This window comes from Schistocerca gregaria, chromosome 3, assembly GCF_023897955.1.
Source record: "Schistocerca gregaria isolate iqSchGreg1 chromosome 3, iqSchGreg1.2, whole genome shotgun sequence".
Taxonomy (NCBI): domain Eukaryota; kingdom Metazoa; phylum Arthropoda; class Insecta; order Orthoptera; family Acrididae; genus Schistocerca; species Schistocerca gregaria.
This window is the reverse complement of record NC_064922.1, coordinates 827,721,959-827,794,047: the sequence shown is the minus strand read 5'-3', so window position 1 is coordinate 827,794,047 and position 72,089 is coordinate 827,721,959.

Sequence of the window (72,089 nt, the reverse complement as noted above, 5' to 3'; positions counted from 1 at the left end):
CCCTCAATTAGTTCCCTCCATTGTTCATCTCTGCTCACATGATTCGCTGGCTATGAAGACAACATTCTGGCACAAACTACGAAAGGCAGATCAGCGTAGAGAATTGGCGGAAAGCACAGGTGGCTGCTTTTTGTGACGAGGGTACAGGAAAGTTTGTACAACCGAACGACAAATATCTAAGTCGGAGTGGCGACTATTTAGAAGGGTGTGGCTAACTGTTGTGAATGAAAGTTTTTCATTTTCACTGTGGTTTCCATTTTAGACCGATCGGATCTCACTTTCCGAATAGCAGAGGCGAATCAGGAATCATTCTATGGATGGTTTGCACCGCAAAAGGCAGAATCTACCAACATAAACAACTGTGGCAAAGTGCATATTGTTATGGTCCGGTACCTGAGAGCGAGCATCTCTGAAAAGGTTCCCCTGCTGCTTGGCTGTTTACATGCCACTGTCGTCAGCATTTCTGGAAGGTTGTTGATGACAGTGAAACTAGTCAAAGATGACAAGATGCTTTGCATCCACTCCTCATCAAATAATGAAAAGGCCGGAGGCTCGACCTCTATGTAAAGCAGTATAGGAAGAGATCTGGGTCACATCTGACGACAAAGTACAGAGCTGACGTAGGCAGAAATTTTCTGAGCACACCGATCATCGCACTTTGTTCTACATTGGGTTCCTCAGCCTACAATTCTAACACGTTCCCATCTCGACGCAGGGGCATCGTTAATTACGATGTAGCAGCCACTGGACTAATGGACCGAGGATCAATGGAATCGTTGAATAAATCATGTTCCTTGTTACACCAGGTCCATGCTCAATTCCAATTACGTTGTCATCCAGGCGAACGACTGCTTGAAACATACACTGTGCTATGGATACGGGCATTTTTGAGCTGTATTAAGTTATGGGGAACATTCAGCTGGGTGTCGAAGGGTCCTGTGGTAGTAATCGAAGGCACCATATGAGCTGTGGCCTACGGGAGCATTATTGTGGACAAGACCTTAATGCTTGATGTATTTTCGAATGGCAATGGCATTTTCCAGCTGGATAACACTGTGCCAGTAGGCCATAAACGTGCTTACAGTGGTTTGAGGAGCTTGATGGTGAACTAATATTATGACTCGGCCATCAAATTCACCTGATCTGAACCATATGGAAGAAATCTAGAACAGAATTTGTTCAACACCGGACTCCTCAGTGAACATCTCTTACATGTTTGCATCTCTAAGCAGGGACATTGTTTATTAATTCATAGCAGCCAATGGACCAATGGACCGAGGATCAACGGAAACTTGTGGCCTAGTTTCATAAATCATTTTCCTTGTTACACCAGGCCAGTGGTCGATTCCAGATACGCTGTCATGCAGGAGAACGGCTGCTCTAAACATGCACTACGCTATAGACGCAGGCTTTTGTGAGCTGTATTATGTTATGGGGAATATTAACCTGGGCATCAAAGGGTTGTGTGGTAGCAGTCGGACGCACCATGACAGCTGTGAACCACATGAGCATTATTGTGGACCACTGGAATATCGAAATGCTTGATGTATTCCCAAATGGCAATGGCATCTTCCAGCTCGATACCTCTCTCTCTGTCAGTAGACCACGAAAGTGCTTACAGTGGTTTGAGGGGAGTCATGATGAACTGATCCTCCAAATTAGCCCTATCTAAACCAGATGGAACACATCTAGAACGCTGTTGATCCCCAGCTGCGTGTGAGCAAATCACTGCCTCATAATTTACTGGAACTTTGCAGCTTAGGCGTAGACATAAGATGCATCATAACTCTCTAACCTTACCAATGACTTTCCGAAATCATACTACGTATTACATTCCAAGGGTGGACAAGCTAACATTATGCTACTGCATGAACCAATATATCCTGCTTACCAACAGTCCACTGTTCAAAGAGGACTAGAAGCAACTCTTGTGTTCAGGTTGGTTACGTAGGATGAACAGTGATCTCTGATGAATCTTGGAAGTGGCGTGTTAAACAGAACTTCCATTTTACTCACAGTTTTGATTTCTTTGGTTCACGTAGTAATCTTTGAGTACATTTTGCAAAGGTATCTTGTAATCGTTATCGATATGTCGTGCAAGCTCTTTGAGTTATCTATTCCCGAAGCACTGCTGTAGCTAAGTGTTTCGCCAGTGGTGGGTTCCACTCGATTGCAGCCAGTCAGGCGTTAGGTGGTTAACTGGACGTGGCAGCCCTAAGTTGTAATTTGATCTGAGATAGTGACTGTACTTGGAGATTCGGTGAAAAAGTTGCAGTTATTTGCAGTGTTTATTGACAAGCAATATGTAAGACATTTCGGGTGGCAGATATTAGTAACTTTACATTTGAACTGCTGTTGAGGCCAGGGATGTGATCTCCACTGTGGCGGAGAAAAATGGCTCTGTGATGGTCAGGAAGTAATGCTGCCTTCTCCCCCAGGACAAAGTGGCAGAGTGATGGACGGAACTTAACGCGAGCGGCGGCCCTCTAGTATGACATTCCTGGTGACTTAGGTTGTTATTATTGTCAGATACTCAGGTGTAGTCGGCGCTGGAGAAGAGATCGTCGACTCCAGGATGACGTACGGAGACGCAGACGTCAGCGAGCCATCGTCATCAGGAACGCCTGGAAAACGACATCCTTAAGCAGTCATTTTCAGGAGTCAGCAGGATGGCCACTGCTGGAAGAGCCTGCGGTCAGCTGTCGATGTGTGGCAGCCCCGTCCAGGCTGCTGGGCCAACTCAGGGTGCACAGAACAGCACAAGGTAAGACGGTTCTCAGACTGTAGCCCCAACATGCTCAACATCTTAGGCATGTATCCGTCCTACACGAAGATCAGCGTCGATGTAAACCTCCAAGAACTGGTTTGCAGTGATGAAGAGACTTGGCCTATTCCTGCCCATGCTTGAACGGCTGTCCCACTAAAAAGGTGGTCGTGAGCGGGAGATAGTCACCCAGAGGGGAACCCACCAGTGCGAAGATGGTAAGTCAGTCCCCAGAACAGGCAGTTGCATGTTGCTAGTGGAGGTAGAGTCCTTGACACATGACTAAATGCTCTACAGTAGACTCCACCTCGGAGTCAGTAGGTAATGAGGACATCAGGGATTGGCATCAGTTTCGTACCTTGACATTGTTGCTGTACATCTGTGAACATCTGAGAATGACAGTCTGGTATGGGGGCTCTCAAGAGACTTTGCTGGCCAGTACTTCTCCCACAACAGCACCTCTCTCACCTGTTCCCGGAAGAGAGAACAGTCTGTAGCAGCCTTTGGGACACAATGCTCGGCTCTTCTCGTGTAGTCAGCTCCTGAAGAAGGCTAGCCGTAACTGAAGTATTGCCAAACTTCACCCTTCAGAAAGGCTGGATAGATTTTTGCGTCACGTCAGCTTCCCAAAAAAGCTCTCTTGCACTCTGATTACGTCCTCTTACTTAATAGTAGGTGGTAACTACAATCACGGAACCTCACGTCCTACGACGTCATTGTGCTACACTGGAACCAGACCGTACAAGCTCCACATTACAACGTGGCGTAACGCTGCATTAATTTCGCATACTGTATTGGTCATGAATTTCGAGCATGGGTTCATATTTAGCTGTTTGATATTACGTAGACTCAGAGATCAGTTACCTTCCATATGATGGAAACTGATTACAGGAGCGTGTTGTAGTGTTTCAGTGCACTCAGTTTCGTCATTCTCACTTGCATTTTAGTTTTTTTTTTCATATGTCACTGGAAGACGTTTATAGATAATTTGCATTTCTGTGTTTGTTAGAAGTTAGATTCGTATTTGCAAATGTTGTAAAGTCCGTGTGATATACACTGAAGTGCCAAAGAAACTGATATAGGCATGCGCATTCAATTACAGAGATTACAGAATAGGGTGCAAGGCCGGCAACGGCTGTATACGACAAACAGTGTCTGGCGCAGTTGTTAGGTCGCTTACTGCTACCACAATGGAAGGTTTAAGTTAGTTTGAACGTGGTGTTACAGTCGGCGCACGAGAGATCAGACACATCATCTCCGAGGTAGCGATGAAGTGGAGATTTTCCCATGTGACCATTTCACGAGAATAGCATGAATATCAGGAATCCAGATAACATTAAATCTCCGACATCGCTGTGGGCCGGTAAAAGATTCTGCAACGCCTGAAGAGAATCGTTCAGCGTTACAGAAGTGCAATCCTCCCGAAAATTGCTGCAGATTTCAATGCTGGGCCATCAAGTGTCAGCGTGCGAACCATTCAAAGAAACATCATCGATACCAGCTTTCGGACCCGAAGGCCCACTCGTGTACCCTTGATGACTGCACGACACAAAGCTTTACGCCTCACCTGGGCCCCTCAACACCGACATTGGTATGTTTATGTCTGGAAACATGTTGCCGTGTCGGTCGAGTCACGTCTCAAATTGTGTCGAACTGAAGGACGTTTGCGGGTATTGAAACAACCTCATGAATCCATGGACCCTGCATGTCAGCAGGGGACTGTTCAAGCTGTTGGAGGCTCCGCAATGGTGTGCGACCCTTGTAGCTGGAGTGATACTGGATCCCTCATACGTCTAGATTCTACTCTTACAGGTGACACATACGTAAGCATCCTGTCTGATCATCTGCATCCATTCGGGCTCATTGTGCATTCCGACGGACTTGGGCAATTCAAGCAGCACAATGTGACACTGCATATGTTCAGAATCGCTACAGAGTGGCTCCAGGAATACTCTTATGAGTTTAAACACTCCTGGTGGCCACCAAACTCCCCAGACATTAACATTATTCAGGATATCTGGGGTCCCTTGCAACGTGCTGTTCAGAAAAGATTTCCGCCCCCTCGTACACTTACGGCTTTATGGACAGCCCTGCAGTAATCATGTTGTCAATTCCCTCCAGCACTACTTCAGACTATAGTCTAGGCCATACCACGTCGTGTTGCGGCATTTCTGTGTGCTCGATGGAGGACCTACACGATATCAGGCAGGTGTACCATTTCTTTGTGCTATTCAGTGTATATCTACAATTTGATTTATTTTGAGCTTAATACACAGTATCAGTTCAGTTTTGTAGTTAGTCATTTGTGCTCTCCTCAGTCATTTGTTTATCGTTTGTCTTTAATCTAGAAGCACATGTTACTCGACGCCATCTTGGACGCACCTCTTACCAACATCCCCTTTGTCATTTCACTGATCATCTCCGATGCACGTTACGAAATAGTTCACTCCTCTAAAGTTTGTCGCAAGTATCAGTAATAAATATCCCTCTCTCTGCATGTACTAACTCTGAAGTTATGAAAGTTTCTTCGATGGTGCTAGGACGGATATCTGCTGTGGCAGATTTTCATAATAAGCACACTGACGTTTTCATGCAATAGTTTGTGCAGAATATAGTGATGAGTCCTTCAGCTTATGCAATATTACGTACAGATTCTGTCCTTGAGCTACATCAGTATTTAAATATTTTAGTAAGGTGTTTTTCGTGCTGGACCATTATCAGATCAAAGTACTGTGATTACAGTGAAGGGAAATAACCCACAGCAGTATGTTTCGTTAACCACATTTACACTTTATGATTTAGAGATTATATGTCTAATTTCCCTTCACGTGAGCTGAAAGGGGTATACTGCCTATCATCATACAGGGTCATACGACACTCATCAGCGGACGCTGCGCTTTCGACAGGAGGTAAAGCATCTGGATACCAGAGGAGATTGTGAATTGTTAATACAGTCTGTAAACATGAAGCCTTTTATATGACTTTTACAGTGATCCTCCTTGTCATCCTAAATACTGTAACGTCTCTTAGCAAAAGACATATTATCTAGTAAAGAGAAAGAATTATGTGTCATGTTTTGTTCTTGTATAGAATTATGTACTGGTGTTTTTTATTTAGATAATATCTGTGTCGGCGAGTACTTTTTAAATATCAAACAAAGATGAGAATATGTGACTACTATAAATAGTACAGAACGAACATTAATTTCTGTGTCGTCTTCTTGGAGTTACGTGAGTAGGAAGAGCCTGTGATGTTATATTGTACGCTTGCGTAGCATTCTTTTGTCAAGATTCTGAGAGGGACGCCATTAGACATAGCTTCGGAAAGGTGTGTAATAACTTGATTTGTTTAAATGTTTTGAATAGGGTTACTTAGTGAAACCTCGCATTATGATTTGTAATAAGGTTGCCTGGTATTTTATCCCATCCCATTAAGAAATTTTCAGTTATTTAAATATTATTCGTGGCGCACAGCTGCGCTACGAACGAACGAGCCGCTGCCGCGGCGCAGTCAAGCTGCATTAAATGAAATCAATCATACCGCAAAGAAGCGGGCAGGTAATAGTGAAGTAAAATTATTTCTTTCAGCTTTCGGAATTGCAGAGCAAAGCAGCAGATTTTATGATGTGTTTTACTGGTTGACGCGGGCTGCTGATAATATATTATTAACAGTGTAAAAAGATAATTTACCTTCCTAACATAAAAGAAATCTTGCTGAGTGTAGTTCCTGTCTGGCCAACCTTGTAGTAAAAACATCTCTTTCTATGGCAATAGTCTCATGTTCTCGTGTTAGTCGTGGTACTTATTGGTGTTTTACTGTTAACAAAAATCCACTGCAAAATTTTGATGTTGAACAATGATTGCGTACTGTAACATCAGTATCGATAACGAAGTAATTTTCACTAACCCTTTCAATAACTGTAAAGTAAGTAAGATACGTTGAACTTTGTGGCGAGTTACAGAAACGAAAAAATGTTCCTTTAATAGAAAGCCAGATACAGAATAATAAGAACATAATATATTTTGTTTGTTGAAAATTAATGATCCAAAGAAAGTCATAGCACAATATCACTAAAAGGTATTTCGGGGCTCTTCTCGTAGAAGCATATTTTATCTCATATATTGGTTGTTACGCGAGTAATAGTAAAACAAAGCAAATAGTAAAGAGCGAGCCAGCGAAAATACCTTCATATTTCGGGAGTTGGGTTTAAAAAAACCTCAGTATAGTTTTTTAACTGAACACTAGAAGTGACTGATGCATTAGCAAGATTAAACTGTATCACAAAGAGTAAAGGGGAGTTTCATGTTACGAATTTCAACGACTGCTCTCCTGGAGAAATTGTTTTACATGTTAGAAGTGCGTTGTGTATGCCCGTTACTGGAATTCGAGATGCAGTTTCTGTGTATTTGTTTTTACCGATAATACGTCAGCATCAGCGTTTCCTACTGTGGGCCTGGGTATCTTCTTTGATGTTCCCGCTGCATCGGTATTCAGGCAGCCAACACAGTTTATTGAGTGGTGTCCGTTGACCCGTGAAGCTATCATTTATTTCACGTTTTTCTCTATCTGTAACTTGTATTTGAAACCCTAGAGGTGAAACGAATATGTAACGTCAGTCCCACGAAACTAAACTTTGCAGAAAATTTTCCCATGTTAAATTAAATTGAATTAAATTTTACTTCTGCTTCTGCTAAACGCCAGCAGGCAACACACAGCTCGGTTACAATTACTCCAAACTGGCCGAACTGCGGATCCACTTGGGGAATCTTGTTACAGGTGGTATCAGAAAAAAACTTCACATTATTATGTTACTGGCTGAAAGGCTAACTCATTAGCATATTAGAGCTCAGTGGATTCCTCTTCTCAACCTCCTGTAACTTATAATTCTCTTCATGAGAGTATATTACCATTATACAGGGTATTTCAAAATGAATATACAGATTTTAAGGCTTTGTAGCATTTATTACATTTAACTTACAATTATAAATAATATATCAAATGAAAGTGCAACTATAACAGCTTCTCTTAAAAGTGTTCGATGTGAGCACCATCGTTGGTCATCAAGTCGATAGGCGAGTTTTTCCAAAACCTTAATTACTATGTATATAGTGATTACATCAACAGTGCTGTTTCTGAAGTCGGATAGATCAGCTGGTAGCAGAGGACAAACCCTCAAACGCAAAAATCACATGGGGTCAGATTGTGCTTGAACATGAAGATCATACAACACTAACTCTGTCATCCAAAGCCTTGCGGCCAATCGATCGGTCGGGTTCAATCGTTCATAATGGCTCAGAGCACTATGGGTCTTAACATCTAAGTTATCAGTCCCCTAGACGTAGAACTACCTAAACCCAACTAACCTAAGGACATAACACACATCCACGCCCGATGGAAAATTCGAACCTTGCGGCCAATCCAGCGGTCGGGTTCAACGGTTCAAATGGCTCTGAGCACTATAGGACTTAACATCTGAGGTCATCAGTCCCCTAGACTTAGAACTATCTAAACCTAACTAACCTAAGGACATCAGACACATCCATGCCCGATGAAGGATTCGAACCTGCGACCGTAGCAGCAGCGCGGTTCCGGACTGAAGCGCCTACAATCGCTCGGCCACAGCGGCCCGCTCAGTCGCGTGCTGAATTATGCCAGTGAGATGGCGCACCATTGTGCACCATTGTGCAGCTACAGTTGCTTTACCGAAAAAGTCGAGAGGATCTCGTTGCAACTGTACCATTTCGTGGGGATTTGCCTACCCCAGATACACACATTACGTGTCTCCATATTTCCTTGTAAGTGAAATGTCGACTCGCCACTGGAGACGACGAGATCCAGAAAATCTTCATCTCATACAGCAAAAATTTCGTTTGTGAAGCCGGCACATAAACCGTAGTATGTAGGCTTTAGAGCTTGTAACAACTGCGAACGACAACGACGAACTGATTTCTCGGGACTACTCTCACTCGTTTAAGATGTGTTTCATTCATTCTTCGTCGTTCCATACTCTTCCCTTTGCGTACGTGTATACAGACAAATCTGTTTGCGTTGCTCTTTCATGTGATGTGTTATTTATAATTGTAGGTTGAATGTAACAAATGCTACCAAGCATTAAAACCCGCTTATTCATTTTGAAACACCATCTATTCCTGTGTCTGTTCCTGGAAGACTACAAACCTCTTCGTTTTTATCTCTAATACACTGTGCAACGACACCTGACCTGCCGAGCCTACTGCCAATTACCATCGAGTCAGGTACCGTTGACGTAAGTGTGTGGAGCCGCTTCTGGGACATAAACGCTCGGGATTTCCATCTTCAAACCAGTGGATGTTCGTACCACATCACCCACAAGTGACACCAGTTCATCGAAACCTTCTCCCACCTGAATTTCATCTAACGGCGAAGCAACTTACTCTGAAACATAAACTCTTGATTGAAAAAAAAGCTGATCTTACCATGATTACTTTCAGTCCGATTCAAAACTCTACGTAGTGAAATGATTTTCCCCTCTAAATATATCAAATGATTATACAGGCTCTTTCGACCAGTATGGCTCAAAACGAGTTACGGAAATGAAAATGCCGCTGAGTAGTTTCGATTAGAGATTACTTACTAAGGGATGTTTTAGTATATAACTGACGAAGAAACCACTGTGCTAGTAGACATGGTTCAAAGTCGATATAAGTATCTTCCTGAGGGGATACCAGGGGAAACGACCGACAGCATGGCAAGGGTGATACTTCAGTATTAATTCGAATGGTATTCTTCTTTTCACAAAGTAATAAAATCCAAGACAAAATGAAAAATTTAAACTGTAGCAATCAGAGTGAAAATGTTCCGCAGAGAACGACTTGTCCACAAACACATTTGTCTCAGTAGAGTTACCAGTCACTCACTCTCTTTCTCTTTCTGTCTGTCTCTCTCTCTCTCTCTCTCTCTCTCTCACACACACACACACACACACACACACACACACACACAGAGAGAGGAGCACGTACGCACCTGGACCTAAGAAACATCCTAAAGTTAACAGATAAGCACTTTCAATAAAGCCAGTAGCAGCGTCAGTGACATTCTCGAGTCGCTTCATTCATCTGAACGGCTACTCACTGTACTCCAGAGCAAAACACATTTGGCAACTTTATAAATTTCGTATTGAATTTATTTCTCGTACATCTGAAATTTTTTTATAGCTGTTCTTAATTTTAAAATGACTCATCAGGGCAGAGGAAGTGTTTCTTGTGTTGAACTTTTATAACTAACCTTATACTATAAGTGCTTCACCTTTAATGGTAAAATCTCCAAGCAAAATATAGGTTTAGCTATGGGGTATAGCCTGACAGGAACATCGTTGACATTTTCTTAACCGTGTACAACATAAGCTTTTCACTGATCGAGCAGCGCTAGTTGATCAGTTATGTAGATGGCATGATTATTTCGTTCAATGAAACAAAAGATGAGGCGGCTCCACTTCATCACAAATTCCGTAAGCTGCACAAAACGTGCAATTCACCACTGAATATGAAAAGACGTAAATGAAACATTTAAGGAAACCACACACACAAAATATCTAAAAAAATAAAGAAAACAGAAAATTATATGTATTGCCTCTTCAGGTTTAATGTAAATAACTTTTTGTGTAAGAGGTTTCTTTACATTTTCTGTTTAAGTTTTATTTCATGCTTTCCAACCTCAATATATTACTAGCAGACGCGGTATGTTCGACTTTCTATCTCTGCATTCTCAAAATATTTTCCGGGCCGAAACACGAAACCGCAACACGAGATCTTTTTCACACACTCAATTATGTGATTTTTTTTTTAATTTACACATATTTTCATTGCTTATTTCTTAATACCTATTTATATAATTTTCGTAACATATGCAATACGCAGTGGCGATAATTTTAAATCAAGAGGAAGAAAGTGGGCTGCCATTGCACTCTACTGCAATAAATATGCAGCCTAAACTATTAGGTAAAATGCTGTGACTTGGTATTGAATATAAGACCTCAAAAAGAACTACAAAAAAGTCTGTGGGAGCATATGTTCTTCTTTTACAGATGAGTCACTAATACCGTTGTTCTGCTTTGTAGGTGCTGAAACGGGAGACTTCTAAGTAAAAAATCATCATTGAAGGTGTAGTGAATCGGGAAAGGCTCCTTTGTGATACCACATAACATGAAAATTACGAGTGAGATCGACCCACACAGGGAGATCACAATTAACTGACAGTGTGTAATCTTCCCCCTCATTCCTACTTCCACCTATTGTCCATATTAACCACTGCCCAGTCAAAATAATTAATAAGCAAAGTCTTTTAAGAAGATTTGACAGGAGCGAGTATTACAATCAACTTTCAACTTTACTTAGCTTGTCAGGTTGAGATGGCTCCAGTTCTTCTTGTCTAGTGGCCTGGTTCTTGAAGATGATAATCTTCAGGTCCTCACGGTAGGTTTGAACTAAATAAATTCGAAGACTGTTGTTGCAGAATTTTTTACATAAATATACTTTTCACTGATTTACACACATTTTAGTACATCATATATATTTTGAATTTTGACATTAATAAAGCCGAAGTTACATTGTTCGCAACTGTTATACAAAAATACGCCCGATCACATCAGAGGCAAGATTACGACTCTCACATCTGCGGAGATAACGATAGTCCAAAGAGATTAAAATTTTTCTTAAGAAATGATTTCCTAGTAGTTTTTGTTTCATTACTAATTCCGATTATTATTTAATAAATGAATCCATAAATAAACATAATAAACAGTACATAATTGCGTAATTAATGATAGAAATTTTAATTGCGCAAAAAATTAGTAATTTCAAATGTTTTTGGAAAAAAATTATTTTAGCTGTACAGTCAGAACTTATACTTATCGATTATAATATCGATACTAAAATATTTATTAATTTATTGTTCCGTGGGTCCAAATTAAGGAGAAGTGTCAATGGTCATGGAACGAGTCAGTACATGAAATTATAACACGATAGTAGAAACAGATAAAATGAAATACGAGAAACTTATTCAGGTGACAATTCGTAAGTTTAAATAAAGAAAACCAACAATGTAACACTGGAATTTGCTTAATTTTTCAGCTCTTCCAGGAGCTCCTCGACACAACAGAAGGAGTGAGTCATGAGGAAACTCATCAGTTTAGACTTAAAAGCGTTTGGGCTACTGCTAAGTTTTTTAAGTTCTTGTGGTAGCTTATTGAAAATGGATGCAGCAGAATAGTGCACTCCTTTCTGCTCAAGAGTCAAGGAAGTGCGTTCCATCTGCAGATTTGATTTCGGCCTATTATTAACTGAGTGGAACCTGCTAACTCTTGGGAATAAGCTAATATTGCTAACAAAAAACGACATTAAAGAAAATATATACTGCGAGGGCAATGTCAGAATTCCCATACTCTTCAATAGGGGTCGACAAGAGGTTCCCAAACTTACACCACATATAGCTCGAACAGCCCGTTTTTGAGCCAAAAATACTCTTTCGAATCAGAAGTATTACACCAAAAAATAGTGCCAAATGACATAAGCGTATGAAAATATGCGAAGTAGACCACTTTTCGTGTTGAAGTGTCACTTATTTCAGATACTGTTCTAATCGTAAATAAAGCAGCACTTAGGTTCTGAGCTAGATCCTAAACATGGGCTTTCCACAACAGCTTACTATCTATTGGAACGCCTAGGAACTTGAACTGTTCCGTCTCGCTTATAATATGCCCATTCTGTCTGATCAAAATACCGGTTCTTGTTCAATTGTGAGTTAGTTAGAAACTGTAAAAACTGAGTCTTACTGTAATTTAGCATCAAATTATTTTCCACAAGCCACGAACTTATTTATTGAACTACATTATTTGATACTGTTTCAATATTACACACAAGATCCTTCACTACCAAGCTGGTGTCATCAGCAAACAGAAATATTTTTGAATCATCTGTAACACTAGAAGGCATATCATTTATATAAATAAGAAACAGCAGTGGCCCTAGCACCGACCCTTGGGGAACGCCCCACTTAACAGTGCCCCATAGGGACTGCACATCACTACCACTCTCAATATTGCGGAGAATTGCCCTCTGCTTTCTGTTCATACGTACGAGGCGAACCAATTGTAAGCTACTCCCCTTACTCCATAATGGTCTAACTTCTGCCGTAATATTTTGTGGTCAAGCCTTCGTTAAATCAAAGAGAAAACCTAGCGTTCGCAACCTTTTATTTACTCCGTCCAAAACATCACAGAGAAAAGAGAATACAGCATTTTCAGTTGTTAAACCATTTCTAAAACCTAACTGAACATTTGACAGCAAATTATGTGAATTTAAATGCTCCAGTAACCTTATATATACAACCTTCTTGATAACTTTAGCAAACACTGATGACATAGAAATAGGTCTATCAATGTCAACATTATCCCTGTCTCCCTTTTTATAAAGTGGCTTCACTACCGAGTACTTTAATCGGTCAGGAAACCGACAACTTCTAAAGGAAAAGTTAGAGATATAGCTAAGTACTGGGCTAACATACGTAGAACAATACTTCAGTATTCTGCTAGATACCCCGTCCTATCCATGAGAGTTCTTGGTCTTTAGTGATTTAATTATTAAATCAATCTCCCTCTTGTCAGTATCATGGAGGAGCATTTCAGGTAACAGTCTCAGAACACTTTTTTCTACGAGTGCTATATGATCCCCTGTTGGGGCTAGGTTTCCATTTAGTTCACCTGCTATATTCAGAAAGTGATTATTAAATACTGTACATATATGGGACTTATCAGTAACACAGACATTCCAACTACGCACTGATTCTTTATCCTCGACCTTTCTCTGCAGACCAGCCATTTCCTTTACGACTGACCATATGGTTTTAATTTTATCCGGAGACTTAGCTATTCTATCTGCATACCACATACTTTTTGCCTCCCTAATAACTTTTTTAAGCACCTTACAATACTGTTTGTAATGGGCTGCTGCATTTAGATTTTTACTGTATCTAAAGTTTCGATATAATTGCCACTTTGTTCTACAGGACATTCTTATCCCTTTAGTCAGCCATCCAGGCTGCCTGTTTATGCTAGTACCCTGTTTTGAACGTTCTAACGGAAAGCAACTTTCAAAGAGCACGAGAAAAGTCTTGAGGAAAGCGTTATATTTATCTGTCATCTACTGTATCAGCATTATAAACCATTTGCCACTCTTGTTCCTTGATAATGTTTACAAAGGCCTATACAGGAACTGGATGAGTTTTCCTAAACAGCTGATGACTACATTTAACATGTGTTGCAACACAAAAATCTTTTAGAGTTAAAACTTGTGCATCATGATCTGAAAGGCCATTCACCTTTTTGCTAACAGAATGCCCCCCTAGTAATGAGGAATGAACAAAAATGTTGTCTATGGTTGTTATAATGTTCCCTTGCACTCTCGTTGGAAAGAATATGGTTTGCATAAGATTATATGAATTACGGTCTACCAGCATCCTTTTCCTTGCGCAATCACTTATACAATTAATATTGAAGTCACCACATATAACTAACTTTTTGTATTTCCTATAAAGTGAACCAAGAATCTCCTCTAGCTTTAGCAAAAATGTTGTGAAATCGGACTCTGGTGATCTATAAATAACAACAGTTAGCAGTTTAACTGTACTAAATTTAACCACACCTGCACAACATTCTAACACCTTTTCAGTGCAGTACTACGAAACATCAAATGACTCAAATGGGATACCGTTTTTCACATACATGGCTAGTCCCACACACCGCAAAGAGCTCCTAGAAAAGCTGCCATCCAACCTATATCCTGGTAAAGGAATCCCCTGAATTATCTCCTTATTTAAGAAGTGTTCAGATATACCAATAATTTCAGAGTCAACATCTATAAGCAGTTCACTAACTTTATCTCTAATCTTTGTATATTTTGATGAAATATACTAATTCCCTCATTACTCTGATACCTAAGCTTTGTCGAAAGTGGTTTCTTTGTTAGAGAGACTTCCCTTAAGCAGGAATACCTATCAGCTGATCTCATTCCAAAAAGGTGCACCTCTTAACACCCACTAGTACAGGAATTTTCCCATGTGTGATCCCACCAACCCCACCTATGCTGTCACCTATAAGCTTAGCCAACCTCCCCTTTCCATACCTGTTGAGGTGAAGGCCATGCATAGTGAAACCCGTCCGGCTGATAGACTCCACCGACATCACTGAAATGTGACTCATGCCTTCTGTCATCGGCGCAAATACCAAGTCTCATGTTGTTACACTTGACGGCTGTATTAAGATGAGACCGATCGTGACGCTGAAACAGTTCCACGAAATGCACATTCGTGTTACCAGTCTGAGTTGCTATCTTTTCCAGGTCACCATCTATGTCATACTCGCCATCCCTATCAATACTATAACCAGCCCCACCCACAATCACTATCTGATCCTCTTTAGTAAAATCCCTACATAGCCCCCCTATGGTAACAGTCACCTGAGCCAATCCTGCATTAGGCTTCACAAAGCTGGTGACCTGGTACTCCTTCCCCAACACTTCATGCAATATATTGCTTCCCCCTACTTATACCTCCCGAGGAGATCACGAGTGTAAAATTAGAGAGATTAGAGCGCGCACGTAGGCTTTCAGACAGTCGTTCTTCCCGCGAACCATACGCGACTGGAACAGGAAAGGGAGGTAATGACAGTGGCACGTAAAGTGCCCTCCGCTACACGCCGTTGGGTGGCTTGCGGAGTAAAAATGTAGATGTAGATGTTGGCCTACACCTCTACCTTGAGAACTACCTAACAGAAGAACCTTCTTCTTTCTCTTACGCTTTGCAACTGTCCTAGCCACCGTAACTTCTGAGGTCTGCTGCATACTTCCTACATCTACAGCTACTAGAGATTCCGCTCCACTAGACTCCGACAGTTGGTCATTTCAAACACCAGTAGTAAAACTATCTAAGAAACTCCTTCTCCTTGCAGATGTCTTGCCAACAGCCAGCTCCCATTCCCCAAACCCCTTCTCCCACCTCATCCTATCTAGCTCGTCCTGTGCGTTTTTCAACTGCGAATGTAGACGAGATGTGGCTCAAATTCAAAGATATAGTAGCAACAGCAATTGTGATATTCATACCTCATAAATTGGTAAGAGATGGAACGGATCCCCCGTGGTACACAAAAAAGGTCCGAACGCTGTTGCAGAGGCAACGGAAAAAGCATGCGAAATTCAGAAGAACGCGAAATCCCGAAGATGGGCTAAAATTTACAGACGCGCGAAATTTGGCACGGACTTCGATGCGAGATGCCTTTAATAGGTTCCACAACGAAACATTGTCTCGAAATTTGGTAGAAAATCCGAAGAAATTCTGGTCGTATGTAAAGTACACAAGCGGCAAGACGCAGTCAATACCTTCGCAGCGCAGTGCCGATGGTACTGTTATCGACGACTGTGCCGCTAAAGCGGAGTTATTGAACGCAGTTTTCCGAAATTCCTTCACCAGGGAAGACGAATGGAATATTCCAGAATTTGAAACACGAACAACTGCTAGCATGAGTTTCTTAGAAGTAGATACCTTAGGGGTTGCGAAGCAACTCATATCGCTTGATACGGGCAAGTCTTCAGGTCCAGATTGTATACCGATTAGGTTCCTTTCAGATTACGCTGATACTATAGCTCCCTACTTAGCACTCATATACAACCGCTCGCTCACCGATAGATCTGTACCTACAGATTGGAAAATTGCGCAGGTCGCACCAGTGTTCAAGAAGGGTAGTAGAAGTAATCCATTTAACTACAGACCTATATCATTGACGTCGGTTTGCAGTAGGGTTTTGGAGCATATACTGTATTCAAACATTATGAATCACCTCGAAGGGAACGATCTATTGACACGTAATCAGCATGGCTTCAGAAAACATCGCTCTTGTGCAACGCAGCTAGCTCTATATTCGCACGAAGTAATGGCCGCTATCGACAGGGGATCTCAAGTTGATTCCGTATTTCTAGATTTCCGGAAAGCTTTTGACACCGTTCCTCACAAGCGACTTCTAATCAAGCTGCGGAGCTATGGGGTATCGTCTGAGTTGTGCGACTGGATTCGTGATTTCCTGTCAGGAAGGTCGCACTTCGTAGTAATAGACGGCAAATCATCGAGTAAAACTGAAGTGATATCAGGTGTTCCCCAGGGAAGCGTCCTGGGACCTCTGCTGTTCCTGATCTATATAAATGACCTGGGTGACAATCTGAGCAGTTCTCTTAGACTGTTCGCAGATGATGCTGTAATTTACCGTCTAGTAAGGTCATCCGAAGATCAGTATCAGCTGCAAAGCGATTTAGAAAAGATTGCTGTATGGTGTGTCAGGTGGCAGTTGACGCTAAATAACGAAAAGTGTGAGATGATCCACATGAGTTCCAAAGGAAATCCGTTGGAATTCGATTACTCGATAAATAGTACAATTCTCAAGGCTGTCAATTCAACTAAGTACCTGGGTGTTAAAATTACGAACAACTTCAGTTGGAAGGACCACATACATAATATTGTGAGGAAGGCGAGCCAAAGGCTGCGTTTCATTGGCAGGACAGTTAGAAGATGCAACAAGTCCACTGAAGAGACAGCTTACACTACACTCGTTCGTCCTCTGTTAGAATATTGCTGCGCGGTGTGGGATCCTTACCAGGTGGGATTGACGGAGGACATCGAAAAGGTGCAAAAAAGGGCAGCTCGTTTTGTATTATCGCGTTATAGGGGAGAGAGTGTGGCAGATATGATACACGAGTTGGGATGGAAGTCATTACAGCATAGACGTTTTTCGTCGCGGCGAGACCTTTTTACGAAATTTCAGTCACCAACTTTCTCTTCCGAATGCGAAAATATTTTGTTGAGCCCAACCTACATAGGTAGGAATGATCATCAAAATAAAATAAGAGAAATCAGAGCTCGAACAGAAAGGTTTAGGTGTTCGTTTTTCCCGCTCGCTGTTCGAGAGTGGAATAGTAGAGAGATAGTATGATTGTGGTTCGATGAACCCTCTGCCAAGCACTTAAATGTGAATTGCAGAGTAGTCATGTAGATGTAGATGTAGATGCACCTGAAGGGCACAGATCTTATACTCCTGCTCCTCTATCAACTTACTCTTGCTACATAACCTGAAGTTCCAGGAGAGGTTCTCACCAGAATGCCCACTGCTTTCCCCACTGCATTCCCCCTAGTGAAAATACTTCGAAAAAGTATCACACCGCAATCCACTACTCAAGAAACCACGCAAAGCCCACACTTCTCACTCATGGTAAAATTTTACAGTTATTGAAACAAGAAAACTACTTCATTTAACTTCCGCTAGTACAATAAGAAGATGTTAAAAAACTGACTACAATAATCACAAACTTACTCTACAAGGGAAGTAACTACTGTTATTAACAGTATTAATCAACAGCAAATGAGAATGTAACAAAAGTCTAACACAGAAAGAAAATCAAACGTCTAATGACACAGTAACGAAACTGAAAACCGTTCCGAAAAATTTCTCCAGACATTATTTCACCAGAAAACACGAAGAACACCGGTTGAAGACTACTGGAGTCCCTAAATAAAACACTATACACTAACAATTAATTAGTACTTAGCTTTCGATGCGCCGCTACAGCTGCAACTGGTCAGCGCGGAATTCAAACACAGGTAAGAGGTTAAGTTGCTTAATACGAAACACTCATAAATACAAGGCGGGGGTGAATGAAGAAACCACTAATAAGTCACTTATGTAGTAAATATTATCATAAAACCGTTAAAATATGTATCTGAAACGTAAAAATATATGAAAACTTAGAGAGCGATCTCACACGCAGTGACGCGCTTCAATTTTATAAATTAATTCCGTTTCATAGAGTTTCACTTGAAATAAAACAAATTGTGTACAAAATTATACGAAACGTTTCAGAAAAGCAACTGAGATAATATTGACTTGTCCAAAATTCGAAAGATAATACTGATATCGACAATTATTGTTGAGGAAAAGTAATGCTAGAGGATGATGTCGGGTTACAAGTGCTTAAATGAAAACAAAGAGCAAATTTTATGAAACTGAGGGGTTGGTGTATCAATGGAACAGGTTTCTTAGATGACTAAAACAAGAAAGTAACATATTTATTTCAGTACTGTTTACACAAAGCGAAAGAAAATCATAAATTTCGGTGCCCATTTGACTGGGTCTGGACACACTTCGGTTATTAAGGGGAAGAAGGAAGGGAGGGATCGTCTCACCATTATTTGTGACCATTCGTCTGGTAGTGCTGTCGGTGGCAGGCGCTGCGTCGGTACGGCCCGTCGCCTAGGAGATGTGCGACTCGAGTCGGCTGCCCTCATTAGGAATCGTGGCTTTACGGTTAGGCCCCGGTACGAGGTTGTCTTCGCGTTCTGGGCTGCAGAGACCGAAGCTGCGATATCACAGTGTCGGAAGGCGGGTGTTGGCGATGGATGGAAGAGCACCCATGTCCTCTTGCTTCCGCACTGTGCCACCAACTGCCTGCTTCACCTCTCATCCCTTTCTCAGCTCCTCGAAAGTTTCTTCTCTAGCAGGATTTTACTGGCGGTCTCCATCTGGAAAGCTGCCCAATGACTGATTGCCGTTAATGGCCACGCCTCTCCGTGCAGGGTAGAAAATTCCTATCTTGGGTGGGCTGGTGTGTGAGTCGGGAATTGGCGTCTTTCGCACGATTTCACATTTTTACAATGTTTTCTTCAGTCCGAAGTAGTTGTGAGAGCAGCCACAACAACACGTCTTTGAGGGCACAACCTGTGCGTGAGGCTTGGTCAGAGTCATGTGTGGGCTTCGTCTCATTGTCCGCCGACGTCCGTGATTTGTAAGGAATCTCTTTACTGTCGATAAATCATCGTTTTAAGAAGGTTGACTTCTTTCACCCGCCTCCCTGCCCGAATTCCTCGCTCTTTGTGGACGTTCCTCCCTATGCCTTACTTTCTAGGGCACGTAAAACGACAACAGCCAGGTCAGAAAAAATCACATGCTCTCATCTGGTGCATACATGACGTTGCTTCCTAACAGCTACAGGGGTACATCACTTTTCTCATTGTCCGCCAGACTCTTCGCAAAGTGCCCATTCTTACGCGAAGCGTGGACATCCGCCAATCTACTTCCTGCTTGCTTGCATAACTGCTCCAGTGTCTGCATCTCCAGCGCTCGTAGCATTGGGTCCAGCCGGCTTTCTCCTTTGCCGCTAGCGGTGTGAGCTGGCGAAGGAGGCCTACAGCGCATGTACCTCATTGGTCAACCATAAAAGAGAAACACTTGTTTCTCGGACTTTTTATTTAGATATTTTTGAACTCTGCTGCTACGTAAATTACGTAACATGTATCAAGAGAGAGCCGTGGCGGAAAACATTTTTAATTAATTTAGCCGATGAAATTTAAACGGCTGAACACACTTTCCTTGAACATAGCTAAGAATCATCCTGACTGAACAATCTTTCAAATAAAAAAACTGCATTGCAATCGGACCCTTCTTTCGGGAGTACGCTGCCACATACAGAGAAACACGTTAAACTTATGACAGTCCCCTGTCTGCATCTGGGGTTAAAAAGCGAAGAGTACGAATTTTTCTTGTATTTTTACAACAACTTTCAAACATCCTTGTCGTCTGAAATTTTCCTGTATGGTCGACATGCGTAGAACATGTGCTCGATAACGGTCTTTGGCCGAAACTAATCACTTAATAAAGAATAAATTCAAAAACAGTTTCTGTAGCGTCATTTCTGCATTCTTCAAAAGCGGTTATGAAATGAGTGTCAACAAATCCAACGGATGGGTAATGGAATTCAGTCGAATTAAATGAGGCAGTATGAGGCAGTTTTGGGGTAATTTCATTAGGAAATGAAAGACTAAAGGTAGTAGGCCAAATTTAATGTTTGGCCAACAAAATAGCTAACAATGGCCAAAGTAGTCAAGGTATGAAATGTATGCTGCCAATACGAAGAAAAGCAATTCTGACAAACATAAATTTGTTATTATCAAATACGAACTTTAGTATTACGTAGGCATTCCTGAAGGTATTTGTCTGTGCCGGAGTCTTATACGTAAATGAAACGTGGACAACAAACGAATAAGAGAACACAAGTTTTTGAAATGTCGTGCTGCTGAAGAATGACGAAGATTGGCTGGATGGATCGAATAACGAATAAGGACGCACTTGAACGAACTGGGGAAAAAAGAAACTTGAGGCACAACTTGACTAGAAGAAGGGATCGATTGCTGGGACACTTCTTGAGGCATTGAATAAATCCCCAGTTTCAGAATGGAAGAGAGTATGGGAAGTAAAAAGTGTAGAAGGAGGTCAAGACTTGAGCACCGAAAGCAGGTTCAAATGGAATTAAGATGTAGTACGTACTTAGAGATCAAGAGGCTTATGGAGGTGGGAATAGCATGGAGAGCTACAGCAATACAGTCCTTCGAACCACAACAACAGCAAAAATACAGAGAGCGTATGAAATGCTATACACAGGTGACGCAGAGTACTACACCAGTCACAAAATTAACAAAGAGACGAAGGAATTAATTTGGGTTTACAGGTGTTCTGATTCAAGCGCTTTCCTATTTTCAGTTATACATGTGTGTCTTTGTGCGTGTATATGTGTATGTGTATGAGTGTTTTATGTGTGTGATCTGGAACTGCATTTGTATACGTTGACTTTTACATGGAAGACAACATCAACCAGTCACTTTTTGCAAAGCTATTTATTTATTTATTTAAATAGCGCCGTTGCCGCTTTCCAACCTTAGAGGTTCATCTCCAGACGGCTAGCACACCTTAGGATACATTTTACATTAGCTGTCACTTTTTGTTCTCCGAAATGATAAATTTCCCTTGGTATGGTAGTGCCCTACAACAAAAACAAGATGTGAGACAATGTATTTTTAACTGTAATTGTGCCTCATAGCGATTTTAAATTATGTGAACAAAATATCAGTGTAGCCGATGTTTTTGAAAAATCCGTGCCATGACGTTCCGGTGCTGACTGCTTGTCATGAAGCAGCACCGAAGACTGTATGGTGCACTTTTCTTTATCTATGTAGCCACATATAATCTGAAGCACCATTCACACACTACGAAGTTACACCACATGAAAGTATGTATACAAAGGTGGCGATATCGCAACAGCAGAAATGCCAAAGAGTTCCCCTCTCAGAGATATTTCGAGAGATATAGGAATTTACAAACTACTATTACTTACTATTTGTTTTAAAAGAGAACTAACATTTCCACTAGAATAATTTGTTTACATCATTTAAATTCGTTGAGAGACACAATTATAGTTAAAAAGACATCTTGTTTTGGCTGTAGGATACCACCACTCCAAGCCGACGTATTCATTTTGGAAACTAAAAACTGAAAGCTAATGTAAAATGTATTTTAACTTGAGAAGCCATCTGAAGACGAACCTTTAGGTTCCAAACCGATAACGGCGCTATTTAAATAAATAAATAGCATTGTAAAAAGTGGCTGGTAGCTGTTATCTTCTCTGTAAGACTCAATTATATCTTGCCCACACCCCCGGCTCAGAATGGCAGGTTTCGACAAAATAGCAACAGGATTTGTGCTCACGTATGGCTGTGTGTATGTGTATGTGTGGAAAGAGAGAGAGAGAGAGAGAGAGAGAGAGAGAGAGAGAGAGAGAGAGAGAGAGGATAGGGGGGGGGGGGAGCAGAAAAAATAGAGAGTGAATTTGAGAGCGTAATGAAACTTGGAAAGAGGTAAAAGGAAAATATAAATCGCTACTAATAGCGTGTAACAACCATTGCGTCGGTCTCTGCGGGGATATGCAAGCGACATACGATGGTCGCTCATCGCAGCCTAATGGACAGCCGTGGCGCCTATTAACGCGAATGATGTCGATGTTTATGTTCCGAGACCTATCCGCGGCTTCGCTCTGACAATTTCTTCTGAAGGCGAAAGTTAGGGCTGGTGCTCGGTGTAAGAGGCACGCTACAGTGAGTCACCACCCGCAGCTGAATACTTTCTTACCCTATGTTCGGCTAACAGGACGACTCACTAGCGGAACATAGACGGAAAAAGTAGCAACATCAAAAAGTTGTGTGACATAAACAAAGTTGGTAGGCGTGCTTGTATATCTTAAAGTTAATGTTTATTAAAATTTCTCACCAATCGCATGAGACTGGTGCTAGTATCACCGCTATGAGGTTGTAAGACAGGTTTCCTTTTAATAGACAGAGTAATTGTCTTGACTGTTGGTTACCTTTGAGATTGAACTTCTTATTGGTCAGGAATGCCTTTAAGGAGACAAAGACGTCATTATCAGCACTTCACTGAATTGTAACGAGGTCGTGGAATAGGGCTACGAGAAGGTGGGTGTTCCTGCTGCATTATGTCAGAAAGACTTTTGACAGGAATGCACGCACTGTACATGATCGATGGTAGCGGTGGTCACGAGCATGTACGGTTGGAAGAAGATAGGGCTCTGGATGGCCACGTGTCACTACCGAGAGGGAAGATCACAGTGTTCAGCATATGGCTCTGGGAAATCGTACTACTTCTGCAGCAGCAATTTGAACAGCAGTTGACACCGCAGTGACACAAAGCACTGTTACAAATCTGTTACTTGAAGGACAGCTCCGATGTTGACGTCCTGTAGCATGCATTCCACTGATCCCAAACCACCGCATTTTGGGGCTTCTGTGCTGTCAAGAGAGAGTTCACTGGAGGGCAGGATGGAGGTCTGTTGTGTTTTCTGATGAAAGCTGACTCTGCCTCGTTGCCACTGACGAGCTTGTGTTGGTTAGAAGGAGGCCGGCTGAGGCCCTGCAACCAACGTGCCTGCGTGGAGCTACACCTGGAGCTATTTCTGGGGTACGATTTCGTATGACAGCGGGAGCACTCTCGTGGCTGTCTGACGCACCCTGACACAGTCTGGTGATTCGACCTGCTGTACTACCATTCACGAAGTGCATTCCAGAGGGTGTTTTCCAACAGCATAACGCTCGCTCACATACTGCTTGTATAACCAAGCATTGTTCTACAGGGTCTCGACGTGTCGTCTTGGTGTGCTCAGTCACCAGTTACGTTTACAGTCGAGCGCATATGTGAAATCATCGGACAAATTCAGTGTCATCCACAAGCGGCATGAAGTATCCATGTATTGACCAGCCAAGTGCAACAGGCATGGAACTCCTTCCCACAAACTGACATCCGGCACCTGTACGACACAATGCATGCACGTTTCCATGCTTAAATTCAACATTCTGGCTGTTACACCGGTTATTAACCCTTTGACTGCTGGGGACCTGTTAACTCGTCATGCCTCTCCGTTCCCTTGGCGCCCGATGTGTTTGGGTTTTCTCTACAACGCTAAGAACGTGTTGACGCTTACGGTGCCATCGGCCTTTTCACCACTAGGCACGAGATTAGGCGCGCTGAGTCACAGCTACTTGACCGCGACAGACGTGTAAACACGCAGAGCTGTCATTCCACCCGCTCTTGCAGTAGCTGTTCAGTGGTGTGACTGCATAGTTTGTAAGGGATCCGTGATCCCACGATCATAGATATTAGTATCCGACACTCAGGTCGTTAGCAGGCAGGAGTCGATGTTGAGCGGCGCAGAAGGCAGTGAGACGAGTGTCGAATGAGAAGTAGTACTGGAGAGACGGTCAAGAATGGTGGTCGAGTGAGAAGTGTTAGAGAGACGGTCAAGAATGGTGGTCGAGTGAGAAGTGTTAGAGAGACGGTCAAGAATGGTGGTCGAGTGAGTAGTAAACGGCAAATTCACCCGAGTATGACAACTGAGCGCGTCCCTCTGATCGTCGAGGGGTGGACCCTCATCGATACCGATTCGCGAGTGATAAAAAGTCAAAACTGACGAGTCCCAAATTACGTGTTTCGCGTCAACCGCGTCGGCCAGCAACAACCATGGATTGCAGTGAGGATTGTACTGAATGTAAACCACATCATTGCGTGTGACGAGGTACTTAAAATCAGCAACCAATAAAAGATATAACCGTAATTAGACTTGTAAGGCGAAGGCAGCAACTGCGTCTTAATTTGTGTGTTAGTAGAAAATACTTATCGGTTTGTACATAGCAACCTTTGTAGTCCTTAATAATAGACAAACTTTCAATCATTCCACTATTCAGTCTCAGAACAGCCGCACTCGGTTGAAATACCCCCGAAACCACAGCAGAAAAAACGATAGCCTTTCATCCATTAAGCACATGGTCATCTAATTACAATAATTAATTGGCATAGTATCTGTACACTGGCAAATGTAATTATGACGAGCCCTTTGCACCAGTATGCCAAAACCAATATATTAATCTGTGTACGATACGTTTAAATTATTTACAAGTATCATACACAGTTATATTCTTTTATCCTTAGCAGTAGAAATATAGATCACATGCGGTGTATTTGTACAAAACCTGTTGTCCATAACTGATTTCAAACGCCTTCGATCAACGAGAAATAACATGCCAAAGTTAAAACTCTGTTCTCAGTGAGATTTTTCTTGCTACTTTGCCTCTGTTGTTTGGCAATATTGGGAATTAAACTCACTCTGCTGGCAAGGTGGGGGGCCTAAATTGGTTGTTCGAATTAGATCGCCTTTGAAGCATTAATAGAAAAAGGTATTTGTAAAAGAATTATCGAATATACCGTGCCTTCATCTTTCGGGAAAAATCCACATCTTTTCGACCAATTTGTAGATTATTGGAAAATAGCAGGGGAATAAAAATTATTCTGTGTCTTTGTGCTATCAGCCTATTGGATTCTAAATTTCATCTTTATCATTCGTTCAATCTACTTGAAATGCGAATACGAAGTTTACATTGTCTTCGGGCCTGATTTTCGCCCCAAATTTCATTCCAATTATACAGCTTGTGTAATGGCACGCGAAATTAAAGCGTCACCCATCCACAAGGATCAGCTCAGTTTGCAAAAAAATATAAGTTTAATTTAGTGTTTTGTCTATGTTTTGTAATATTTTGTTATATTTGCTAAATATTTAAAGTTTTGTATTTTTTGTTTTGTATGTTTCATGTTTCGAGAGAGCAGCACAACTCGCGGAAACAGCATCTTCACTACCGGAACCAGAAAGAAAATTGCTGGCCACTAGACGTCGATGGTTAGCGGCCAAAGAGCAGCAGAAGATCCTGTGACCGGGTTGTTGCGTCGAACCTCCAACATTCAAATAAATTAAAATTTGTAATTTTCCATTGTAATGACGTCACAGAATGTTTAGTTCATGTTGTATTTTGTTCAGTTCTGTTTTGTCGAGTCTGATGTTCACATCTGTATGTAGCATATACGAAGGCAGTAAAACAGTGTATGCTCTAAAGCTTAAATACGTTTTCGAGAATTATTTATGAAGAGTTGTATTGAGGAAGAATTATTACTGAATTTTTCCAAGATATTAATTTTCAGAAGAGTTTGATTTCGATTTTTGAATCTTACGGATTTTTACAGTGTGATTTTAATATGAGAAAAGTAAGATAACTTGCAAGAATATGATTTGCTAGAAGAAACAAACGACACCTAAATTTCAAAAGCTTGTGCAAACCCGTTGGACTGAGTGACGTAATTTTACACATACGACTCAACTGAAAAAAATGGTTCAAATGGTTCTGAGCACTATGCGACTAAACATCTGAGGTCATCAGTCGCCTAGAACTTAGAACTAATTAAACCTAACTAACCTAAGGACATCACACACATCCATGCCCGAGGCAGGATTCGAACCTGCGACCGTAGCGGTCGCGTGGTTCCAGACTGAAGCACCTAGAACCGCTCGGCCACTAGCGGCCGGCGTTTTAATTACAGTTTCGTTCAGGAATCTTTTACAGAGGACTTTAAAAGAATTTCAATAATTTTTGAAGTGTTTTGTAAACGACGTAGGTGACGAAGTCTGCACATGGTCATATTTCTTTAAAAAATCATTGAGTCATATGCGTCGTTACACTACACTTGACAGCTTGGAGTGTTTTGTAGAACATAGTTTTTTAGTAAAATCAGAACGAAAATACAGTATTTTTAGCGTTTTTACAAAATCTTCAATTTAGCGCTTAATTTATTCAGTACTGGAAAGTGCTACGCAAATGAAATATTTGAGAACCTTGTGTTATTAGGTTACTACATGCCAAGTACCACATTCGTCGTAGCATTAGTCCAGGAGATGCAAGAAGCCAAACCTTGAAATCTTTTCAGGCGGCTATTTTTTTGGCGGATTTTACCTACAACTTTCTGGCCCGATATGGCTAGTAAAATTCTTTTCATTGTTATCCTTAAGAGAACGCATAAAGTTGTACAAGATGGGAAAATCTGATTTCTTTACAAAAACAATTGCCCGAGATATTAAAGCTCAAAGTCGTGGAAAATTCACGTCGGATCTGCTGGAGTCGTAATCAGTCCAGAGGTACTCAGCACAGGACGTCGAGGGCAGCGCGGGTCGCTCCTGTCCCGGCGGCGGCTCCGAGGGACAGACAGGCACTTAACGCAGGTAGCCGCATTAGCCCGCAGGCCGCGGCTCCAAGCAGGTAGTGCGCTTCCACCGGTCAAAGGGTTAATGTACCAGCGTCACACATTTGCAATGGCTAACCTCGAGCGTACGATAACCTGTCATCCCGCATTGTTAATCACATAAATGTGTTACGTACACGAGTGTATTCCTGAAGTTTGATTACTCTATGTTAATTAATTTTTGTTTTTGGTATTTTTTTCGTCAGTGGAGCATAAATATGAAGGGAGCATGCGAATACGTAGGCACTCACGCTACCATCATTTCGGTAAGAAACAAGCTGTCTTTTCCTTCATTGTTGATATTTAGTGTGTGTGTGTGTGTGTGTGTGTGTGTGTGTGTGTGTGTGTGTGTGTGTTAGAATGAAGGACGAAGGATTTCGTGGTGCATCACAAGTGCTACCCATAGCACCTTCTCAGATAATAAAGCTAACTATTCACAGTGAGAGTACGCACTGGTTACGAAACATGCTTCCCTGCATTACTCCTACCGATTGCGACACTTGCTTATCTGCTCACTGTGGTCCCAATTCAAAAATGTTCGAATGCGTGTGAAATCTTATGGGACTTAACTGCTAAGGTCATTAGTCCCTAAGCTTACACACTACTTAACCTAAATTAGGACAAACACATACACCCATGCCCGAGGAAGGACTCGAACCTACGCCCAGCCGCACAGTCCATGACTTGGCTTTGAGCACTATGGCTCTAAGCACTATGGCTCTGAGCACTATGGGACTTCTGAGATCATCAGTCCCCTAGAACTTAGAACTACTTAAACCTAACTAACCTGAGCACATCATACACATCCATGCCCGAGGCAGGATTCCAACCTGCGTCCGTAGCGGTCACGTGAGTCCAGACTGTAGCGCCTAGTTGCTGACCTGCTATTTTGTAGCTAAATGATAAGGGACCTATCTTTCTATGTATTCGCATCACATTACACTTGTCTACATTGAGATTCAATTGCCATTCCGTGCACCATGCGTCAATTCGATGCAGATCCTCCTGCATTTCAGTACAATTTTCCATTGTTGCAACCTCTCGATACACCACAGCATCATCCGCAAAAAGCCTCAGTGAACTTCCGATGTCATCCACCAGGTCATTTATGTATATTGTGAATATCAACGGTCCTATGACACTCCCCTGCGGCACACCTGAAATCACTCTTACTTCGGAAGACTTCTCTCCATTGAGAATGACATGCTGCGTTCTGTTATCTAGGAACTCCTCAACCCAATCACACAATTGATCTGATATTCCGTATGCTCTTACTTTGTTCATTAAACGACTGTGGGGAACTGTGTCAAACGCCTTGCGGAAGTCAAGAAACACCGCATCTACCTGTGAACCCGTGTCTAAGGCCCTCCGAATCTCGTGGACGAATAGCGCGAGCTGGGTTTCACATGACCGTCTTTTTCGAAACCCATGCTGATTCCTACAGAGTAGATTTCTAGTCTCCAGAAAAGACATTATACTCGAACATAATACGTGTTCCAAAATTCTACAACTGATCGACGTTAGAGATATAGGTCTATAGTTCTGCACATCTGTTCGACGTCCCTTCTTGAATACGGGGATGACCTGCGCCCTTTTCCAATCCTTTGGAACGCTTCGCTCTTCTAGAGACCTACGGTACACCGCTGCAAGAAGGGGGGCAAGTTCCTTCGCGTACTCTGTGTAAAATCGAACTGGTATCCCATCAGGACCAGCGGCCTTTCCTCTTTTGAGTGATATTAATTGTTTCTCTATCCCTCTGTCGTCTATTTCGATATCTACCATTTTGTCAACTGTGCGACAAACTAGAGAAGGAAGCACAGTGCAGTCTTCCTCTGTGAAACAGCTTTGGAAGAAGACATTTAGTATTTCGGCCCTTAGTCTGTCATCCTCTGTTTCAGTACCATTTTGGTCACAGAGTGTCTGGACAGTTTGTTTTGATCCCTACCGCTTTGACATAGGACAAAAATTTCTTACGATTTTCTGCCAAGTCAGTACATAAAACTTTACTTTCGAATTCATTGAAAACCTCTCGCATAGCCCTCCTCACACTACATTTCGCTTTGCGTAATTTTTGTTTGTCTGCAAGGCTTTGGCTATGTTTATGTTTGCTGTGAAGTTCCCTTTGCTTCCGCAGCAGTTTTCTAACTCGGTTGTTGTACCACGGTGGCTCTTTTCCATCTCTTACGCATAGAATAAGTATTCTGGTTTTTATGTACATTGTAGTAATTTAGTTGGTTATGTGTAACCATGTATGGATTTGAAAGTTCTTCGATTCTGACAAGAGTCAATATTTTCATTAAAAGCGATCGATGACAGTCTTCTTTAAAAGAACGTCTTGCCGTCATGGGGGAAATAACATTGGCATTACAGGAGATCCCTTTTGTTAATTTCGCAGGTGCAGAGCTAGTGCTTCACAAAATGGTATCTTCTAAATTTTTAGGCATTTTAAGGGGCGCGGATTAGCTTTGTACAAAAGAAGAATGCCTTGTGAATATAATAATGTAAACATGACAAGTGGTTCCTTTTTATATGCCAATTATAAATCTCTACAGATGTTATCAGTTTGCAGTTAGCAGCTCTAAAATTCCAGCTGACAGCTGATTTTACTATAGCAGTAAAACGTTTTACTTTCAACACGTGTTTACTCTGCTGTTGGTGCCATAAATGGAAGAGGCGGAGTTGTTGTGAATACATACGACTGTCTAACTGTCTTGAAGAGTAGTAACTCTAACCAAGTACGTCACATAACTGAATGTATCCACTTTAAGTTCATCGATAGCTTTTAAGATAGTGCAGCATAAAATGGACATTAATGGAAATGAATTTGCACAACCCATCTTCACCGAAGAATTCAGTAAATCTAGCGGGAATGACAAACCTATGAAAAGATTAGCCTATTCAAACCATCAGGATCCATATCAAATAGGAATAAAAAGACTTTCCATTTCTGATTCCCTCACATTTATATTCGTAATTCGCACAATTCGGTTCACATTCTCCGAACAATAGGCAATGAGTTGCCTAATTTCGAAGAACTGTAAGCAATCATTTGAGCAATTAAATAGCGAAAAGGCATCGAATCCAAAAACTGTGATAGATAATTTTTTATACAAATAGTAAAACATTTTCCGAAAAACGGCTTCAGCGATGGATACACTTTTGATTTATCTACGTAAAGAAAGTTCATCCAACGACGAAGTAAATAGCTCAGCTTTCAGCTTCTCCTTCTCTTGAATCAAAGCTAGATTAGGACACGTTTCTTTGCGTGTCAGGGCGAATACGTTTGCCCCAAAACGTCTGCTGCAATCAGTAAGTCTGCTACACATCCATATCAGTTATGTTTCTTTCTGACAAGAGGAGCAGGGCGATGTTTGGTGCCAGGTCCCTATGTACCCTGTCTAATAAATTAGGCCACGGAACTTCCGTTCCACAGGAAACGTAGGGTGGAAGGCAACCTTAGTTCTTTTACGCTTTACTGTATGCCATAAGATGGAATTAGATTATTTTCTAACCGGCTGCAAAGAGTAAAGTACTCTTTGTCCAATAACTGTTGCGATTTTTTTAATTTTGTTAGCTAAGGTTCGTCTTATGGAAACACGCAAGACAGTGGCTGCGGAACACACAACAACTGAAACTGAGTGGCTTAAGATGTTTCTCACCAAATCAATTTCTTAGGTGTTCAGCAGGCTATGCAGTGAACAAAGTCGCCAACAGCCAGTTGTTCAGGTACAGCCGGCTATAGTCTGTCACTGGCGTCACCTCTCACTGCACCACGTCTCCTTAAAATGCCGTACACCAAATGATCTCCTCCAGACTTCCAGTGTCAGTAGTGTGGCATGCCACAGTGGCTTGGCGTGATGCCTTAGATGCTGATCAGTGGCTGCACTAAACTTTCAAAACCCGCAATGAGGAACACGCTCATCACGAGGCTGATGCACAGCATTCGTAAATGAGGCAGCTGGGGCACGCTGCTATTGCTGAGTAACGGCATTAGAGATATACTGTAGAGTAAAGATGTCTATTGATCCGATATATGGGTCAGTAATGCACTAGTCCTCAGTTGCATGCAAATACAGTTTTATGCTACTGAAAGTAAAGATCATCGATATATTTAGGATTAATTAATTATGCAGGTTGAAGGCAGATCATTAGTATGAAAATGGTGAATTTGCGTATGTTGTGAATCCATTCCGAAAAACGGTCCCCTATGTAGTGCAGTTCAGAATATAATACAAAATAACTTCCACAGTCTTTTCATGTCTAATATTATTTAGATATATCAGACAAGACGTATTATCTTATAAATGTGGAACCACTGTGCAAATCTTGCAGCACTGTAGTTTTGCTTGAAAATATCTTGCATTCACGATTGCAGTTTACATGGGACGACTAATTACTGCATAACAACTAATTATCGCCTTCCTCCATAAATTGCAGCAAATTCACACAAAATTTTAAAACAATGAGGAGTGCACTATTGCATCATCTCAATGAATCGGTGTTATGTGGCTACTCCTCCCAATTCGGTATGTCTTCTGTGTACCTCGGTCCAAAGAAAAGGCGTACTTCAAACGGAAAAGAGCAGGGAAAAGCTTGTCAGTACACAGGCTAAATGGCTTCTAATTTCGTTAACTAGGTACCACTCTTTCAGTATAATAAATTGTCGCATCCTCAGGTAGAGACAAGATTTCACAAATATTTCTGATTTTAACACATACGTTTATAAGAATGGAATACAGTGCTAATTACCTTATATACTTCAACAATCATTTTATAACATTTCTGGCCCCGTATTCACAATGAAACAAACACTAATAAATTATATCAGATATTGACAATACACTACAGAAATGTAAATATAACACTGTTTTGTTGCAAGCTGAACACTTTATCATACCCAGACAAGAACTTGGTGCTTATGAGTAGTGCAACAAGGGCGGTGCGGCCCCACATTCCGTTTTTTCCAGATGTAGCAAAGATGGCGGCGATGACGTCATGCAAGTTCGACATGTAGTCTTGGGAACAGCGCATGACGTCATCCAAGATGGCAGCCATTACATCATTGAAGATGGCGGATTTTGGCAGAAAGATAGGTCAATTGGGCTACTTCCACTAACCTTAAGACCCTCCCCCCCCCCAAGAAAACTGGTGGAAAGTTCAATTTCCAACAGGATAATGCATCACACCACAGTTACCTCTCCTAACCTAAGAAAATCGCAGAAAGATAGATCACTTGGGCTATCAACTCTAACCTAAGTCTCCCAACCGCCACCTCTTCCTAGGGACTGGTGGGAAAAAGGTGGAAAGAGGAAGGAGTGTACTTTATTTATTTTGAAATAATTTACTTAGGGATGAAGTATATTTATCACAGCGATACAGAAGACAGGCACTGACATGCCACACAACATACAGACCTACCAACTACTCCTAAATATCTCATGTATAAAAACTCTACACATGTACTTCGTAATTGTTAACTGTCAGGATAATGCACTGCACAGCCTACAGAAATACAAACCACTTGTAAATAATACAATACATTTACGTCCAGAGAGCCAAACAACTCCTAAATTGCCAAAATAATAATCTATCTAAAAGACTCTCCAAACATTCTTGCTAAAAGTCAACTATTAAAATCATGCACCAGTCTTTATTTAAACAATTAGAGACAGCACCGCCACACAGTGTGTTCGCCACGAGCTCTGCACTCCAACGGACATAGTATACTGCACCGACAGCAGAGGCACTGTCGTCCATTCCGCGACGTAGTCCAAGATGGCAGTCATGATGTCAGCTGATCATGCGAGTACAGTTATCCAAGATGGCGGCAAACAGTGTGTTCACCACGAGGTCTGGACTTAGTACAGGGTACCACCACCAGAGAATGCTGTCATCCGTTTCATGACGTAATCCAAGATAGCGGGCGGTAATGGCGGGAAAGCGAGTATGCCTGTGCTGGACGTAAGTACACAATACTGCCACCAGAGGGAGCTGTCATCCCTCCTGTGACATAATCCTAGATGGTGGTCTGGAGGGGGAAAATGGCACGAAAGTGACTCAGCCTGCGCTGGGCTGCTGGGGAGAGTAAGGAAGGTGTGAAATTTATTTGTTTTGGAACAGTTGATTTATGGGTGGAGTATATTTATCACACTGATACAAAACGCTTGCTTGGGGTCACGCCACACAGCCCACAGACCCGTACACTACTTCTAAATAACGCTCTCCAGACATGCAAACAACTACTAATTTACGAAATAATTTCAGCTCAGACGTGCAAACTCCTCCTGAATAATGCAGTACACAGGTGTGCAGACATGAAATCGTAAAATGTCCAAATAACGAATATCTCAGCCTACAGACAGATTTAAAAAATAATTCAACAGATATGCCATCAATGCAAACAAACATCCACCGCCTCCCCCTGTCGACTAGACCGCAAATTCCTCTCGAAATACTTGATCACTTAGGCACTGCAGCTGACGCGACTGGGTGGGAGCGCTGGTGTTCTAGGAGTGAGCATGTCCTCACAGCCAAGTGCCGCTGCCGTATGCAAATGAAATTTCTTTCAATTTTTGGGTTATTTGAAGCCACAGAACTCCAAGGTATGCTGACGCCAGTCTCATACCACGATGCCTCTGGGCAGCACGTGTCTTTACCATTGATGACAGAGTAGCACAGGGTACATTATTCCTAGCACGATATGAGAGATGCGTGTAACCAACGACCTATATAAACAACATAGACTGGCTATGGCACCGCCATCTTTGAAGAAACTTGGAAACTGAGCCGCCGTGTCTTGTAGCGTCAAGGTGCAGCCTACACGTCGTCTGCTAATACTGAATATTGTTACTGTTTACCACGCATGGCGTAAAAAAAAAAAAAAAAAAAAAAAAATTCTGCACTGGCAGTCTGATTTCTCTGCTGTAGAACATATAGTGATGAAGGCTAAAAGAAATGAAACACACTTCTGACATCGATTAATTGAAAAGTTTATTACGAGATGTTGCAGATCATTTCGCTGCAATTCCACATAGATTAGAGCAAAAAAAAATTTAAATAGTTCAGTAGGTCCAAAAACGACCAATTGACAGCACAGGATGGGGTAATTTAACAGACTTCCTCAAATAATTATTAACTTTGAAGGAGTAAAAATTGAGTTTAAGGGCAAACTGTCTGATTTCTTTAGGATATTCAGGAAGTGAACATTTGTTTTGCATTGCAAAAAGTGCTTCAGAATATCGCTATTTTTGTCACAATCTATCACTTCAGAAGCACAGTCTTGAAGTCTCTTATTTAGGCCTAAAACCACTGTTTCATATGTCATAAATTGTTTCTTCTTTCTTGAAACACTTCGCCTTGCATGTTCCGCTTGCTTCCTCAGCTTCTCAGTCCTTTTCTGTAGTGCCTCATAATTCTGTTTCAATTTTTTGGGGCTAGGCAAACCATAAGAATGATCTGTATGATCATTCTGATTCACTCTTTCACCTCCAAAAATGAAGTATTATCATTAAGCTTTATTTTTCTTTAAACATGCATTGATTAATAGTAAAATTCACACATAACCCATATAGCAAATAAATAACAGGAAAACTATTTTACCTGGTTCATTTGATAAGGAAGCTGATTCTTCACTGACAGGCAGTTTCCTTGGTTGTCTCTATACTATAGTTGTTTTCTTCAGATTGTCAGCAAAAGTAAATATTGTCGGTACTGCGTTTGCCAGAAGTCGCCTTCCCTCGTTTGTACTATGCATGTATCTATCTTCAAAGTGAAACGAGCATATGTAACTATATTGAGTTGGCTCATCTCGCCTCATATTGGGTACCCACCGACTTAACAGCTCTTTCTTTTTCAGAGAAAATCTAAAAATAAAGAGACGTGTCTACAATAGCTTATATACATTTTGTATACAGCTTAAACACGAAAATTATGCACAAGCCGCTAAGTACAACAAGCATTTAGATACTCACCTGAAATATGATATTCCAGTTGTTTTATCACTTCTATAAGCCCAATTGTACGCTACACATACACTGGACATGATTCGCGATCGGTCTATAAGACTTTTAAAACAAATTACAGCCGGAAAACAGTGATTTTATAACGCCAGTACTACACACCAAATGTAAATATACTGACATGTAGACGTTTCAAAAAATGGCGGCCGGTGTTGCTCTTTGCTTCCGCTGGGAGCGCTGTTACCTCACAGATAGCCACTGTATGTAGTTAATATACCGCCTTGCGTGTAACCGTGCTTAACCACCTAGCATGACTGACGCAATGCCACGAAATGCGCACGCATTGGTACAAACCATCACAAGCGTATCTAACAAGGTTCTCAATGTTATGCTGATGTCACATGACTATGCAAAAATAAGAACCGAGTAGGACTTGCAAAAATCTATAGTGTCACAGAAATAGTTAGCGCTGGCTTTCTTGATGTCTCAGCTTGTATGCACGGAAACAGAACCTGTTTACTAAAGTAGTGCAGAATAACAACGAATGCAGTCTTCCTCATGGACCTAACGTGGTATTCCATCCATCATGTGCTACCCTTCCCGCTTTCAACAGAGACAAACGTTTCCTTCGCTATGTAGAGTTTCCTATATCCCAGCTCAAAGGGTGTGAATGAATCGAACATTATGATTGGCTCTTATCGAATTTACCTGCCGAATTACTGATGCCCCCGGTATCGAAGCACCAACCACTTTTTTTCCTTCTGCTGACGAGACTTTCAGCGATTATTTTACACAGTTCTCCATATTGCACTGGCAATTAAATCTTACAAGCTCCCATACATATCACCAAATACGGAAAGACTCTTACTTGTTTACAATGTTCTCCCACCGAGGACAGGATCTTGAATATTATTAGTGCACGAAACCCATCTACAACCCAGCAATATATCACCGTGTACCGTGTCGATGTAGTATATATACAATTGATATCCTGCATGAAAAAAAAAAAATCGTCCGTTTTCTTCATTCGTGCATATAACGCAAAGACGGACAGTACCGTATATACTCCTCACAGCACTAGATATTTTCCCTCAACCGACGATCACAAGTTAGCGACCCCCAACGTGCGACCAGAGCACCCTCAGTTGACCGCAGTCACTGTCATAACTGTTCTAAAAATTCGGGCTCTTTTCCCCTTGGTACATGCACGTTACTGTTCGTGGTCCTAACCTGCTTCCTTACTTCCGTGCTTTTTTACACACATCTCCAGACTCGGGGACTACAAGAACACACATATTTTCACTTGGTTCGCCATAATATTATACCATTTCCGTGGTACTTTTGGATATCAAACACTAGGCAGCATCCTACTGATCGCTAGCGCAACATAATTCACAAGATATAGGCTGGAAATTATTTCTCTACAAATCCGAAACATTAGCAAACTGGGACGTGCTGCAAAGCACTGGATAACTAGAAACTTATCACATCTGTGAAGACATTTACTCGGCAACTCCAAACAAACAGTGGAAATTGATATTCCACTCTCGAATACCGTTATCTCACAGAAAACTGCACATCGTACGAAGTAAATAATTTTATTACTGCAGATACCTTAAGACGCGACATATGGTGGATAATTTTAAATAAAAGACAGTTACAACATAAGGAAACTAGTATAGTTTGGAAGATAAGCGGAGAGTGATATATTGCTGGGTTGGAGATCAATTTTGCGCAGTAATAATATTCAAGATCCTGTCTTCGGTGGAAGAGCAGTGTAATCGAGTACGAGTCTCTCTGTATTTGACATTATGTGGGGTACGTAGTGATATACTGATGGGTTGCAGGTTGTTTAATTTTCTAACATTCAAGTTCATGTCCTCGCTGGGAGAGCAGTGTAAACAAGTAAGAGTCTTTCCGTATTTATTGATATGTATAGTAGTTTGTAAGATTTAATTGCCAGTGCAATATGGGTAACTGTGTAAAATGGTTTGTAGCTATGCGAGCGCACTTCGCGGCATTGCGCCTGTCATGCTGGGCAGTTAACCCTAGGATGCATGGTGCCGAAAACACTCATGAATGTATATGCAGGGCCTCCCAGGCCCTGACCTATTTAAAAATTTTCCTCTTTTCATATAATTATTCTTTGGAGTTAAATTTATTTCTGTTAAATTTATTGTCATATTGAAAGATTCCTAAATACAGTAACAAGATCTGGTGGGCCTGATTAACATTTTATAAATTTTCAAAAAAACTCTTAAGAGTGAATTTTTATTAGTTACATCCATTTACATACAACATGTACAAATAATTTTATTAATTCACTTATAAGTTGCAGTTTACATTTTGTAACATTTATTACAACCAATTTCTTCAATTAAAACATACTCATTATTCACAATATTATGTATATAGGCAGTATTTTGACAAAATGTTTTATTCATTGTTCACATAAAATTGCATTTTTCTTAGTTTTCAACATATGACAAACAAGAAGCATAAAGAATGCCGCTATGTTCCTCACAAAAGTTGGTTTTACACCTAATGTATGTCATAGCACTTTTCTGTGTTTATTATATGGACAATAATTGCATCTTCTTTTTCCTGGAACTGGTAGTTGGTTCTGCAATATGACCTTTTTGAACACCACATCTTTGCATGGCATCAACGATTCTCTTTGGAAGATTAGGGATCTGAATACAAAGTTCAATTAGTGGTCTTACCATTTCCTCTGATAAATCTCTTAGGAACATACGCCTTTTATCACTTCTTCTACTATGGTATGTCAGACGTTGGGCGGAAAACAAAATTTCACTGTTCATTGCTGCGACGTCCATCATATTCATCCATAATGCAAATGGTCATTTTCTTGTTTGTCTCTTGCAAGTGTAATAACGAATTTTCTGGTCCATTTGATCTACTTCACCATTTGTAGAGTTATAGAACTTTATTATATCGGGTTTCTTTTTTGCATGAGTTTCATCAATGTTTTTGTCGTGATGCATTGTGCTAACGAGAACTACACACTTTTTCTTTTTGGGAACATAACTCACCATTGTAATGTCACCTCTAAATGCAAACAAAGAGGAATGAGTCGCTCTTGAGGCAGATGGTTTCACCTCGTTAGGAATTTCTGGTTTATTTTGTTTGATTGTTCCCACCACTGTAATTTGCTTCTGAAGCATCTCTTCTGCGAGCTGCACACTGGTAAAGAAGTTGTCAAAAGTATTAATTTTTGATGATCCTTCAATGCATTTAGCAAGATCTTTCACCACATTCAATCCAAGATTTTTCTGAATCGGTTCACGGGGCTTCCTTCCCGTGTAATCAGTTCCGTCTAAAGCATATGCAGATGTAGCATCACATAACCAAAATATTTTTATGCCGTACTTGGCTGAATTAGAGGGCATATACTGAGTGAAGCTGCATCTTCCACGGAATGGGATTAGCTGTTCGTCAACTGTGAGCGAATCATTGGAAATCATTCTGTTTCTACACTTGTCAAGAAATAGTTCCCATACATAGCGCACAGCTGCAAGTTTGTCAGCTGCAGATCGAGCTTCATGGGTACGCCTGTCATCAAATTTAATCATTCTCCTTATACCCTCGAATCTATTTACTGACATGGTGGCCTTATATGTAGGATTTGCCTTTTTATTTAAGAATAATTCTCTAATAGGGACATGCAAACTCTTCTCAACACCAGAAAGCAGTAAAAGACCAAGAATAATTCTCTAATAGGGACATGCAAACTCTTCTCAACGCCAGAAAGCAGTAAAAGACCAAGAAAACCAGCAAGCGAAACGTTTTTCCATGTAAATCAGCCACTATTCTGCCTTAAATATTTGTGTAGTTGATGATTTCCTCTAGTATTTCCTTGGAGATGAAATGGTCCCAGGCAGCCTTAGGTTTACAGGTTTTCAAACCACAGGTTGGACCAGGTGCCTTCTTTACGATATTATGGATAGGCGTAAAAAAAGTTGCAGGAGGATCTAATTTCCAAATCGTTCCATTCCGACTAGTGCATGTGTGGTCTTCTATACCTTCTTGTGGTGGTTCTTCATTTTCAGACTCGAATGAAGTAATATTATCGGAAGGACTGTCATCTGCCTCAATATTCACATCTGCAGGTTCATTGGCTGATTCTTCACTACTTGCATCTTCAAAAACATTTCCTTCCTCGCTAGAATCATCTTCTTCAAACCACTGAGCCACAACACTTACAAAATTATCTGCATTTTCACGTACTGAGTCTCTTGCTTTGAGTGTCTCTCGAACAGCAGCTTGTGCAGCACTAAACGAGTCATACTCGTAACAGCATGGGCCTTGCAGCAACAAACAAACAATAGTAACAATGAGGCTGACAAGAGCCGCACAGGGTAACAATACTATGCAATAACAAAACATCTGATAGCAAAAAGACCAATAATACACCAACATCGCCAATATGTGAAAGTAGTGTGTATTATTTTTTAGTTATACTATTACTACTATAGCTACTGCTGCTGATGGCACTCGTGTTGCTGGAAATACCACTACAGGTATGGTTGAATTAATAACTGCTCCCAAACAAATGTTGAAGACAATATAGGCTAAAGAACATTTATAAATGTGGGAGGGATTCTGAAGCCCTGATTATGCATTCACTGTGTATGAGTAAACGAATTGAGTTATACAAAAAACTTAGAAAGGTATCTCGATCACACTTGATAGGAGGAATTGTAAGGTGTCAGGCAATTCCTACACATTCCATGAAAACCCTGACATAATAAGCAAATCTACTAGTATGTCACATAGCTCCGAATAAATCGTGACATTATATTAACCAAAGTAATACAAGTAACGAGTGAGCAAATGGAATGCCACAGACTAACACAAGAATGGTTAAATGCATGTCGTACCTTCCCACCGTGAGGCAGACGCAGTTCCGAGGGGAGAAACGAGGACAGAAGCCGAGAGCAGAACCGTTTTAAGCTAGAAAGCCCTACGATAAGGGAAGGTCTGGACACCTATGGCGCCAGCTAACCAGTAGGGCCACACAACCCGCACATTTTCGCGTCTCAGGTACCTCAAGGACCAGCCCATGTCAAAAGCTGGAGCCCTCCAGAAAAACAGTATAGATCTTACGATAACACAAAAAGGGCCACTGCCACCCGCAAGTTTTAGCGTGAGACTTTTTCGTGTCTCAGGTACGTTAAGGACCACCCCCCAGCCCATGTTAAAAGATAGAGCCCTCCAGAAGAACAGTATAGATCTTACGATAACGCTAAAAGGACCACACTAGCTGCAGGTTTTAGCGTGAGACTTTTTAGCGTCTCTGTTACGTTGCAAACTTTAAAAACATTGCCCCACCGCGAAAAGTATAACGTTTCTCATTGGATAGACAGAATTTTTGTAGGCGGAGCTTAAGGTTAACATTAAGACCCTGATTGGTCAGATGAAAACACAGCCAGATAGTTTTTTTTAAACCAACTTCGGTAAATTGTAGTAAGGAGAAGTTAGGAGTTGGCTCTGAGACGGCGAGCTGGATGGCTGCTGCGCCGGCCGCTGCCGCCCTGACGCTGCTTAAACACCGACAAGGTAATGAACGCACGTGATGCTGCATTTTTGAGCGCATAAGGCTTCACTCAGAACTGCAGAAGACTCATCTGTTACACCCCTTTTTTGCGTAATACTAGTGTCGATCGTTAATTAAAACTCATGGTGTTCACATTTGCCACTTGAAGAATAGATCTGAAACGCGATGATTTTTCTTTTGTATAGTTATTGAGAAGCCACATCTGCCACTGTAATTTACAACAAGTTAGATAAGTAATTAAAGATAATTGAGGGTCACTGTAGACCATTTTTATAGTTGTAGACCATTTTGATAGTTTTTCTCTTTTGTGAAAATTAAATTAAACCGAGATTATAGATGTGATATGGCATAGGTCATCCTTCGATCGATTGTAGAACTTGGAAACCCATTCAGGGAATATTCGTTCACATTTTTGTTGAACGCAGTTGGTTTTTACCATCCTGTATTAAAACATTTCCTTTTATCAATATTGCAATTTATAAACGATGTTTTGTGAGTAGAATAAAATTTCCAATGGTAAACTTAACTGCTTTTTCGACGTTATTTTACCAGCTAACTAAAAATAGGAAAGCCTTGAACCCTTTCCACTATATTTAGTTAGTATCAAGATTCTTTTACAGGAAGTGCAGTGGAGCTGACGCTGAGATCATTTAATATTTGGTTATATCATCGCCAGTCTCACTGAACTCTTCTGAATTCTACATGTCATGTGTGGTCTGGCGTCTCCTTACCAGCAACAGGTCCCAGGTTCAAACTACTCAATTCCCTAAAAAACACGCTCAGAGCGTCGTTGCGCGAAAGTGGTAGGGAGACACGATATAGTGCAAACAGACACCATCATGAATGTTTAGAGAATGTCACAGTGTTAGTGAAAGAGTACTGGAAAGCAGTTCGAAATCAAACAAAAATTACAGAATTTTTTTATTTTTTTATTTTTATTTTTTTAATGAAGACATACAAGGGCCTCGGATGCCCTGTATATGCATCCTAGGGTTAAGCACGGATGGACGCATGTCTCATGTCGTGCTAGGAACAATGCGCCCTGTGCTACTCTGTCATCAATGGTAAAGACACGTGCAGCCCAGAGGCGTCTTGCGTATGAGACTAGCGTCAGCATGTCTTGGAGTCCTGTGGCGTCAGTATAACACTGACTGAATGCCAGAAAATAGAAACAACATTCATCTGCGTCCGACAGCGGCTCGTGTCTGTGAGGAAATGCGTGCCTCTGGAGCACCAGCGATCCCACCCTGTTGCGTCAGCTACGGTGCCTAGGTGATCACGTATTTCAAGAGAAATTTGCGGTCTACCGGACAAGGGGGGGGGGGGGGGGGCGGAGGGTGCTTGTGTGCATTGACTAAATATCTGTTGCATTATTTTTCGAGTCGATCTGCAGACTGAGCCATGCGTTATTTGGACATTTTACGATTTCATGTCTGCACATCAGTGTACAGCACTACTCAGGAGGAATTTCCATATCTGTGCTGAAATTATTTCGGTGAATTAGGAGTTGTTTGCAATCTGGGGAGAATTATTTAGAAGCAGTTTAAAGGTCTGTATCAGTGTGATAAATATATTCCATCCATAAATAAATTGGTCCTTCCTTACTCTCCCCAGCAGCCCAGCACAGGATGAGTCTGCACATCTGTGTACTGCATTATTCAGGAGGAGTTTGCAGGTCTGAGCTGAAATTATTTCCTAAATTAGGCGTTGTTTGCATATCTGTAGTGCGTTATTTAGAAGTAGTCTACAGGTCTGTGGGCTGTGTGGCGTGACCCCAAGCATGTGTTTTGTATCAGTGTGATAAATATACTCCATCAATAAATAAACTGTTCCAAAACAAATACATTACACACCTTCCTTACTCTCTCCAGCATTCCAGCGCAGGCTGAGTCATTTTCGCGCCATTTTCCCCCTCCAGACAATCATCTAGGATTATGTCACAGGAGGGATGACAGCACCCTCCAGTGGCAGTATTGTGTACTAGGTCAGTTGGACTGCAGATTTCATGGTGGACACACTGCCTGAAAAATAAAAACTTATGTCCAGCACAGACAGAGTCGTTTTCCTGCCATTTCCCCGCACCATCTTTGATTATGTCACAAATCAGACTACAGCATTCTCTGGTGGTGGTACTGTGTACTAAGTCCAGACCTCGTGTTTGCCGCCATCTTGGATAACTGTACTCGCATCATCAGCGGACGTCATGGCTGCCATCTTCGACTACATCATGGAATGGACGACAGTGCCCTCTGCTGGTGGTACTGTGTACTTTTTTAGTTGGAATGCGGACCGCGTGGCGAACACATTGTATGGTGGTGCTGTCTCTAATTCTTTAAATAAAGACTGGTGCATGATTTCAATAGCTGACGATTAGCAAGAATCTTTGGAGAGTCTTTTAGATGGATTATTATTTTGACAATTTACGAGTTGTTTGCCTCTCTCGACGTAGGTGTATTGCATTATTTGAAAGTGGTTTGTATGACTGTAGGCAGTGAAATAGGTTAATTTAACAGTTTACATTTAGCAAATGCATACGTAGGGCATTAAACATGAGTTATTTAGGAGTCGTTTCCAGGTCTGTATGCTGTTTGGCATGTACTAGTATGTGTTCTGTATCACTGTGATAAATATACTCCATCACTAAATAAATTTTTCTAAAATAAATAAAGTACTGTACACTCTTTTCTCTCTGCAGCAGCCCAGTCAGGGTAAGTCCTTTTCCCTATCTGTAGGAGGAGGTGGTAGTCAGGTAACTTACGTTAGGTGGGGTAGCCAAAGTGACCTATCTTCCCGCGATTTTCTTAGGTTAGTAGAGGTAACCATGGAGTGCTGCATTATCCTGTTGAAATCTTAATTTCCAGGCATTTTTCTGGGGGAGGGGAGGTCATTAGGTTAGTGGAGGTAGCCCATTTGACCTATCTTCTCGCCAAAACTCGCCATCTTGAATGACGTAATGGCTGCCATTTTGGATGACATCATGTGTTATTGACAAGTCTACATGCTTTCGGGTTGTCCCTTGTCTGTTGCACCACGGTATGCGGGTTCTCTGAATCCCAGATCCAGGCATTACGCCTATTTTACTTTCCGAGAGATGGGAAAAGTCGCATTATCAAAAGACAAACTTTCTTAAGGTAGTCATTGTGTGCATCGATTCGTTTCAGCATGTTCTTGACAAACTCATCTTTTCTGGGCCCATCGTGTTGTTTAAAAACATGATGGAGATGCTCTTTGTACACATGGAAGTGGATAAGATGTATCAGTTTGTGTAAGATCTTCACCATAGTGGTCTGAGGTACGCCTGTTTCTCGTCGAACACGAAGCGTCGATTTCCGTGGACTGCGTTGCGATACTGTACCCACAGTATCAACACCGTCGTAGTTCACTCCACCTCTATTGATGTTTCAACAATGCTGCCAGACTCTTTAAGCTTCTCATGCTCTCCACTGTCTAACATATATCTGCTATAGGAGCTTCAGAACTGTCGCTGAGCTGTAACAGGCGACCGTGTTTCATGGAACTACAAAACACTTTGCACTGTATTCTTTATAAAACCGATTTTGACCGGAGCACTTCTAAATTACGGCATCTGTACAACAAGAGAGAATGAAAAGAAACTTTTGCTGCCACATCCACACTGCCGCAGATAGGTGTAGAATTGCATTAGAAAAAAGACATTGTAAGTCAAGCTACAATTTGCAACAATGTGCGTAGCTGTTTACAACATACTTCCTTAGAAATAATGATTCGTAATCAGGGAAATATTGTACACTTTCCTTGTAAAGGGGAGGGAATCAGGTGATTTCTATATCTTTAGATTTCCAGAAAACATTTGACACTCTGCGACATTGCAAGTTGTTAACGAAGGTACAAGCATATGGAATAAGTTCGCAGATATGTGAGTGGCTCGAAGACTTTTTAAATTATAGAACCCAGTATGTTGTCCTCGACGGCGAGTATTCATCAGAGACGAGGGTATTGTCATAAGTGCCCCAGGGAAGTGTAATAAGATCGCTGTTTTTCTATTGGTGGACAGGCTGAGCAGCAAATTGCTGTTGTTCGCTGATCATGCCGAGGTGTGCCGTCAGGTGTCGAAGTTGAGTGTCTTTTGAAAGCTACAAGACGAGTTAGGCAAAATATCCAGTTCGTGTGAAGAATGGGAGCTAGCCCTAAATGTGGAAAAACGTAAGTTAATACGTATGAGTAGGATGAAGAAACTTGTAAGGTTAGGATAAAGTATTACGAGTATCCTGTTTGAAACAGTCAAGTCGTTTAAATATCTGGGTGTAACGTTGTTAAGCGATATGAGGCGGAACGTACATGTGAAAACTGTGGTAAGGAAGGCAAATAGTCGACTTCGGTTTATTTGGAGAATTTTAGGGAGGAATGGTTCACTTGAAAAGGAGACCGCATATAGGACGCTGATGCGCCCTGTTATTGTCTACTTGGAAGACATCCAAGCAATCTGTGCGGCTGGTCCCGGCTGAGTTTCGAGACCTCTCTAGAACATGCGTGTGTGTGTTTGCCCTTAGGTTAATTTAGGTTAAGTAGTGTGTAATCTTAGGGACTGATTACCTTAGCAGTTAAGTTCCATAAGATTTCACACTCATTTGAACATCCAAGCAGTTCAAAGCCGAGCGGCTAGATTTATTACCGGTAGGTTCGAACAACACGTAAGTGTTGTGGAGATGCTTCGGGAACTCAGATGGCAATCCGTGGAGGACAGGCAACGTTCTTTTGGAGAAACACTGTTAAAAAAATTAGAGAACCGGCATTTGAAGCTGACAACCGCCAACATACATCGAACATCAGAACCACGACTATAAGATACGAGAAATTAAGACGTATACAGAGGGGAACAGAGAGTCGATTTTCTCTCGCTCTGTTTGCGAGTGGTACAGGAGGGGAAGTGACAAGTTGTTGTACAGACCGTCCTCCGCCACGGACCTTACCGGTGGCTTGCGGAGTATCCATGTAGATGTAGATGTAAGAAGTAAGAATGTTGGAAACTTTTATCCATTACCACGTTCATGCTGAGAGCTCGGAGAGTACGTAGCACTCAGGGAGTCAGAAAGGCTTCTTAAATCTTTATGGCCATAAAAGTAGGCAGATGACGAGGACCCGTTACGGCGCTGCTGAAGCAAAAGCACAGCTGCGCCCGAATACAGGAGAAGCGAGAGCGCGTCGCCACAGCAGCTGCCGAAGCCGTAACTAAACGCGGCGGTTTGGCGCCGGCCAACATTTGGGAGTTCTCGTAACGAGAAACCCTGCACCACCTGGCTTCGCTGCCAACAAGTTGTGACCGCCGTGTCCGCCCGCACAGACGCCCCTAATAGAGTTACCTGCCAGGCGCCACCCCCTGCCTAGTTGAGTTACCTGCCCGACACGCTGGGGGAAGGAGGGTCCGGTTAGAAACACATCGCCACCTGCACTGCACCGGTTTCGAAGTAGTCGGTGCTGCCCGATCATGTCGTAGAAAGCAAAATGTGGGGTCTTTTGTGTGGTATTAGGCCCTTACGGAAGTAATCAATCGCTTACTGACGGAAATGGCAAGAGATGTACCATAAACACCAGTCCAATCTTGTGGCTCCGTATACTTTCTCGGGGTAGTAATTGATGATATTCATGTAGGGTTTACAGCCGGGAGATAACGTCATCGTGACCCAATATTTCGGCCGTCCACCTGGACGCATGGGAGGGATGCTCTGGATCGTCTCCTAGCTCATTTTAACTGACTGCATCTGAACAGTAAGTTAACGATGGACGTTCAAAAGGATGGACAACTTCCGAATTTAGATGTCTTGGTCCAGATGAAGGATAATAGAACATTAGATCAAAGTGTTTATTGTAAGCCCACTGATACACACCGATATCTTCATGGATCAAGTTGACGTCCATCGTACCAACTCAAAGGGGTCCTACGTACGTTAGTAAAAAGAGCTTATGCCTTTCTAAGATGTAGATACAGTAGTTTGGCACAAGAACTGGATCATCTAAAAGTGATGTTCCAGCAGAATGGTTGTATCGACAGTCTGACCCGTGGTGCTCTACAGACTGTACCTTCGCGGGAACCAACAAAAAACACAAGCAGACCAGTCAAGTTCCTATCTTTTTCTGGAAGCACATCTTCAAAAATAGGAAGAATTTCAAAGACATTTGATATTAAAAGTGTATTCCGTCCACTGGCTAGGACGAAGGCGTTGCTTGTCTCAGTGAAGGACGATTTGGTTGTGAAAAAGCCCTGTGCCTACAAAATTCCAAAATCATTCGTTTGATCCACGATCGATGCGTGGAACACCATTGCCATACGCGTTTATTTCAGCCTGAAAAATCTGCTCTTGCAGAACATGGCCTTACTGAAGGACATAAAATGTTGTATGATGAGACACAATGCTGACCCTTGCGTCCTGTTATTGGGACTATGTAGTGAAAGAAGGTATTGAAATCCGGCTATCTGTCAATATTATAAACAGTGTAAACACGGTGTGGCCGTGCGGTTCTACGCACTTCAGTCTGGAACCGCTTGACCGCTATGGTCGCAGGTTCGAATCCTGCCTCGGGCATGGATGTGTGTGATGTCCTTAGGTTAGTTAGGTTCAAGTAGTTCTAAGTTCTAGGGGACTGATGACCACAGATGTTAAGTCCCATAGCGCTCAGAGCCATTTGAACCATTTTTTTATCTTTCTTTCTGGTGTCAACAGTGTCTGATATTGATTTATCACTTTCGCGAGTTTTCACCACTGGTGCTCTGTCGCACTTTCCGCTAGAGAGTAGTTACGTTCGCACACGCGGTGGACGTACAGGTGCTGTATAAAGGAGACGCCGCTGCAGTATACATTCACCACAATCGGGAGCGCGATGTCAACGCTGGCAAACCGTGCAGCGGGCTCAGGAGGTGTCAATCTGCGGTCGGCGGGGTCTGCCCCGCCGTAGGCCCCATCGGCTTATGACGACTTCGGCACCGGCAGATGGGCACTGGAGGAAGACGACACAGGCTACGGACATGGTTTACGAGAGTCCAACGTTTCACTCGGGCGGAGCTGAGCAAGCCGCCTGGCGCCGCAGCGACCAGAGAACAACACTCCCAACTGACACCGACAGTCGCTTCTACCGGTGAACAAGAGCGCTCGCGGAAGCCGGCGGCGCCGCGCAAAATTGCAGCCTTTACGGACGAAGAAAACTCGTACCCTGCGCATGGTAGCGTCCTTCACGACGAACCTGATATGGACCAGGGTAGTACAACACCGCTGGAATTCGGCGAGAACATGGAATTGATGGACCGAGATCCACTGGAAAGAGAAAACAGCTTTGGATAAACGGATGATGTCCTCGTGCGACACAAACGGCACTGTCGGAGAAACTCGAAAGAAGACGAGAAGTCTCAGAAACGACGAGCTGAGGCAATGGAGACTAACAATAGGTTATCACCTATTACCGCCAGAGATGACAAATGGTTCAAATGACTCTGAGCACTATGGGACTTAACATCTATGGTCATCAGTCCCCAAGAACTTAGAACTACTTAAACCTAACTAACCTAAGGACATCACACAACACCCAGCCATCACGAGGCAGAGATGACAACAAGGACGACTCCACGCAGACGCGTAAACCTCGAACTAGGAACGTCGGAACAACAAACCGCTGCTGCATCTGACGCAGCAAACAAAAACGTGTTCAACCAGTGACGATTTACTATAGTTGCCAGTATGTGCTACAACAACTCTCCGGAACCCTCAAAGCCATCTACCAGAAGTACCGGATTAAATACCATTTCGAGTCCTCTGAGGAACAAAGAAAGGTTCTGAAATTTTTTGAGACGTACGACTTGCCACACTTCACATATCAACGACTGTAGTAAAAGGAACTTAAGGTGGTGATTAAACGACTGCCTGCACATGTCACAGAACGTCAATATCAGAATGCATTAAGTGAACAAGGAATCCCTCACGCCAGGATACATCAGTATAAAAGGAGAGAAGGAGAGGAAGTCAGTGATGAATTAGTCAGACTGCCCACGTGCTGTGTCGGTCTTCCTAACACAAAAGACAACCATAAAATTTAAGACATCCGGTACCGTCTCTACACGAGGGTGTGCAATGAAGATGCATTGATGGGCCAACACAGTGCAAAGAAAAAAAAAACTGTCAACGCTTCCAGCATACGGCAATTAATTGCCAGTTGCCCCCCGGCTGCGTAAAGTGCGCTAGAGACCATCGAACTAAAGAGTGCAGCCAGCCCTGCGCCTTCAAAGCAAAATGTGCTAACTGTGACAAAGACCACTGCGCTTATTGGCACGGCTGCGTAAAATACCAGGCACTCCTTCGGAAATATAAATCCCAACAGCACCAGCAGGACCAGAACCCAACGGTGAACATCGCTCAACAATCGACAATGCCAGCGGCGACTAGCAAGATGGACTGTGAGGCACCAGAACAACTGCCATCCGGACAGCCCCAAATATCAGCTACCCTACAGGGGACTCCATGCTGACGGGTTTCGCGATCCTATGCAGACACACTGTCGCCTCCGAGATACCAACCTGCAACATCTGCGTCTACTAGAGCCACCATAGGTATCTTGACACCAGCCGTATCAGACATCGCAGCTCCCTTTGTACAACTTCAACAAAAACTGACAGAAATCCTCACGCTAGTTGAGGGAATAATCAAGGTGTTTACCGCTCCTTGTGAAATGGATAGCGACCGTAGAATAAGGCGACTCCGACTCTGAATTTGGAATGCCAATGGAGCAAGACGTAAACAAACTGAAGTGAACGAATTTGCTAATCGGCACAGGTTGGACATAGTTCTGATTTCGGAAACACAACCGATGGAGATGGCTAGTTTCAAATTACGCAACATGCATGGTTTCGGGACGGACCGGGTTGGACAACAAGGTGATGGAACTGCAGTGTCCTTCAAAAACCCTATCCGACATCATTAGGAGGATCTAGTGCCCCTGGAATCAGTGGAACCCACAGCAGTTACAACATTCACGGCAATAGGAAACATAACACTGGTGGCGGCGTATCATAGCTCCAAGAAACAGTTGGTGGCCAGAGATCTTCATGCTGTCTTCGACTGATTCAATAAGGTCTTGCTGGGAGGAGACCTTAACTCCAAACTTGGGGCTTGGCATTCAAGGAGGGCCAACCGAGAGGGACAGTAGCTCTACGATCTAGGGAAAGATCTTCAAGTCACAATATATGCGCCACGGGAGCCGACTCTCATCCCTGAGTTCGCTGTACAGGAGGCTGACGTTCTCGATATAGCGATTGTTAAAAATAAGGCTACAAATCTACAGCTCAAGGCCATCCAAGACCTCTCCTCTTATCATCTACCAGTTCTCGGACATTTCGAGGATGATGGTCTCCCGGTACCGCCTCCAAGCTCCAGAGCTGTTAACTGAGACCCCCTTGCGAGATACCTTAACAATATCATCCGAACGACCCAAACAGTCTCTACAATTCCGGAAACTGACATCGCTGTGCAACTATGACAGATAAAATCCAACGGAAAAGAAGACGTGCAGCGACTGTCTTTCGTCATGAGCATCAATTTGAAACATTCCCTCCTCATCTCACCGACATCAAGCATTACCAGAATATTCATACAAAACGATGGCAACGACACAGACATCCAGAAGATAGACGGCTGATGCATCGTACATCCCGGGATTACGCCGCTGAAGAATGGCGGCAAGACCTCTGGCAAGCAAAGATGGACGAAATGTTTCTCCAGATTAGGGAAGAATGGCAACTAATCAGGGTACTACGCCAACCGAGGCCACCAAGAAGAACAATACGAGGCCCTGATGGTCTCTTACACATTAGCCAAGCTGAATTGTATGCCGACGTGTATGAACACCACATGACAGCTCTGTTCCCATAGGATGCAGAGGACGCAAGGGAAGAGGACCGTATCCAACAGTGAATCATCGACTTCTACCAACTCCCTACATATCAGAGATCTGCTCATACCACTCCCGCTGAAATTAGAAAACTCAACAGGATGGCGAACAACTAGGCGCCTGGCAAGACTGGAAGACGATAAAGACAATCCAAAAACATATCGTTGCCAGACAGCTACCGCTCGATTAGTCCGTTGCCCACACTCCGGAAAATGTTGGACTATCTGGAAGAAAATAATATCATCCGCCAACAACAGTTTGGCTTTCAGCGACGGTTATCGGCGGAGCTTCAGCTGCTTCGGATCACATAGTCCATACAACTCTACCTGAACAGACGGAACTTCACAGTTGGAGTTCCCGTAAACATCGTAAAGGCAGATGAAGGGGCGTGGCGTGACAAGCTGATAGTCAAACTAGTCGATCAAACCCGTCTCCCCGATTGTTACATCAAGATGATTGATTGCTATGGGCAAAGAACAAGAAAATCACCCTAAACCCTACGAAAACTGTAGCAATACTGTTTACGAATGAACGGCCGGAACTGAGGACGCTGCCATCAATGGACAGCCAATACTCTGGACTACGATGACGAAGTATCTGGGAGTGATACTGGATAAAGGGACGACTTTTACCCCACACATACGAGATACAACATTGAATACTATGAAGATGATCCGAGCATTCACACCGTTTTTTACGAGTATAGATCTAAACCCATTAACGAAATGAAAGCTTTGTAGAACAACGGTACAACCCTCCCTGCTGTACAGCTCGACGTCTTGGGGAACAACTTGTGACTCTAACATACGCAGTTTGCAACCACTACAAAACAGATGTTTGGAATTAGACGATTATCGGGGAAATGTCCGCCAGACACTACCACGACATTGGCAGAAATACAAGGTGCTTCGAGCCATTATTGCATCCCTACAGGGCCATCAAAGATGTAATCTTCAGTTATTCAGCATTTTATATGTAAATAGTTACTGTCAGTCACTCGTACAACTACCTAACCACCACATTCAAAAGACTCAAGGACCCACAGAGAACCCAAGTCCCTTTGCAATAAAGTGACACTATTTCTCACAGCTTACTACTCCAGAAGAAAAATCGCCAAAGGCGATCACTCTTTGTACACAACATGTCACAAGAGAGCTAGTGCGACGGGTTATTCAGCTGAATATGGCGGTCACATGGACGGCGGAAATATTGCATCAAATTCACTTTACGTTCCGTCTGGAGACCCGATATCAATATCACGAGCCCAATGTTTATTACAAATTTGCGAAATGTTCACTTTCACGGCCGGGTCTGTCACAATTATTAATAAAATATTCCGAGCTATTATGCCACGGTCGGACTATCCAACGTTTCGTCACCATCTACAGAGGACATTTTCAAGAGCGTTCATAGGTTCTTTGAATGTCCGATTAACACCTAGCCTCGCTACTGACTGCAGCATTTTCCTTATAAAATATTTCGCGCTATTATGGCACGGTCAGACCATCCAACGTTTCGTCTCCATCTACGGAGGCCATTTGCAAGAGGGATCGTAAGGTCTTTTGAATGTGCGATTCACACCCCGGGTCGCAATTTTTCTGATTAAATATTCCGGGTCATTATGCAGTGGTCGGGCCATCCATCGTTTCGTCCCCATCTACGGTGTATATCTTCAAGGAGTTCGTAGTGACTTTGAATGTCTGATTCACACCCAGGCTCGCTACTGACTGCAGCAATTTTACATTTACGCGTGTTCCCGCACCGTAGCGTGACGTCACATGGTTAGAATACCCGGGTGACATTGGCCGTTATCGGTTGGCATCGGTTGCTATCACTCCATGGCGGAAGACTGGTACACACCTTCTTCAACTCCGGAATCCAGCTATCATTGGGTTTGATGCCCTCCTCCTTCTTGCTGAAGAACCTGGATTGATTAATAATCTCTACGGGCAATAAAGAGACTGTTAAACTGGACCGACAGCAGCTATATATGACTGCAACCGAAGATGGTCAGTTGCGCCCGGGTATCAAAGCAAGTGACGTAACGCCACTGGGCCGGAGCATGAGCAAATGGAATTTTGTAGCAGTCAGCAGCGAGCAAGGGTGTTAATCGAACATTCGGAGAACCTACAATACATCTCCAAAACGTTCTCCGCAGATGGGGACAAAACGGTGTGTGTTAAAGGAAAATCCATCCGACCGCCGCATAATAGCCCAGAATATATTACTAATTATCAAGCACTGTGAAGATGTTTATCGTATACCGGATACTGAGAAATTAAACTTTCGCCGCATCCGGCACTTCAAAAATTGTTCAAATCGCCCTAAGCGCTATGGGACTTAACTTCTGAGGGCATCAGTCTCCTAGAACTACTTAACTCTAACTAACCTGAAGACATTACACACATCCATGCCCGAGGCAGGATTCGAACGTGCGACCGTAGCAGTCGCGTAGTTCCAGACTGAAGCAGCTAGAACTGCTCGGCCACAGTGGCCAGCATCGTTAACCTCAGTTTGAGGCATGACCCACACTGGTATGAATAGCCATTTGCATTCAATCGTTTTGTGGACCTAGAAAAAGTGTTCAGAAATGAAAAGTTTTGCAATATGTTCGAAATTTGGACTAAAATAGAAGTAAGCGATAGGGGAAGACAGGTAATCTGAAATGTGTACAAGAGGGAACAATAAGAATGTAGGAACAGAAAACAAGTGCTTGAATTGCAAAATGTCTGTAACAGAGTGATAGTTTTTCGCCCCCTATCCTTCACTCTATATTATGTAAGTAGGCTGTTTAGGTTTTTTTATTGGTAACGCCGCCGCCACGTAGCGCTCTGTATAAAAATCACTGGCTGTGCCTTGTGCAGTCTGTGGCTGGTTTGCATTGTTGTCTGCCATTGTAGTGTTGAGCAGCGGCAGCTGGATGCTAACAGTGCGTAGCGTTGCGCAGTTGGAGGCGAGCCGCCATCAGTGGTGGATGTGAGGAGAGAAATGGCGGAGTTTTGTAATTTGTAAGACTGGATGTCATGAACTACCATATATATTTTGACTACTAAGGTAAATACACTGTTTGTTCTCTATTAAAATCTTTCATTTCCTAACTATACCTATCAGTAGTTAGTGCCTTTTTAGAAAAGCAATGACGGAAGTTAAAGAAATGTTAGTTTTACGTTCCAGGGATCGTTTTGCACAATAAAACGTAATGATACGGAACGAGTGATTTTACGTTCACATCTCAAATAAATTTGTAAATATGGATACATGCTGAACTTTTATAAACTAATTTTTTTAAACAAAAAAGAGTACATATGTGAGTTGACAATTCTTACCCACCACCTTTTATATATTACAATAACCGGCAGCACTGTGCACCCCTTTTTGTGCTACAGACAACATTAATGAGGAGTAATGAATATCAATTTTATTCTGATTTTCAAGAGTGAGATTACGTTTCAGTGTGGAAGAACATCAATAATAAACTGAGGTGACAAAAGTCATGGGACAGCGATATGCACGTATGCAGAAGACGATAGTAACGCGCACACAAGGTGTAGATGGGCACTGCATTGGCAGAGCTGTCATTTGTGCTCAGGTGATTCATGTGAAAAGGATTCCAGAGTGATTATGGACGCACGACGGGAGTTAATAGCCAGTGAACGCAGAATTGTAGTTGGAGCTAAACATACGGGTATTACATTTCGGAAATCGCTAGGGAATTCAATATTACAAGACCTACAGTGTCAATCGTGTGCCTAGAACACAAACTTCGTGGCACTACCTCTTAGCACGGACAACGCAGTGGCCTACTGCCTTCGCTTAACGAGCGGGAGCAGCGGCGTTTACCAAGTCAGTGCTAACAAACAATCAACACTGTTCGAAATAATCTCAGAAATCAACGCGGAACTTACGACGAACGTATCCGTTAATGGGCGGACGACCGACGCGAGTGCCTTTGCTAACAGCACGACATCGCCTTCAGTGTCTCTCCTGACCTTGTGTCCATGTTGGTTGGACACCAGACGACTGGAAGACCCAGGCCTTGGCAGACATTTTTCTTGAATAAATACAAAACTATGGCCTATGGTGAAAACACCTCCCCCTCTCCCCCCCCCCCCCCCTAAAATGAAAAAGTTGATTAAACTGAATTTCCTACAACAAAGTTTTTTTTCATTTTTTCTGTGCAACTGACAGTGTGAATGTAGCGAGCGAAAGAATTTGAAAATACTTTGCGTGGGATTTGAAGGCATTGCGGGTTGCATACAACCCAGGAGTAGGGGTTGCTGAATCACTCAGTTACTGAAATAAGTGCTCATATTTTCTATTGCAACAAACAATTGAAATCAACCTATTTATGTACATTTTGCAAAAATGCTTAAAATATGTAAAAAGAGAAATTTAAGTGCTCCTATGTAACAGAGCATACAGAAGATCTGAATGCAGCAAAAATGACTGTCTTTTGTATTTTCTTTACAATGTGAGTTAACGACCATTGCGCTCCCATTTAAGTATGTGGCCGAAAGAGTCACACTACGGGAACTGTGAAACGAACCCTGTCGTCCAGGACAGTGTGGCACAAAGGGCGCAGATGCGCCATGACACCACGAGACGAAGAAACTTACAGGCGTCTATTGTCTATTGAGGCCTAAGTGCTGTAGTGTGCGAGTGAGACAGACGAGAACCTACGTCATAGAGAAACCCAGTAGAAGGCTTTTGTGGCCAAGGAGACGTAGCAGTGTTAAATATGGTGGACCTAAGATCGGCCATAAAGGGAAACATTTATGAAAACTATTTAACTCCGTAGTAATTCAGTAAATGAAGCCACAGTAATTTTAATCTATCATCCTTCATAAAGTTTCATGGTTATCCCAATAAAACTTGAATATTGATCATATCTATAATAGTTAATGATTTCCTGTTAAAGTGAAATTCACAAGTTTTGTAACAAAGACCTGAATGCTAAAATCTGAACGCTGTAGTCGGTCTTAACGATCGGCATTTCATATACACTCCTGGAAATTGAAATAAGAACACCGTGAATTCATTGTCCCAGGAAGGGGAAACTTTATTGACACATTCCTGGGGTCAGATACATCACATGATCACACTGACAGAACCACAGGCACATAGACACAGGCAACAGAGCATGCACAATGTTGGCACTAGTACAGTGTATATCCACCTTTCGCAGCAATGCAGGCTGCTATTCTCCCATGGAGACGATCGTAGAGATGCTGGATGAAGTACTGTGGAACGGCTTGCCATGCCATTTCCACCTGGCGCCTCAGTTGGACCAGCGTTCGTGCTGGACGTGCAGAACGCGTGAGACGACGCTTCATCCAGTCCCAAACATGCTCAATGGGGGACAGATCCGGAGATCTTGCTGGCCAGGGTGGATGACTTACACCTTATAGAGCACGTTGGGTGGCACGGGATACATGCGGACGTGCATTGACCTGTCGGAACAGCAAATTCCCTTGCCGGTCTAGGAATGGTAGAACGATGGGTTCGATGACGGTTTGGATGTACCGTGCACTATTCAGTGTCCCCTCGACGATCACCAGAGGTGTACGGCCAGTGTAACAGATCGCTCGCCACACCATGATGCCGGGTGTTGGCCCTGTGTGCCTCGGTCGTATGCAGTCCTGATTGTGGCGCTCACCTGCACGGCGCCAAACACGCATACGACCATCAGTGGCACCAAGGCAGAAGCGACTCTCATCGCTGAAGACGACACGTCTCCATTCGTCCCTCCATTCACGCCTGTCGCGACACCACTGGAGGCGGGCTGCACGATGTTGGGGCGTGAGCGGAAGACGGCCTAACGGTGTGTGGGACCGTAGCCCAGCTTCATGGAGACGGCAAACGGTCCTCGCCGATACCCCAGGAGCAACAGTGTCCCTAATTTGCTGGGAAGTGGCGGTGCGGTCCCCTAGGGCACCGCGTAGGATCCTACGGTCTTGGCGTGCATCTGTGCGTCGCTGCGGTCCGGTCCCAGGTCGACGGGCACGTGCACCTTCCGCCGACCACTGGCGACAGCATCGATGTACTGTGGAGACCTCACGCCCCACGTGTTGAGCAATTCGGCGGTACGTCCACCCGGCCTCCCGCATGCCCACAATACGCCCTCGCTCAAAGTCCATCAACTGCACATACGGTTCACGTCCACGCTGTCGCTGCATGCTACCAGTGTTAAAGACTGCGATGGAGCGCCGTATGCCACGGCAAACTGGCTGACACTGACGGCGGCGGTGCACAAATGCTGCGCAGCTAGCGCCATTCGACGGCCAACATTGCGGTTCCTGGTGTGTCCGCTGTGCCGTGCGTGTGATCATTGCTTGTACAGCCCTCTCGCAGTGTCCGGAGCAAGTATGGTGGGTCTGACACACCGGTGTCAATGTGTTCTTTTTTCCATTTCCAGGAGTGTAGAAGCGCATCATTAAAACGACAAATGTTGTAAACATGAACTCTGTAACTTCATTTGTTTAAAACATATAGAAAATTTCAATTATCAGTATTTTCGGCGAAGCATTATCATTTCCTCCACACAAAACACATTGAACTATGACAGCGTACACCTTACAGCATCATTAGGTAATATAATATTTGTTGTAAAGTTTAGTGCATAATGCTCAATTTTGTTCTTTATTTATTTATAAGATAGCACATTGGTGGAAGTCTACTGGCCGTAACATTCAAAGTTAAGAAGGAAACTGTATTGGTTTTAACGTTTATCATGTAATAGATACTGTTATTACTTTATTTAGAACGTGAAAGTGGTCAAACTGTGATTATTTAAATATTTTAAAATGTAAAGTAGTGTATAAGAAGCTTTAGGCATCAGATGGACGGCTTCAGGAAAGGGAACTGCCCTTGTCAGTTGAACGACGATGTTCGGCCGAAGACGGGCAGAGAGGCAGTTCTGGTCTAGACACCAAAGGGACAGTTCGGATTGAGAGGTGAAAGCGGACAGTCGGTCTTCCAGTTGGTAGGAACTGAAACGAATTAAAAATTTCGCGTTGTGTGGTATAGGGGACTTAGTCTCTGAGCGGTGAACAGCCGCGCGCATGGTGTGAACTGTAACGTTTCGTGTAAATAACGAGGTGGAGTATTGAACTGGTGTTTCGCGGTAATACTGTGGATGATCGATCTGTGTCAAATGGATATGCACTCGAGTGTAACAGTAACTCTAAATTAGACGCCTTTCGCTATTAGTTTGCTTTCTGAATAAACATTATTCTAACCAAATCGCAACTGTTTGGCCTACATCATTTATGGGTCGTTAATTTAGTTCCCGATATTGTTATTACTGTTATTATTTGTTATATTAACTTCGTATTTCGCAAACTTGCCATCAGCCAGACAATTTAACCAAAGGGTCACATGTGTCAAATTTAGGGCATGTAATGAGACACGTGCAGTTCAACCGCTAAACGAGTTTGAGGCAAGACCTTTCGATGTAGGGGAAACGCATGTGAGCTCAACAATCTTTGACATGTTAATTCGCAACAATCACGGTGGTGTCTCCGGTGTTATTGCAAAATTACTTATTTTTGTTGTTCAGCAGCTGTTGACAGTCCACAGAAACCTTACATTAACTTCATTTCCCTTTCCACGGTAACATATGTCACCTTAAGATTTTTCGTATCCTCTTTGGCACTATGATAAGCAGTGTCTGAATCCCAAGAAAAAACCGTTATTTAAGAAACTTCAGTCTATGCTTAATTTTCTCAATATGTCCATACTATTGACGGAAATGAACTCATCACTCCGCTGAAGAGTGAAAATTTCGTTGTGGAAACATCCCGCAAAGCTGTAGCTAAGCAATGTCTACGCAGGGTCCTTTCTTCGAGGAGTGCTAGTCCAGAAAGTTTCGAAGGAGAGCTTCTGCGCAGTTTAGAAAAGTAGGAGATAAGGCACAGAGGAAGTCAAGCTGTGAGGACGGGTCGTGCGTCTTGCTTGGATAGCTCTCGGCGAAATTAGTGTATCGTTATGAATGATTCCAAGCGACATTTTTCTCCACCATGGTTAATGTTATTTCTGTAAGTGTACATATAAGAAAGGTTTCAGACTCATGTCTACAACCTTGTTGACAGAGCTTCTGCTGATTAGACACTCTTCATCTCGTACAAGAGGAAGATGACACATGGAACAAAATGACACGTTAAAATTACAAAGAAAAGAATCAACTTATCCATTTCTACAAGCTGTATAAAAGACACCGATGTATCAAAAATTTACACAGAACCAAGAGAAAAGTCTGATTATGTGCTCAGATGAGAGTAGACGGCGTTGAATTGAGTAAAATTTGCTAGATAACCATAGATCTGAGAAGCGCCATTTAGCAGTTACGGGTAAAAAAATAGCTGTCAATCATGGATGTTTCAAAACCTTTGGAGAGATGGTCGAAATAATTATTCTGACCGCGACAGCAATTCGAAACACGCCAGTAATTTTCGACAGGGTCAGCCCAAATTTCTTCTCGAATGGCAACTTTTTGACAATGGTAACTGAAGAAAAAATCTCAAGCCAATATGGCTAAAAAGAATTACATTGGATGACCGATTTCGATAGAGCTGTAGTGTCATCATACGATCTTATGCTTTTGCATTTCTGCAAGATATTCCTTCGAAACTGATCGTCCGATAAGTGCTTTTACAGTGATCTTCGTTTCTGAAGTTTCCTCGAGTTCTCACACACTGGAAATCTGCCCTAGACAGGCCATATCAGGAATAGATAACTTTTTGACATTGTTGAAGACAGTAAATTTTACTGTAAAGACGATATTTAAGAAAATATGAGTGTTCAAAATTAAAATTGTTTTCTTTTTCATCAGTGCTTCTGTTTGTAGGCACTGATGTACCTGTTACAATGAATGTTCGTTCGTTTGTTCTGTAAATAAGAAACATACAATACGACGTCTTTGGATTTCATTGACAAAGACATTGTTATTCATATTAACATACGTCGACTACCTAACTGCAGTATTACTTGTGTACAGCAGTTCATTATTTTAACCACTTTGTGGAATTACTATATTTCAAGCTTTTATGATTCAACAGTGAAGCTTCGCTCAGAAAAAAATTACCGAAATTTCACGTCTAACGAAGCCATCCGTGGCCACGTAAATTAAAGTTTACTTAACTTTGGTTGTTGACCTCTAACAACTACGCTGAGCTAATTTAAACAGTAAATAATTTGGTTTAAATGCACATAATTTCCAGTTCTCGTCACTGACTGGTTTTTGCTTTGTAGGCGTATGCTCACTGGTACATAATAACCTGCTGTTATTTTACAGTTTTTGCCGATATGACGTCACGTAACTTCTTCTTTTTTTCCCTTTATGAGGTTCTTTTTCTGGATTCTGTGTATTAGGAAGAAATATAAATAGAAAATAAATCTAATCTCGTCATAATATGCGCCGTTTTCATTACGTTCTGCACTTTTGGTTGCCCTTGATTTGTTGGATTTTACGGCTTATTAGACGCTACAGATCGGGTGTGGAGTTTCACTGATCCTTTTCCGTCGTCAGCGCTGAATCCTCCGAAAGGCAGCGGTGGTGAAAGCACCTCGCCGAATGGAATCCGCAGAAGGCCAATATGCATGGGGGCTTCCAATATGGAGGCGCGTCAGCCGCTTTGAAAGGAGTGCCGGAGCGAGTGATGGCTTCTCCGGTCGTTCTGCGGGGAAGAGGCGCAACCGGAAACCCACACGGCACCGCGCCGCGCGCAAATCGAAACGTCAAACCGCTTCCTCAACGGAACGTTGAGCGGCGGATAGTAGAGTCACGTGTCCGCTGTGAATTTCCCGCATGAGTCCTGGCTCGAGCGCGGAAACGAGCTAGCGGCGCTACGTTCGGAAATAAATCTTGTAAACCGATCTTTCAGGAAACTGTGGAAATAGGTTCCCTAAAAATAACAGCTTTGTATCAAAATGGATTACAGACAGGACGGCATATCTTAGAAGGCAGATATAAGTGGTCTACTGTATTGTGATCCTTGAATGCTTGTACAAGTGCCGACTGACTCAAGTTGTACTGTGATATATGAATATTCATGACTCCTGTAATCAACTTGTAAACACCATCAGACTGCGAATTGAACCAAAGAGTTATCTTCTCAAGATAACAAGATGTCATCTGATTAGGTTATACACTGAACCGCCAAAGAAACGCATATACTCATGCGTATTCAAATACAGAGATTTATAAAAAGGCAGAATACGGCACTGCTGTCAGCAATGCCTATATTAAACACACCAAGGGTCTGGTGCCATTGTTAGATAGGTTACAGCTGCTACAATGGCAGATTATCAAGACTTACGTGAGTTGGAACTTGTTTATATAGTCGGCGCATGAGCAATGGGACACAGCATCTCCGATGTAGCGATGAAGTGGGCATTTTCCCGTATGACCATTTCAGCAGTGTACCGTGTATATCAGGAATCCGATAAAACATAAAATCTCCGACATCGCTGCGGCCGTAAAGCGATCTTGCAAGAACGGGACCAACGATGTCTGAACAGAATCGTTCAGCGTGACGGAAGTGCAGCCCTTCCGCAAACTGCTAGAGATTTCAATGCTGGGCCATCAACCATCGCCAACGTGCGAACCATTCATCGAAACTTCATCGATATTGTCTCTCAGAGACGAAGGTCCACTCGTGTACCCTTTGTTACTGCACTACACAAAGCTTTACGCATCGCCTAGGCCAGTCAACACCGACATTGGACTGTTGATGACTGCAAACATGGTGACTGGTCGGACAAGTCTCATTTCAAATTGTATCTAGTTGATGGGCGTTGTAATGGTTCTTTATTTATGTGACCATTACGGCACTCCAACCCCAGTTCTCGATACCAGTAATATCGAACTACTTTTCTGTGAAGTAACAGACATATTTTTGTGACAATATTCACATTTGGTTTTGTTAATGTATAGTTACTCCGATGTATCGATATATTACAATGATATGGTTCTTGTGTGTATTCATTTCCGTGAGACTGTAATAATCTTTGACTTACTTGTAACCGTTTTGGCGTGAATGCACACGGTGCAGTCTTTGTTTCACTTTGCAGAAGTTATGTTGTTATTTCGCTTTGTTAAAGAACAGTCAAGTTTTGTGTTTGGTTAAAGTGGAAATTAAATATGTGAAGATTGATACAAAACTGTTTTCTTGATGATGTGACAATTAAGAAGAAGTATATGTGAATTTACAAGAAGTTTACTAAAATGTGGATCGTGAACACCAAGTAAAAAATAATTTCTACCGTGCCGTTGTTCCAATCGGGGATTGTTTGATCATTAAGAATTTCCTGAAAAACGCATTTCTTAGGTGTTCAAATGTTGCTAAAATACAGATCCGGACCTTCAAGCAGCCAAACTGCAATCACCCTAGAATCAACAAGATCAACCATAATGACTTCGATGAAGTCTACGTGGGAATCCATTCAAGATTTGTGCCAAAATAATGACTTCTTTACAGTGACCTCTTTATTTCGATTCTAATGATACCATCCACAGTCAACAGTTTTCTTGTTGCCCGATAAAGCGAATACATGCTGCGTGAGCAACATTATTAATCTGATTTCTAATCTACTTTGCAAGTGGTGGTATCGTTAGAACGTGTACGGAGACAACCTCATGAATCCAGGGATCCTGCGTGTCAGCAGAGGACTATTTAAGCTGGTGGGGGCTGTGTTATGATGTGGAGCGTGTATAGTTGCAGAGATACGGGACCCCTGATGCGTCTAGATACGACTCTGACATGTGACACGTACGTAAGCATCCTGTCTGACCACCTGCATCCATTCATGTCCATTGTGCATTCCGACGGACTTGGGAATGCGACACCTCACGCGTCCAGAATTGCTACAGAGTGGCCTCCGGAACACTCTTCTGAGTTTAACCACCTCCGCTGGCACAGGAGACTCCCCAGACATGAACAATATTGAGCATATGTGGGATGCCTTGCAACGTGCTGTTCAGAAGAGATTCCACCCCTGTTCAGAAGAGATCTCCACCCCCTGGTACTCTCATGGCTTTATGGACAGCGCTGCAGGATTCATGGTGTCAAATCCCTCTAGGACTACTTCAGATATTAGTCGAACCCAAAACACGTCGTGTTGCGGCACTTTGAGTGCTCTCAGGGGCCCTACACGATGCTAGGCAGGTGTATCAGTTTCTTTGGCTCTTCAGAGTAGTTAAACAAGGTGCTACGGGGTGGTGTCCGTTGTCTGTAGCCATAGTGCTTCAATCTGAAAATGATGTAGTATAGATATCACTTCACTGGGGTCATCAAACAATGTCATCCTTCAAGAACGAAACTGTAGTACTATCCCAAAAGCTGAAGGTCTTACCACCATATTCCTTGCAAATTATTGCATGAGAGCGCCAATGTGCGTGTCACAAAAAGATTTTACGGCATACTCCGTCTAAGTATCATCCGCTAAGCTCACCTTTCAAAATCTGAAAATTACACGTCCAAGGAGCAAAATATTTATTACTATTCCGCTGTTGAAACTGTTTCTGAAGGAAATGTTTCAGTTTCTGTTTCATTGACAATTACTGAATTGATAAAGAAAATGTTTGCGACAGGTGTCGCCAAGATGTCATCGGCAACATGTGCTTCTGTGGGTATGCATAAAAATTAGTAAATGACCGATTAGTGCCTAAATGAGTAACGAAGATGCTGACTTGATACTCTGTGTTAGCAGCAAAAGAATCAAACAACAAATATACACCATGTGAGCCTTACAACAATCGTGGACATGAATCTAACTGGCAGCAATTGAAGAAACGTAAGTACTCTACTTGTTGTTCTAACAGTGCGTTAATAATCCGAAAGACAGGACGGGACGACTAAATAATATGCATAAGGCAATGGTCTGAGTAACTAAGCCGTGGTCATGTAATCAGCTCCCAGCTTACGAAATGTAATCGCTTGCAACAGCTCAGCTCTAATAGCCGTGCCCCGGTGGCTAAGAGTAATGGTGTTTCTGTATCTACATACATACTCCGCGAATCACCGTGTGGTGCGTGCCGGAGAGTACCGTGTACCACTACTAAACAGAACCTCTCCTGTTCCACTCGCATCTAGAGCGAGGGAAAAGGAACTATCTATGTACCTCCATACGAGCGGTAATGTCTCTTATCATCGTGTCCCTTACGCGAAAAGCACCTTGGCGGCAGTACAATCGTTCAGCGGTTAGCTTCAAATGTCAATTCTATCAATTTTCTCAATAGCGTTTCACCAAAAGAAAGTCATCTTCGCCAGCCTCGGTGGCCAAGCGGTTCTAGGCGCTTCAGTCCGGAACCGCGCGAGTGCTACGCTCGCAGGTTCGAATCCTGCCTCTGGCATGGATGTGTGTGATGTCCTTAGGTTAGTTAGGTTTAAGTAGTTCTAAGTTCTAGGGGACTGATGACCTCAGATGTTAAGTCCCATAGTGCTCAGAGCCATTTGAACCATCTGAAAGTCATCTTCTCTCTAGGGATTCCCACTTGAGTTCGCGAAGCATCTCTGCCATACTCGCGAGTTGGTCAAATCGACTGGTAACATATCGAGGGGCTCACCTCTGAACCACTTCGATATCATCCTTTAATCCTACATGGTGGAAATCCCAAATACTACAACAGTACTCAAGACGTAACGCACTGGTTTTCCATATGCGGTCTCCTTTAAAGATGAGCTACACTTCCCTAGAATTCTCCCATTACCTATTACCGCCCTTACGTTTTCGTTCCATTCCAAGTCACCTTACAACTTAAGGTCTACATATTTATTCGACGTGACTGTGTCAAGCTGCACAATACCAAAACTGTGCTCAAACACTGGAGAATAGTTTTCCCCACTTGTCTGTATTAATTTTTCTACATTGACAGCTAGCTGCCATCCGTCACACCGACTAGAAATTTTGTCTAAGTCATCTTGTATCCTCCTACAGTCCCCCAATGAAGATACCTTCCTGTACACGATAGCGTCATCAGCAAATAGCAGAAGATCGCTCCTCACCCCGCACGTCTGATCATTTATGTATATATGGAATAAGAACGGTCCTATCACACTTCCCTGGGACACCCTTGACCCTACCTTTAACTCTGATCGACATTCGCGTCGAGGACAGCGTGCTGGTTTCTATTACATAAAAAGTCTTTGAGCCATTCGTATATCGTGAAACCCAGTCCGAATCCTCGGATGTTCTTTAACAGTCTGCAGCGGTCCACAGTATCAAACGCTTTGCCGAAACTAGGAACGTGGAATCCTCCTTTTGGCTCTCATCCACCGGTCACAGGATATCATGTGTGAAAGTGGGAAGCTACGTTTCGCAATAGCGATGCTTTCTATATCCTTAATGAGCTGATGGGTCTGTTTATATTTGTGCGGTACTAGGTACACATCGAAGAATTATAGGGGCTATACACGACAAAGAAATAGACGCACCTTGAAAAAAATTATCCAAATGTGACGGAAATCGGTACATGTGATGTACGTGTACAGACAAACAAATAATTTCAATTTCAGAGAAATTGATGATTTATTCATGAGGAACAGATTCATAAATTGAACAAGGCAATAACGCTTTGGTCCACCTCTGATCCTTGTGCAAGCACTTACTCGGCTTACCATTGATTGATAGTGCTGTTGGATCTCCTCCTGACCAATGAAACTCTCCGTCACACCCCCTACACAGATTTAGTGGTAAGATGGCCCAGTGGACAGCCCGGAAAAAACTGAATACAAATCAAGCATGAAAACAGGAAGAAGGTGAACTGAACTGTGAAAAAAGAAGCAAAATAGAAACGGTGAAAGGTGCAAGCTCAAGATGTGCAACATCTAGCGAAGTTCTGTGTTTACAGCGTCATGGTTCTGTTGTCTCGGTGTTTGACTGTGATGGAGGAGGATCGGTGTTTAAATCTCGCTCCTGCGCCCAATTTTTTTCACAAAGTTACCAACTTTCCTTCCCGTCGTTGACACATTTTATCTCCTTCTGTACTCTTTGCAATTGTCGTACTGTACATTGGTTATAGAATATGTCATATGGTGAGAATGTATTACCATCGCACGTAAATGTGATGAATAATGAGAGCAGTCAGGATGGTCCTTCGAGCTCTCACAGTAATGAAAACTACAAATAAACGCCTGTGAACTATGCTACAACAAAGGAATTCATAAGTCAAAACAAATAGGAGGTAGACACATCTGGAAATACCTTTCTTACACTTCGCTGTTGCAAACGGATGATAGGCAACAAAGTAAAACACAAGTCGGAATGTAGCGAGCAGACACATCAGTAACCGGACGGATAGTTCATAATTACGTAAAAGAAATTTGTGGAATGAGCGAGATTTGAACATGGAACTCCCCCTTCCCATTCTAACACCGTAACGACATAACGGCATGGCTAAGCAAGTGTGCTCGACACATTCTGGTACTGGACCGTTCGCTGTTCTATTCTGCTCCTTTTTTCACAGTCCAGTACACCTTCTTCCTGTTTGATCTGTATTTAGTTATGGACAGGCTATCCAGTGGGCCATGTTACGACTCAGAAGGAGGGAATGGGATGGGGAGTTTCCCTTGTGAGGAATATAGTGCCAAATGCTGTCAAACACGCGCTTTAATAGTCAAAATCCCCAGCTGGCTGGAGTACTCTATCCATAATCGTTCAAAAATTCTCAATTGGGAAAAGACTCGGCCTCCTAGCTCACCAAGATATTGTTTGACAAGCACTAAGACAAGCAGTACAGACTTTCAACGTGTGCGAAGGGGCATAATATTGCTGAAATGTAAGTTTAGACAGATTGCCATGAAGCGGGACAGAACTGCCGTTGACTATCATCGACATACCACAGTTCTGTAGCGATGACAAGGTCATTCTCACAGTGTTCTGGAATGCTCAGGCTGTGGTGCATTTGTAACACATATCTAAAGGCACCACCGTGAACCCTACAAGATACTGAAAGACCCTGAGGAAACTGACAGTCCGAATTCTAATGGTGCGCCCACACACGGGGCACCTTCACCTTCAACATGACAAAGCTGGACCACACACAATCGCTGCTACATCTGCACCAATCCTACGCCTTGTCTTCACTATCATCAACCATCCTCCTACAGTTCCGATTCAGCGCCATTCTATTTTCGTCTGCTTCTAAAACTTAAAGAACACCGAGGGGTTGACTTTCACAGTCATTAAGTGGTGCAAGCTGAGGTGAGGTAGTGGCTCCATCAACAAAGTCAAACATTACAGTGATGGCCTTAGCTTGAGTTGACACGAAGAATGTAGATGTAGACTGTTGATAAAGTTTGTTTTATTTTTCAAAGTTTTCAAATAAAATACTCGGAGGTATTATTTTCAGCACAGTCTCGCTTACGTAAACAAATTATTAATTAGAAACAAGCAATCATACTGTAATCCTGAAGAATAGAAACAGATTTAACAGATAGTCAGCCTGGTTAAACACATGCCGGCATCAACGTTTCGTTTCTTTTGGCCTGCTAAGTCGCTGGCCTGTAAACGTGCTAACCTCTTTAGCAGTTCCTTCCTCTCGTCTCCCAGTAACATAGAAGTTTTGTTTTTCATACATTATATGTCTTCATTTATGTATTAACGACATGAACAATAAGATATTTATTCACGGAAACGCTGCTACCAAATAAAGAAGTTATACCACCGGCCATTAAAATTGCTACACCAAGAAGAAATGCAGAAGGTAAATGGGTATTCATTGGACAAATATATTGTACTAGGACTGACATCTGATTATATTTCACGCAATTTGGGTGCTTAGAATCTGAGAAATCAATACCCAGAGCAACCACCTCTCGCCGTAATAACGGCCTTGATACACCTGGACATTGAGTCAAACAGAGTTTGGAAGGCGTGTACAGGCACAGCTGCCCATGCAGCTTCTACACGATACCACAGTACATCAAGAGTAGTGACTGGCGTATTGTGACGAGCCATTTGCTTGGCCACCATTGACCAGCTGAAATGTAGGGTTTCGCAGGGATCGAATGACGGGTAGAGCCACGGGTCGTAACACATCTGAAATGTAACGTCCACTGTTCAAAGTGTCGTCAATGCGAACAAGAGGTGACCGAGACGTGTAACAAATGGCACCCCATACCATCACGCCGGGTGATACGCCAGTTTGGCGATGACGAGTACACGCTTCCAATTTGCCTTCACCACGATGTCGCCAGACTCGGAAGCGACCATAATGATGCTGTAAACAGAACCTGGATTCATCCGAAAAAATGACGTTTTGCCATTCGTGCACCCAGGTTCGTCGTTGAGAACGCCATCGCAGGCGCTCCTGTCTGTGATGCAGCGTCAAGGGTAACCACAGCCATGGTCTCCGAGCTGATAGTCCATGCTGCTGCAAACGTCGTCGAACTGTTAGTGCAGATGGTTGTTGTCTTGCAAACGTTCCCATCTGTTGACTCAGGGATCGAGACGTGGCTGCACGATCCGTTGCAGCCATGCGGATAAGATGCCTATCATCTCATCTGCTAGTGATACGTTAGGATCCAGCACGGCGTTCCGTATTACCCTCCTGAACCCACCGATTCCATATTGTGCTAACAGTCATTGGATCTCGACCAACGCGAGCAGCAATGTCGCGGTACCATAAACCTCAATCGTGATAGGCTACAATCGGACCTTTATCGAAGTCGGAAACGTGATGATACGCATTTCTCCTCGTTACAAGAGGCATAACAACAACGTTTCACCAGGCAACGGTGGTCAACTGCTGTTTGTGTATGAGAAATCGGTTGGAAACTTTTCCTCATGCCAGCACATGGTAGGTGTCGTCACCGGCGGCAACCTTGTGTGAATGCTCTGAAAAGCTAATCATTTGCATTTCACAGCATCTTCTTCCTGTCGGTTACATTTCGCGTCTGTAGCACGTCATCTTCGTGGTGTAGCAATTTTAATGGCCAGTAGTGTATATTAACATTTCAGTCATTGAGAGATACGTGCCTGTTGATTGCATGTGTCCCGCAGATGTTTTTTTGCATCTGAAAAGTTGACACTATTAAATTTGTCACATCAAACAACAGCTTTTAAAAGAGAAACAAAACAGATAAATGTTATTCAATATGTATTCGCTCTCTGCAGCAACAGTCATATCTAGAACCAACTATCATACTATCTCATATTTAGGAAAGCTATCTGACAAATTAGCGAACACAATCAAATACTCCAATTACAGAATTTCATTTTTTGTAAGAGGCACTACAGCCCACATCCTATTCAACAGCAAGGACAAAACAGATTAATGAAGTAACAGTGTTATTTACAAAGTCAGTTCCAATGACTGTAACGAACTGTATATTAGTCAGACAGGCAGGGCCGTAACAGCTGGGCTGATGGAACACAAACAGAGCTGTAGATTGGATAAGTCAGACTCCACCTTTGTGGAACATATGCTGATGGAAGAACACAAATGGCAAATCGACACAGAAGTACTACCTGTAGCCAACGAATGAAGAAAGCTAAGCCTGTTACAAGCACTTCAGATAAACAGATACCTAGCTGAAAATCCTTAGCTGGATCTAAATGGTGGATTACAGCTCAGCTCATCCTCACTTTCAAGCTTCACATGATACTATGAACGAACCATATACCCGCAAATTAGCCCAATGACACATACTGCTACATAAGATTGAAACATAAAAGACTTTCCTATTCGTTACCCTACAAGCTTCAACAATATAACTGGTAATACTTCAATACCATATATTTTAACCATGTACTATGTTCATTACCCATTGCATAAAAATGTTACTTACAATGGAAAACACGTTACTTTACCAATAAAAGTTGGAACTGCACAGTTATGGCATCATAACTATATATCCTGTAATAATGTAACATTATGTTACCTAATTATTGTGTATATAGTGTCCGTTGCCTAGAGTTTAGTTCACAATGCATACAAAGAGGAAAAACCGTGTATGTTGCACAACATAAACGAAAAGTACTCAGTTTAACAGTATCTCAGAAAAAAAATCCTTTAACCTATAATATTGTCTAGTTCAGTTATTGATTTTGCTCAACATTCTCAATGTAAAGTATAATTTCAACATTAAGAAGCCAGTTTGATGCACAACGGTCGATAGAAATGATCGTACCTTTACCTGTAATGTTTAGTTACCTAAGAAACAGCATCCTAACAGATGCTGTTTCCTGAAGATGGCCTAATACGTCGGAAAGTAATTTGAAATAAACAAAAATCGGTAGAAGAAAAATAATGTACTAGTTATTCAGCCTCCAAAATCATAGAAAATTTTGTTGGCCGCCGTTTAGTGGTTTTTGCTGTGTTGTAATTCGAACAAAGTTGATCAAATATGTCAACTCCAACGTTTGTGTGACTGCAGAATGCAGCAGTATCTAATTTGTATTTAGGGTAGGTGGCCTCATGAATCGCTGTAGCACTGTGCTACTTGAAAGTAAAATTACTGCTTTCTATTTTCCTTTCACAATAGGATAAAAGTGTGACATACCGAAATTTGCTTGGTGAAAATACTTTAGGAGTTTATTTTTCTTTGCGTCACGTTCTTCCGACATAAGTAGTTTTCTTCCCAAGCATTCTTGTGTCAGAGGATAGCTTCTAAGCCAATTATAGCCCACGATGTCGCGTCATGCGCGTATAATTGGTTTCTCAGTTCTCAGGACGACTTCATTTCCCGCAATACTTACATCAAGAGGCTCCGCCGCTATTTTCCAACACAAGCTTCCATATAAAACTTCTGAATGTACATCTTCTACGGATACCTTTCATATGCTCATCAACTGTGGGGTACTCTCAAGGATTAAAGTACTTTTTAAAGTTTTCTGACACAAAATCCATAAGTTGACGTATTGGTGCCAATTTGTCCAGCTCTTTTCTTTCGTTTCTAGTGTAAATGTCATCAGACATCAGACACTGAAGCAAGAAATGATATCTCTTCCTTGACATAGTTAAACAGACTCGTTAGAACCCGCACACTTTCTCATTTCACCATATTTTGCAAGTGTTCAATTTGGAAGATTTTAGAATACCCGTGAAAAAAGTATACGAATAAGGACACACATCACACATTCATTTCTATGTTTTGAATCTCACTCTCTAGAAAATGTATGCTTGATTTTGCCTTCATAAATACTGATGCTTTTGACTATCAGATTTATTATTGTGTCATCTGTTACCAAGATAATGCACTAGATTTCATTTTTGCATCTTTTGATCAGGAACACAAATAACGATATACGATAGTGCTGATCTCTGTTTTAACATCAGGACAACTCGGTAATTCATTCCATTTTGATTTATCTCTTCCAAAATAATAATTACATTAATCTTCACTTGAGTTATTGAAGTTCTCGCTCACGTCTTCATTTTGTTCTTCTGATTCTTACAATTTATTACTTACAGCTTGTGTGTGGTGGATCATCGTCCTCGCTAGTATATCCATTGCTTAGATCAGTATCATAAACGCAAGGATCATCAATCTGCACATCTTCCTCTAAACTTGGCATCCAAATATTTCCTCAGAACTGCCGTCTGCCATTACTATTAAATAATAATGGTAACTTAGTACAACAACAACAATCCAAAAATATTTCAAATATAAAGGAAATTAAACTTTTGACTTACTGTAAGGAATGCGAGCTTTGGCACTCGTGAGGAGTACATGTGTGCGCCAAACACGACAACGAAGACTCCAGTCTTTCCTCTAAGAAGATCTGTGGAAGTCTGCGCATGAAACTAAGTGCAGGTTTGGGTTTGAACATGACCTTCAGATTCTGAGAATTTTAACGCCACCGCACTTACTAACAACAGGAAAATAACCTTTAGAAAAGCAGTGGAGAAAAGTTTTACTGAGAGCAAGTAACTGAGGGTGAAAAGTGTTTTATGACGTCATATCCCATTGTATGTTCCATGACATTAGCTATGATTATTCAATGTGGAGGGCTCTGAGCCACACACAATGAAGAAGCAGCAGTGGTAATGGCAGAGTAGTCATGTATTGTGTGTATTGTGCTATATCCTCACTGAAATTACTTTGTGATTAACATTTCAGTGAGTCGAGAGGTAGATGTCAATTCCTCTGTTGTTAGTTTCGCCACAGTTCGCCGCCTGTCCTGGTTTACAAGTCTTCTATTTTTATACATCGAGGATTCGGTACATAATTCCATAGACAATAGAACTACAAGAAATTCGTTCTTAATCTGAGAAGTATGTCATATCGGCTAAGTACTTTCAACTGGCAGTGTCATAATGGTGCTATGGTAGCCAGGTTTTTGGCCCCATTGCGTTGGTAGAGTGTCAGAGAATAGTACGTCTTACAACCTTGCGTTTCAACGTGTCAGTTG